This window comes from Cetorhinus maximus, chromosome 21 (genome assembly GCF_964194155.1).
Source record: "Cetorhinus maximus chromosome 21, sCetMax3.hap1.1, whole genome shotgun sequence".
In the NCBI taxonomy this organism is placed as follows: domain Eukaryota; kingdom Metazoa; phylum Chordata; class Chondrichthyes; order Lamniformes; family Cetorhinidae; genus Cetorhinus; species Cetorhinus maximus.
Genome location: NC_135899.1, coordinates 4,772,335 through 4,833,282, shown reverse-complemented (window position 1 = coordinate 4,833,282; position 60,948 = coordinate 4,772,335). Strand labels below are relative to the sequence as shown.

Here is a 60,948-nt window from a genome sequence, read left to right as displayed (position 1 = left end):
AAAAGGGTCAGCAACATTGTCAATGTGAGTAGTGAGGAGTTTAGGAGATAGTTTGCTGCTGGTCGCTTATTTGAACACGACAGCTTCATCTCAGTTCTGAGCTTCATTCCTTGCATTTCTAGGCTGCATTTCAGAATTCATTGGTGTCTCAGCAGAGACCTGACGAGAATGAGATTATAAAAATAAAACCAACAATGAAATAAATCTGAAATGGAAAAGGTGATTCAGGTCCAGAAACCTTGTGGGTTCTGATCAACGGATACACATTTAAAACATCATTCACTTGTCTTTCCCCATCACACATACTGAATGGACTTCCAGACATTGCCAGAATTTTCACTTTCTTTGCCTGGTAGGAACAATTCCCCAATGAGTCCCATCGACTAGGAACTGATGTGTGACACGGGAGGGGATGGAGGAAAAGAAGGAAATTAAATATTCCACACTCTGGTGCCAGAGTTTCCTCATGAATAAATAATCTGGAAAGTACAACAGTTCTCAATGCATTAAGAATTGTAAAGGAGATTTCACTCCAGCTCCTAAGGCAGCACAGCTCAGACTGGGAGATTCCCGTGTGTTGATGCAGTGTACACTCTGGCACAGTAAGCAGAGCAGCAACACAGTCAAACACACTCATAATGTGACTTTCTTTCAGACGTCCCTCAGCCTCAATTTCCTCATCTCTTCTTCTGAAGGCAGCAACTGGCGACTCGGGAACAGCAGAGCTGAGCTCAGTTGTGTCCTCACTGGAGAGTAACAAGGCTGGGGCTCATTTCTCTGGGAAAGAGATGACAGAGAGGGAGACCTGATCAAGGCCTTTAATGTTATGAAAGGGGAGGGTAGATGTAGAGATGATGGGCGGAATTTTCTGTGCCCATTGGCAACGGGCGTGTTTGGCAGCGTGAGTGGACAAGACGGCGAGAAGGCCAAAAATCAGTTTCCCGCCATTGTGAAACCAGTTTGCAACCCACCGCTCCACCCGTCAATGGCGGGCCATGTTTCCCGCTGTCGGATGTCGGGAACTGCATTGTAAGATATCTGTATATTGTTATAAGCCCAGCTCGCCGGAACCACTCCCAACCCCACACCACGCTGGATCAGCCAAGCACATCACGCCGATGTGTTTCACAACTGTACATAAGCGACGGGCACCTGGGGGCTGCACTTCACTCGTGACTTCAAGCTTTGTTTGCCTATCTTGTTTCGGGCAGCACGGGCAGTCATCAGTGCCAGGCTTCACAGACAGAGACACATCACTTTTAGGGGGCTCACAGGCAGGTCTCTACTAACCACATCAGCCATATGTGGATGACTTTTCAATGGCTGCAGGGCTAGGGCTTGTTTGGGGAAGGGGGAGAAGTGGGCTCAGGCAAGGGAAGAGGCTGCAGGGCGAGGGCTGTACTGGGGAAGGGAGTATCCAAGGGTGTGTGTGGGGCACAACTTGATCTTGTTGATTGAAAGTGGCCTCAAGATGATGAGGGCTGAGGAGGCAGTCTCCAGAGCAGAGGAGGCCAGATGGACATGTGAGGGTGTTTGTGAGAGACTGAGCAGTGATGTCCCTTGAGCTGGCAGTGAGTGAGATGCCAGTGAATGTGAAGGGCTTGAGTTTGTGAGTTTAGAGTGATGAGATGGTTGCCATATCCTGGCGGCAAGGATGAGACCATTCACCCTCTATCTGCATTGGATAGCCAACCTCTTCTGTGCATCATTGGCACTGACCATCACTGCTATCGCCTCCCAAGCCTGAGTGGTAATGTTGCTGCCCCTCCTGTGGCCAGAGTGGGGTTAGAGGACATCACAGTGAGCCTCCACAGTGTACAAAAGGTGCTCGAGGGGCGCGTCACTAAACCTGGGGACAGCAGTATTCTTGCCTTTCGGGGCCATGTCTTCTGTGCAGCAGTCCTGGGCTGGAAGCACTGAGAGGTGTGCGCGCGACTGAACTTTAAATGTGGCGTCCGGCGTGACGAAGTGGCGAGGTGGTGGCATGGCAGCAAATCGGAGCCTGCTCAGCATCGAAACGGCATGTTTCCCGGGAATGCATGAATAATTAGGCGGGATTGGGATGATATGGCATGAGAAGCTGCCATTGCAGCCGGCTAATAAAAAGTTCCTTTTCCCACCAGAACCTGCAGAATCACTGAATCTTAATGGCACAGAATGAGGCCATTCAGTCCATCGTGTCTGCACCGGCTCTCCAACTGAGCATTATCATCTCGTGCCACTGTCCTGCTTTTGCACACACGCACACAAACACACAGATACACACACACACAGATACACACATACACAGATACACACACACAGATACACACACACAGATACACACACACACAGATACACACACACAGATACACACACACACATAGACACACACAGACACACACACACACAAACACACACACACACACACACATAGACACACACACACACAAACACACACATAGACACACACACACACACACATAAACACACACACACACACACATAGACACACACACACACAAACACACACACATAAACACACACACACACACAAACACATAGATACGCACACACATAGATACAGACACACACATACGCAGACACAAACACATATGTACACACACACATACACAAATATACACACACATATATATACACATAGGTACACACACACAGGTATACACACACGCACAGATGCACGTACACACACACATACAAACACATACATTCATACATACACAGGGCACACAAACATACACACACGCACACTTACACGGTGCCACAATGATGGAAAATTGTGACTAATGTAAAGTCACTCGATATCACTTGAGTGATATCAGCCGGTAATATCACCAGCTAACCAAAAACATACTGGACTGTTTAAAGGGGATCCTTTTTAAAAGACAATAATGATGGCCACCATAGGTCATCTGATGTCTGAAATTGGAAATGAGATAGAGAAAACTGTTTTAAAGTGCAAGGACACCTTCCAAGGTTTTTTAAAAATTCATTTGTGGGGTGTGAACTTTGTTGGCTAGGCCAGCGTTTATTGCCCTTATACAGAGGGCATTTTTAAGAGTCAACCACATTGCTGTGGGTCTGGAGTCACATGTAGACCAGACCGGGTGGGGATGGCAGATCTCCTTCCCTAAAGGACATTAGTGAACCAGATGGGTTTTTGTGACCATCGACAAAGGTTTCACAGTCATCATTAGACTTTTAATTCCAGATGAATTCAAACTGCACCTTCTGCTGTGGTGGGATTCAAATCCAGGTCCCCAGAGCATTACCCTGGTTCTCCGGATTACCTTACCAGTCCAGTGACAATACCGCTATACCACCATAAACAATGCCAAAGCAAACAAGGCCCCACCAAGGAATTGTGAAGACAGATTGACATTTTTTGGTAATATACAGACATCTACAAGGTACAAGTCAGGAATATGATGGAATACTCCCCACTTGCCTGGATGAGTGCAGCTCCCACAACACTCAAGAAGCTCAACATCATCCAGGACAAAGAAGCTCGCTTGACTGACACCACATCCACATTCACTCCCTCCACCACCAACGCACAGTAGCATCAGTGTGTACTATCCACAAGATACACTGCAGGAGTTCACCAAGGCTTCTTAGACAGCACCTTCCGAACCTACAACCACTACCATCTATAAGGACAAAGGCAACAGATAGATGGGAACTCCACCACCTGGAAATTCCCCTCTAAGCTACTCACCAACCTGACTTGGAAATATATCACCATTCCTTCACTGTCATTGGGTCAAAATCCTGGAACTCCCTTACTAACAGCACTGTGGGTGTACCTGCACTGCATGGACTACAGCGGTTCAAGAAGGCAGCTCACCACCACCTTCTCAAGGGCAGTAAGGGATGGGCAATAAATGCTGGCCCAGGTAGCGAAGCCCACATCCCATGAATGAATTTTGAAAAATGCACATGCACAGACACACACACAGACACACACAATACAAACACACACACAGATACATGTACACACGGAGAAACAAACACATAAGCAATAGGAGCTGGGGTAGCCCCCATTAGGCCCCCTGAGCCTGCAATGGCTGATTGGTGATCTCAGTTATACTTTCCTGCCCAAGCCCCATATTCCTTGATATCCCTAGAGTCCATCTCAGCCTTGAAGATACTCAATGACTGAGCATCCATAGCCTCAGAGATTCATAATGCTCCGAATAAAGAACTTTCTCCTCATTTCAGTCTTAAATTATCAATCCTTTAGTTGCTCCCTCATTTGAGATTCTCCCACCAGGTGAAACAGCCTCTCAGAATCTACCCTTCTTCAGAATCTTACGTGTTTCAGTGAGATTGCCTCTCATTCTTCTAAACTCCAGAATATAGGCTCACTCTATTCAACCTCTCATCATTGGACAATCCTCTCATCCCTGGGCTCTATGATCCTATGATCCTATTGCTATTACTGCTGCTCCTGCTGTTGCTCCTACCATTGGGATAGACCCCACCATTACTGTTACTGCTGGTATTGCTACTGCTAAAGCTACTGATTATTGTGAATGCTACAACTACTACTGCATTGCTGCTATGGCTGCTACTACTGATGCTGCTGGTACTAGATGTAACTAATGCAATGCTACTCGTATTATTACGAGTACTGCACACATTTATGTAGTGTCTTTAACAATGTCCCAGGCTGTTTAAAGAATAAATAACCTGGACAATGAACCAAAGAAGGAGATAACTTCCACATCACTGTCTAATGCTCCCTCCTGTAAAGTGCATGTGTGTAAATGATGAAGGTGAACATGACTGGGTTCAGCTCTGATACTCTCTACGGTTAAGATGATTCTGATGAAGGGTTCATAACTGAAATATTAACCCAGTTACTATGTACAATCTACATTAATAACTTGGATAAAGGGACTAACTGTTTTGTGGATTCAAAAGCAAGTTGTGAGGAGGACACAAAGAGTCTGGGATATAGGTAAGTTCAGTCAATGGGCAAAAACTTGGCCGATGGAGTATAATGTGGAAAATGTGAGACTATCTGCTTTGGCAGGAAGAATAGGAAAACAGAATATTATTTGAATGGAGAGAGACTGCAGAATGCTGCAGTACAGAGGGATCTGGGTGTCCTTGTGTATGAATCACAAAAATTTAACATGCAGGTCCAGCAAGTAATTAGGAAGGCAAATGTAGGGAAGTTTTGCTATAACTGTACAGGGTATTGGTGCAACTGCATCTAGAGTACTGTGTACAGTTTTGTTCTCCTTACTTAAAAAGAGATATACTTGCAATGGAAGCAGTTCAGTGAAGGTCCACTAGACTGATTCCTGGGACAAAGGAGTTGTCTTATGAGGAAAGGTAGACCAGGTTGGGTCTATACGCATTGCAGTTAAGAAGCATGAGAAGTGATCTTATTGAAATAAAATGTTTCTGAGGGGGGAGATTGGTAGGGTAGATGCTGAGAAGATGTTTCCCCTCATGCAGGAATCTAAAACTAGGGGACACAGTTTTTAATCCCATTTAAGGTAGAGAAGAGAAGGAATTTCTTCACTCTGATGTTCATTAATCTTAGGAATTCTCTTCCCCAGAAAGCAGTGGGGGCTGCATCACTGAATATATTCAAGGCTGAGTCAGACAAATTTTTGACTGACAAGATAGTCAAGGGTTTTGGAGGACAGGGAGGAAAGTGGTGTTAAGGCCACAATCAGATCAGCTGTGATCCTATTGAATGGTGGAGCAGAGTCGAGGGGCTGAATGGCCTACTCCTGCTCCTATTTCTTGTGTACCTACATTTTTTACCTTCTCATTCTGTGTTAAGCTGTTGTGCACTTCGAGCATTGCTAATCTTCACATTGTCATTAACTCTACTGCCTTTCCATCTCTCTCTTGTACAGCTGCAGCTCCTGCGCATTAAATTCCTTTCCACTTAAGCCTTTCCACTTAAGCCTTTTCTTCCTTCCACCAACAAAGTTACTGGAACTAGCTTACCTGCCAGTTCCTTATCCTTGTCTGTCAGCTTCTTGTCAGCCTGTAGCACGGAGTCAGCTTCCGGAGTTTTGCGTTTTATGAACTTGTTCAAGGCGCCTTCGGCCTGTGGGAGTGGGGGATTTAAAATACAATTAAAGAAATAGCGAGAAGGCAAATACATTTGGGCAGGACTTCACACTGCTTTAACACTGACAAAAAGACATGTTGGCGCAGGAGTGCTCACTGACTTATTACTGAGAATTAAATCTGATCTACATGTTGGAGCAGGAGTCCTCTAGTCCATTACTCTGTAAACCTGTTGTACTGTTGGGGCAGGAGTGCTCACTGGTTTATTGCTGAGGAGAGGCACGATGGAGACACGATGAAGGTAATTTGGGGAGGGTTTCGTTTCGCGTAAAATTGCAATCGATTCCCTGCTGAAAGCTTGGCCAAATGGGTGAGAAATATTTACCTTATTCCCCTTTCCAGGGGTGGAGTGGAATTTCAGAATCATCTTCTGGCGATCCTCTTCATACAGTCGATAGCCACCGGACTGAGCATAAAGTCCCTCTCGCATTTTCTCCTCTATCTTGGAGGACAGGATCTCCAGCAGGTTGGTGCACGCCTCCATGGAAGCAGCTTCATTCTTGCCACAAAGCTCCAAATAATGTGTTTGCACATCGGCCTGACAATGACAGAAAATCCAGATCGTGTAACCAGGCCTGGTGACAACATTGGAGCAAGTATCTGATTGGCTGTGTCAAGTTAGCCTGAAAATACTCAGAACATTGTTAAAAACAGTGAATGCTGAGAAATACATTGCAGGGCAGTAAACATCTCTAGCGAGAACAATATAGCATAATCAGACATTAAACATATTCAACATGAACAAAATAAGCATATATTGGTCATGGGTGGGTTGGGGGGGAAGGAGGAGAGGCAAGTGCAATCAACGAATAGACCAATTACAAATGGAGAAGGTGATACTCTGTAACCTGTTTGAAAGGAAAGCAGGAGGTAGTTAGGCCAGCTATGGAATCATCTCAGCTGTTGGCCGTGCTAGTTTACAAAATATAATGTACAAATCACTACGTTAGTGATAGATAAACCCGTGGAAAAACAGGTGGAAATTTGCAAAGCAGAAACCAATTGTAAATGCAGGTCTGGAATTAAATTTGGTGGAAGCTGACAAGGTGGATTAATTTTGGGTTAGGAATAGGATGGCTGGTTACATGATGTAAATATGTCAGGTTAATGAACTTTCATCAGAACTGGAAGAAGTTAGACAAATGGCAGGTTAACTAAGTGCAGAGCCAGGGGAAAATGGTGTTGGGGAGACGGGGGCGCGAGATGAACACCTCCTCCGACACATCTTTTATTTCTTTAGTTGTGCCATTTGCACCCCCCTTGCGACATGGTCACCATTACTGATACTAGTTATTTTTTAAGAGAAAAATGTCAGATTTCTCCAGTGAATTGAATTTAAATCCCCCCCCCCCCCCGCCCGCTGCCATGGTGCGATTTGAACTTAACTCTCCAGATCATTACCACAGGCCTCTGGATTACTAGAACCATAGAACCATAGAACACTACAGCACAGAAAACAGGCAATTCGGCCCTTCTAGTCTGTGCCAAAATATTATTCCATTAGTCTCATTGACCTGCAGCTCGTCCATAATCTTCCAGACCTCTCCCATCCATGTATCTATCCAATTTATTCTTAAAACTTAAGAGTGAGCCTGCATTTACGACGTCAGATGGTAGCTCGTTCCACACTCTCACCACTCTCTGAGTGAAGAAGTTCCCCCTAATGTTCCCCCTAAACCTTTCCCCTTTCACCCTAAAGCCATGTCCTCTCGTGTTTATCTCTCCTATTCTAAGTGGAAAGAGCCTACTCGCATTTACTCTGTCTATACCCCTCATAATTTTGTAAACTTCATTCAAATCTCCCCTCATTCTTCTACACTCCAAGGTAGTCTTAACCTGTTTAATCGTTCCCTGTAACTCAACTCCTTAAGACCCGGCAACATCCTAGTAAATCTTCTCTGCACTCTCTCAATCTTACTGATATCCTTCCTGTAGTTAGACGACCAGAACTACACACAATACTCCAAAGTTGGCCTCACCAATGTCCTATGCAACCTCACCATAACATCCCAACTCCTATACTCAATACTTTGATTTATGATTTACTAGTCCAGTAACATGGGGCAGGATTTCCTGGCCCTGCCAGAGCAGGAATCTCCGTGGGGGGTGTGGCAGGCCAGGCAAAAGCCCATTGACTTTCGATCGGGTGGAACATCCCGGCCATAATCATTATGTGACTGCACCCTAACCCCAAGGATAGACAATCGTGTGCTGTTTGTGTGTGGGGATGGTGTTGGGGCAATGGGGAGGGGAGGGCATTTCGGCGGGGGGGTGGTGGGGGGGGTGTGGTGTGAGGGGAATGTCAGTCGGGGTAAAGATTGTCTAGAAAAACAACAAGTCAGGCCTGAGCAGTGCAAAATGTAAGGATGAATGACTATTTGATCATCTTTAGGGAATCAGGGAGCGTTTTGATCGTGAGATGAAAAGGTCAAGGTAAGAGTCCATGCTAAAGTTGTTTGCACAAGGTCTGTGGGAGAGGCAGGTCTTTAAAATGGCCATTCCAATTCCATGCTTATTTTAATGTCCTCATTTTATTTTTGAAACGTGGTTTAGACCCTCACCACCATCTGCTTGTAATAAGCCTGATCTTGGTCATTGAAGGACCTCCTCATGAAGAGGTCAAAGGCCTCTTTCTGACACTGTGTGTGCATCTTTGCCAGCTCTTCAGTTTCAGTTGGTATCTTCACCATCAGGTCCATCTGTTGTTTGTAGTGAGCGAGGCCATCTTTGAGGGCAGCTGTATTTTCAATCTTAGCCATGCTGCTAACAGCATCCTCTATGCAAGGTACCATCCCACTGGCAATAGTTTCAACGTAGGTTTTAGCTAAGATTGCCAACTCTGCAACAAAGGACAGAACAAACAGTTCATTACAGAACATTTGTAAATATGGAGGATCAAATCCTCTTAGTGAGGTTGGCACTCTCAAGAACACCAACTCCAATCCAGCACTGACTGCTATTAAAATGCTAATGTTATTCAGAGACTAAAGCTAGACTCAGGATGTAAAACTGGAAATTGCCACAGTGTGTAATAAGAATCAACATTATGAGGTTTTGACTGAAACACGTCAATGAAGGAGCCTCAGTTCATTTATTGGTGACCTGGAAGTGTTCGATGTGAACACTCAGGTGGGAAACTGAGTGCCTGAATTGGAAAGTGTCTCTTTTCTCACTACTAACATCCCTCATCTCGATGAGCAGCAAACTTAGAGAGGAGAAAAGAGAGACCTGGTTAGACTCAGCACTTCAGTGTCAGAGCCATTAGAGAGTTTGTTGTATATAACAACAGCCATCAACACTTCAATGAGCTGACACACATACTTGTCCAACTGTGATGCACTTACTTCTACCATTGATCCTGTGACCACCTTTGATTGTCTTAGGCTGCGATTCAAGGTGGATGTACTGGTAGAACTCATGGCACATGTCAACAAATTTGGGGTTAAGCTGACTTTCCGGGAGCTTTTCCACCTGGTTTAGATTCGAACTGGCCGTTGGCTGAACAAAAACAAAACATTTGCGAGACCTGAAATAGTTCCTGATACACTCACGGGGCTGGTTGTATTCCATCACTTTTCTCGAGATACCTGAATGCGGTAGAAAGAGAAAACAAAACCAAATCCACTTTGGCTGCCAGTACGAGAGTTCAGAATAACATGAATTAAAAGCCCTGGAGTACTTTAAATCTATTTCCTCCTCTTTATTCCATAGCCACATCTAAGGGGAGAGGGTGGCAGAGTGGTGTCACTGCAGTAATATTCCAGAGACCCAGGGTAATACTTCAGAGACAGGAGTTCAAATCTCATGACAGGTGGTGAAATGTGAATTTGATAAAAGTCTGATGATGAGTGTAAAACCATTGTCGTTTTTTGTTATTTTAAAAACTCACTAAGGTCACTAATGTCCTTTAGGGAAGGAAATCTGCTGTCATTACCCAGTCTGGCCTACATGTGGCTCCAGACCCACAGCAATGTGGTTGACTCTGAAATGCCCTTATGAACAAGGGATGGGTAATAAATGTTGGCCTAGCCAGTGACACTCACATTCCATGAATGAATTTTTTTTTTAAAAATCCCTTGATACCAACAATATTCCATCCATCTCAATCTTGGAAAATTTTAATTTACCCTTAATTTTTGAGGAGAGTTAGTCATTTTCACCACCCTTTGTATAAAAAACTGCCTTCTGAGCTCACTCCTGAATAACTGACTCTCACTTTAAGATTGTTGATAATCCCTGCTCTGGATTCCTCCAGCAGAGGAAATAGTTTCTTTCTATATATCCGACTGAATCCCTTCATCACTTTGAAGACCTCAGCTAGATCTCCACTCAACTTTCTAAATGCACAGGAATACGGGGCAAGTTTATGTGACCTGTCCTCAATATTCAGCCCTTTTAGCCCTGGTATCATTCCGGTGAATCTGAGCTGCACCCGCTCCAAGTCCAATAGGAGTCCTGTTAGGCAGTCGAGAGTTAGAGAGGATGCTGAGTAGATTTACTAGTATGGTACCAGAGATGTGGGACTTCAGTTACCTGGGGAGGCTGGAATTGATCTCATTAGAGCACATAAAGCAATGGGGAAATTTAATAAAACAATGAGGGGATTTTGATCGAGTAAAGAGACACTGGCAAGAGGCTCAGTGGCCAGAGAACACAAATATAAGGCAAAAGCAAAATGCTGCGGATGCTGGAAATCTGAAACAAAAACAGAAAATGCGGGAAAAACTCAGCAGGTCCAACAGCATCTGTGGAGAAAAAAAACAGAGTTAGCGTTTCGAGTCCTTATGACTCCACTTTAGAGCTAAAGAGAAGTAAAATGTAATGACATTTTTACTGTTTAAGTGGGAGGAGCAGGTGAAGCTGGACAGAAGGCCAGTGATAGGTGGGGGCAAAGGAGAGATTGCCAGAGATGTCATGGACAAAAGGGCAAAGGGTTGTTAATGATTAACGATACTGGCTAAAGGAGGTGCTGATAGTGGCATTAAGGTAAGAAAGCAGAATGTGATAATAGCAGGACAAGGGTAAGCACTCTGGAAAGAACAACATGTAACCAGTGACAGATGGCCCTAGTGGGAGTGGGGTGGGGGGAGGGGACGGTGGTGGGAAAATGATAGAAAATAGGATAAAACAATGAATAAAAATGAATTTAAATAAAAATAGAAATGAAAATAAGTGGATAAAAATAAAAATTTAAAAATTATGAACTGAGAATGAATATTGAAAAAAGGGGATATAAAGGGGGTGAGGATGGAGGAGAGAGTTCATGGTCTGAAGGTGTTGAACTCAATGTTAAGTCCGGAAGGCTGTAAAGTGCCGAAACAAAAGATGAGGTGCGATTCCTCCAGTTTGCGTTGAGCTTCACTGGGACATTGCAGCAGGCCAAGGACGGACATGTGGGCATGAGAGCAGGGTGGTGTATTGTAATGGCAAGCGACAGGGAGGTCTGGGTCATGCTTGTGGACAGACGGAAGGTGTTCCGCAAAGTGGTCACCCAGACTGCGATTGGTCTCTCCAATGTAGAGGAAACCGCATTGGGAGCAGCGAATGCAGTAGACTAAATTGAAGAAAGTGCAAGTGAAGCACTGCTTCACCTGAAAGGAGTGTTTGGGCCCTTGGAGGGTGAGGAGGGAGGTGGTAAAGGGGCAGGTGTTGCACCTTCTGCGATTGCATGGGAAGGTGCCGTGGGAGGGAGGTGAGTTATTTGAGCTGATGGTGGAGTGGACATGGGTGTACTGGAGGGAACGGTCCCTACGGAATGCCGACAGAGGGGAGGCGGGGTGAAGGGAAGATGTGTTTGGTGGTGGCGTCATGCTGGAGTTGGCAGAAATGTCGGAGGCTGGTGGGATGAAAAGTGAGGGCCACGAGGACCCTATCATGGTTCTGGGAGGGAGAGAAAGGTGTGAGGGCAGAGGTGCAGGAGATGGGTCGGACTTAGGGTAATTAGTAACAGAACTGGAGGGGAGATGAGGAGAATATTCTTTACACCATGAGTTTTTATGATTTGGAATGCAGTGTCTAAAAGGTTGAGGGATGCAGATTCGATCAAAAGGGAATTGGATAACTATTTGAAGTGGAGATATTTTCAGGTCCCTGGAAATAGGAAAGAGGAAGTGGAACTTAGTTGGAGAGCTCAGTCACAGAAGCAGCATAGGCATGATGGGCTGATTGGTCTCTTCCTGAGCTGTGTCATTCTAGAAGTGTTTTGGCCCAGAGTGGAAAGTACTGGTGATAACACAATAGCATAAAGTCTAACACAGTCTCACATGGGTGAAAGATATTGGATATTTGTAGTTGTGCAATTACCTTTTTTGAGTTGAAGCCCATAGTTTAAATAGTCATCTGCCGTGACATCCTGACCATCGATTTTCAGTTCCAGGGTGAAATCCCGCACTGCCCAAACAAAGGCCGGAGAGATCTTCAATAACTCTAGCTCTTCATCATCATCATCATCTCCTCCATTGGACTTCACCTTGATGAGCTCCGTCAGATTGGAAATAAAACTACATTCTGTTAAGGAAATGACTGACTACAGTCTTTTGCACCAGACAATTACTTTAAAACACTGTAGGTGATGGTTGCCGACAAATAGTTGTTGTTGAAATAACAAGTCGGCTCAGAGATCGGGCGCCTGTTATTCCAAGGGAGCAAATTCCAGAAAGTGGAACAAATCAGATCGGGAGGAACTTGGTGGAGCTTCAGGGGGTGAAAGGTCTGCAGTTGGGAAAGGGAAGATTCAGGTGAACTGACTGAAGAGGAGGTGGAGCCGACAGAGCAGCTGAGAGACAAAGATTGCCACCCCGTGCCCACTTACCTACGCCAAATTGGTTCGGTGCCTGTCTCACCCGACCTTCCGACTTTGGGTGGGCAAGATCCAGGCAGTGCGCCTGTCTCTGAAGTCCAGCATCGCAACCCAGCACCGTTGAATTGAAGGAGGACATGACCTCTTTTTTACGGCACTAGCCGCCAAGGTAAGTGGATAGGATTTGTGGGGGGTGCGTTTTCGGACATGGGGAATGGTTGGTCATTCTGGGGGGGGGGTGTCATACATCAGGAGGGGGTGGGGGAGTCAGACACTTGGGAGGGGGTGGGGGTTGGACGTTCGGGGTGTTGGGGGGGCTGGGAGATGTCGAACTTCGAGGGGGGGCTGGGGGCATGGGAAATTCGGTGGGGGGTTTCAGACATCGGGAGGGGGTTGAGCTGGTCGGACATCAGGGGAGGCTGGGGGTGTCAGACATCATGATGAGGTGGAGGGTCGGACATTCTGGGGGTTGAGGGGGGGGGGTCAGGCATGGGGGTTTGGGTGGGGTTGGACTTGGAATGGGTGAGTGTCTAGTTGTGCCTCAGGGGTGGGGGGTAGGGGTTTCGGGTTGGGCCTGTGGGTTGGGGAGCTCGGTGCCTCAGGGGTAGGGGGTGAGAGTCGGGCCCCCAGGGAAGCTTGGGGGCTTGGGTGAGGGGTTCTGTGGGCGGAGTCCCGTGGGGGTTTTGGGGCTGGGGGCATACCATGATGGGGGGTGGTTAGTCAGGGTTGGGGGAAGCCCCTGGGGGGATTGGGGGCTTATGGCGAGTCCTGTGCAGGACTGGGGGCTAGGGAGGGATCAGATATTCAGGAGGGGATGCGGGGGCTGGACATTCGGGAGGGAATGGGGCAGGGTCCAACATTCAAGAGGGGGTTGAGGGGGGTCGGACATTAAGGAGCAGGTGGGGAGTCTGGGTCTTTACAACAGCTACCCTGATGTTAGAAAAGGATTTAATTCTAACTTTTTTTTGGGTAACTATGGTTATTGGGAATCATCCAAGGTTTGCGATTGAAACCGCATTTTCGGATGGTTCCAGGAGTAGGGCAATTGCCCAGAGGAAGTTTGCACTTCTGGGCAACTGCCGTGCAAACCCTTACCAGTACAGTTCCGAGAGGGATTCCCCAGTGCATCTTTCCTACACCCCCCGCAATCTGATGCTGGGGAGCCCAGAAGTTACAGCCTAACAGGAGAAACTGACCAGACACAAGGTAGAGCTAAAGGGAGATCCAAATACTGAAACATAGAAACAAATCAAGAGGAAAGAAAGGAACCACCATGTCTGTCAACTTAGAGCAACAAAATATACAAACACCAAACACGAAGGAGGAACCTACAAAGATTCCAGATGATCAAAAGTGGTGAACTGCATGATTGTAACCACAAACTACATCCTCTATTGGATTATTAAAATTCTAGGGCAAGGAGAAAAAGTGATATGAGAAAAACCCTCTCCATGCAGCAAGTAGTTAGGATCTGGAATGCACTGTCTGAGAGTGTGGTGGAGACAGGGTCAGTCGAGTGGTTAGGATCTGGAATGTACTGTCTGAGAGTGTGGTGGAGACAGGGTCAATCGAGTGGTTAGGATCTGGAATGCACTGTCTGAGAGTGTGGTGGAGACAGGGTCAATCGAGTGGTTAGGGTCTGGAATGCACTGTCTGAGAGTGTGGTGGAGACAGGGTCAATCGAGTGGTTAGGGTCTGGAATGCACTGCCTGAGAGTGTGGTGAAGACAGGGCCAATCGAGTGGTTAGGATCTGGAACTCACTGTCTGAGAGTGTGGTGGAGACAGGGTCAATTGAGTGGTTAGTGTCTGGAATGCACTGCCTGAGAGTGTGGTGGAGACAGGGTCAATCGAGTGGTTGGGGTCTGGAATGCACTGTCTGAGAGTGTGGTGGAGACAGGGTCAATCGAGTGGTTAGGGTCTGGAATGCACTGTCTGAGAGTGTGGTGAAGACAGGGCCAATCGAGTGGTTAGGATCTGGAACTCACTGTCTGAGAGTGTGGTGGAGACAGGGTCAATCGAGTGGTTAGGGTCTGGAATGCACTGCCTGAGAGTGTGGTGGAGACAGGGTCAATCGAGTGGTTAGGATCTGGAACTCACTGTCCAAGAGTGTGGTGGAGACAGGGTCAATCGAGTGGTTAGGGTCTGGAATGCACTGCCTGAGAGTGTGGTGGAGACAGGGTCAATCAAGAGGTTAGGATCTGGAATGCACTGTCCGAGGGTGTGGTGGAGACAGGATCAATCGAGTGGTTAGGATCTGGAATGCACTGTCTGAGTGTGGTGGAGGCAGGGTCAATCGAGTGGTTAGGATCTGGAATGCACTGTCTGAGAGTGTGGTGGAGACAGGGTCAATCGAGTGGTTTGGGTCTGGAATGCACTGTCTGAGAGTGTGGTGGAGATAGGGTCAATCGAGTGGTTAGGGTCTGGAATGCACTGCCTGAGAATGTGGTGGAGACAGGGTCAATCGAGTGGTTAGGATCTGGAATGCACTGTCTGAGAGTGTGGTGGAGACAGGGCCAATCGAGTGGTTAGGATCTGTAATGCACGTCTGAGAGTGTGGTGGAGACAGGGTCAATCGAGTGGTTAGGATCTGGAACTCACTGTCTGAGAGTGTGGTGGAGACAGGGTCAATCCAGTAGTTAGGGTCTGGAATGCACTGCCTGAGAGTGTGGTGGAGACAGGATCAATCGAGTGGTTAGGGTCTGGAATGCACTGCCTGAGAGTGTGGGGGAGACAGGGTCAATAGAGTGGTTAGGATCTGGAATGCACTGCCTGAGAGTGTGGTGGAGACAGGGTCAATCGAGTGGTTAGGATCTGGAATGCACTGTCTGAGAGTGTGGTGGAGACAGGGTCAATCGAGTGGTTTGGGTCTGGAATGCACTGTCTGAGAGTGTGGTGGAGACAGGGTCAATCGAGTGGTTAGGATCTGGAATGCACTGCCTGAGAGTGTGGTGGAGACCAGGTCAATCGAGTGATTAGGGTCTGGAATGCACTGTCTGAGAGTGTGGTGGAGGCAGGGTCAATTGCCCAGGGTTCAAAAGGCAATTATACTGTTATCTGAAAAGGAAGAATGTGCAGGATTATGTGGAGAAGGTGGGGAGTGGAACTGGGTGATTTGCTCCTTTGGAGAACCACGAATGGCCTCCTTCAGTGCTGTAGCAGTTGTGTGAAGTAGCATACTTCTCATTCACAAATCCAACTTCCAAATGCCCCAAGGTCAGGACACTCTTTGACATTTACTGTAAATTACGAGGTTGACATTTCCCTTTAACTTTTGCCATCGATTGTTGTCATGCAGTTATAGGCACAAGCCACTAGCTGGCCCAAGTTTATTAAGTCTCTCTCCTAACTCCATCACTGGGGAGGAATGTTACTGACCTGATCCACAGGGAGTCGGTCAGTCCGAAAGTTGAGGAGTAACCCACAGTTCAGATTGCCTCCCACACTGTGGAGCTTTAAGCTTTGCCTTTCCCACTCATCTTCTTATCTTGTTTCTCCCTTAAATGCATTGACACTTTTTATCTCTACCGCTCCACATGTTAGTGAGTTTCTCATTCTCGCCACTTTCTGAATGATGACGTTTCTCCTGAAAGTTAGAACAAGATAAAAAGATACTGGAGTTTCTCCACCGCATACTGGTCAATGGTTCCCATGCTGTTGTACACAAACGTGCTGCTCAGGAGCACGGCCAGAGAGAAGATCCAGCAGTCGTTCTTCTGATCACCCTGTTGGACACGAACATAATGAGAAACACACCATTCATCTCACTGTCAATAACATGAAGAACTGTACAAACAGGAATGAAAAACATGCATTTCTATAGCACCTTTCACAACCTCAGGGTGTCCCAAACGCACCTTACAGCTAAATGTAGTCACTGTTGTAATGTGGGAAACATGGTGGCTAAATTGTGCACAGCAAGATCTCACAGGCAGCAATGTTGGAGATGACTAGATAATCTGCATTATTGATATTGGTTAAGGGAGAAATTTTGGCCTAGGTCACCAGGGAAATAGTGGCCACAGGATCCTTTAAGTCTACCTGAGAGGGCAGGTGCAGCCTCAGTTTAAGATCGCATCCGAAAGATAGCATGTGCGACAGTGCAGCACTCCCTCAGTACGGCACTGGAGTGTCAGCCTGGATTACTGTTGGTTCCTTGTCATTAGTTTAGTTGGACTCATGGATCCGGGTAGCATGCTTGCTTCGGGATGCTCGAGCTGGTATCATAGACAGAGCAGGTCAGTAGACAGTTCTTATGTAGAACACATTCTATTTACTTACAAAGGAACTCAGCAGCTACACTTGTGTGCCTGTCTCCACATTACAGATTCTTACTCTAGGCTACTAACTACAGACTACAGACTACTGAGGTAGCCCGCGCTACTCTGTCATTGGATAATAAGATCATGCGATCTTCTATTATAACATTCTTCTTAAAGGTATATTACACATTAGATTACCATATTCCTTCCCCTTTACTCAGAAATACATTTTACAATTACAATTACAATTCTTCTCAAAATATCAAATTATCTACACAGATAAGTAATTTACAAATTCAGTCTTTCTGGGGCTTTTCTTATGCGTATAGAACGCCTCAGCTCTACAGCTTCAGATGTTCTGTCAGGAACTTCCTTTCTTGGTGTTGTCCGAACATCAGGTTCTTTGGTGGGCACCTGCAAATCTGTTTCCTCAATTCTTGCAGATACAGCCGATCCTTCAAACACATCTGTACTCAGTTGAGTTCTTTCTATAGGAGACGTTGACGCAGTCATAAACATTGGAGGAATCATTTCCTGATACTTTGTTTCTCTCCTCCTTATATGACTCGGTCTTCTACTTTCACATGGTAAGAAAGAGGTCCAGTCTCTGCACATATTTCACCTGATAACCACGTAGGTCCTTCACCAAATGTTTCACATATAACACCTCTCCTACGGTGAACTTTCTGTCAGGACAATGCCAATCATGTACAATTTTCTGACTTCCCTGGCTCCTTTCCAACTAAATTTGGCGTTACTAAGCTCAATCTCATTCTGAGATGGCGATTCATTGACAATTCTGCAAGTGTGGCACCTGCTGTCGTATGAGGGGTGGTTCTAAAGTGGAAAAGGAAACGTGCTAACTTGGTCACTCTGGAGTCTCCAGTTAATTTCTTCATATCAGTTTTGAATATTTGAGCTGCTCGCTCAGCCAGTCCATTCAAAGGAGGGTGGTATGGTGAAGTTTTTACATGAGTGATACCGTTGAGGCTGATAAACCATTGAAACTCAGCACTCGTAAATGCCGTGCCGTTATCTGATACGACCACTTCTGGTAGTCCGTTGATGGCGAAACTTTGGCATGGCTTGGCTATTGTAGCCAAAGATGTTGGTGACTTTACCTCATATCTGTCCATCCATTTTGAGTGAGCATCAACAATAAGGAGAAACATTGTTCCCATATAAGGTCCCATATAGTCAATATGCAATTGCACCCATGGCCTTCCTGGCCACTACCATAGGTGTAACGGAGCTGTTGGAGGTAACTTTTGCACTTGCTGACACTGCATGCAACTTTTCGTTAAACTCCCGATTTCTCCATCCATCCCAAGCCACCATAGATAACTGTGTGCTATGGTCTTCATTCGGGAAATACCTGGATGTGCACTCTGCAATTCAGTTAACAAAGGCTTTTGCCCTTTTGGAGAAACAATCACTCGAGCCCCCCACAATAAGATATCCTGGCTGGTTATCTCATATCTTCTGTGAAAATACCGTTTCATTTTGTCAGATTCCTGTTCTTGTGACCAACCGTGAAGAACTTGTTCTCAAACTTTGGATAAGATTGGGTCTCGACTTGTCCGGTCTCTAATCTGTCTAGCACATACCGGTGATGAATCCAAGAAAATCAACAATAAAACAAGTTCTTGAGCAGCTGGAACATCCTCATCATTTTCTTTAACGGCAAATGACTAAGTGCATCAGTGTTTGCAATCCCGAGCCTGTGGATGAAAGTGTACTCATACACTGCCAGGATCAATGCCCATCTCTGTATTCTTGCTGAGTCTATGGATGGTATAGCCTTGTCCTTGCTGAACAATCCTAGCAAAGGCTTTGTGGTCCAAAACAATAGTAAAATGACGACCGCGTACACACTGGTGACATTTCTTGACACCAAAGATGATTCTCAAGCCTTCTTTTTCTATCTGTGAGTCTCCCTTTTCCATTGTGTTGAATGTTCTTGATACTTATCCAATAGGCCTTTCTGAGCCATCGTCCATTCGATGGGAGAGCACTGCTCCCACTCCATAAGGAGATGTCTCACATGTCAAAACGAACTCGTTTCTTTGGTCAAAATGTACTCATAGGGTGGATGAGTGTAACAGTTGTCTCACCTTTGTGAAAGCGTCTTTCTGTGGTGTTTGCCAAGACTAACAATGATTTTTCTTGAGTAGGTAATACAGCGATGCCAGTTCTGTCGACAAATTAGGCAAAAAGCGTCCATAGTAATTGATCATCCCCAGGTATGAGCTCAAAGGGGTGTTCCTTGGTGCTGGGGTCTCTCTAACGGCTCTCACTTTTTCTTCAGCCAGGCTAGGCCCTGTGAATCTACCCTGTGACCTAAATAGGTTACCTCTTTCGCTTGGAAGGTGCATTTTTGTTTCTTTAAGCACACTCCCACCTGTGAAAAACGCTTCAAAACTGTCCGAGTTTGCCAAATGCTCCTTTTCGGTGAGTCCTGTCACTAGAACGTCATCTAAATAAACTACAACATGAGACAGTCCCTGCAGTAAACTTTCCATAGTTCTCTGGAATATGGCACATGCAGACGTTACACCAAAAGGCAAATGGGTGTATTGGTACAACCCTGTGTGTGTACTGATTGTGACAAACTTCTGGGAGGCCTTCTCTAATTCCAATTGTTGATAAGCATGGCTCATATCAAGCATCGTGTAGGCGGTTCCACCTGCCAGCTTAGCAAACAGGTTCTTCAATTTTTGGTATAGGACGTCTGTCCAACTTCGTCACTTTATTGACAGTCAATTTGTAGTCTCCACAAATTCTAACACTTTTGTCAGACTTAAGTATGGGGACTACTGGTGCTGCCCATTCCGAGAACTGCACACGTTGTAATATTCCCAGTTTCCCAAATCTATCCAATTCGGCATCTACCTTTTCCCACATAGCATAAGACATTGGTCTTGCCTTCATAAATCGGAGGGGGTAGAGTATGGAACAACATGAATGTTTGCTTGTAGCCCATGGATCTTCCTGAGTTCATCTTGGAAAACTGAGGTGTATTTTTATAAGAGCTCAGGTAGCCACTGGCTCCCAGTTGGAAGGTCTTAGCCCAATCCAATTTAATTTCTTTCAGCCAGTTTCATCCAAGGAGGTTTGGCCCCTCTCCTGCTACCACCATCAAGGGTAATTTTACTGATTGACTTCCGTACTGCACAGTAACCCTGTTTTTGCCTTTAATCTTGGTGTCTTCTCCTGCGTAAGTTTTCAATTTGACATCTATTTCTTTCAAATTTAATTTACATTCCCCATGATTCAGCTATTTGAAGGTATACTCATCTATCACCATAGTGGAAGCTGCTGTATCCACCTCCATTCTGATAGCTCTATCATTCACCCTCACTGTTACATAGATTGGTTCTATTCTTCCTACCTTTAAACTATGCAATGAATAAATATCTGAATCCGTTACTTTAGGCTCTCCTATGTTATGAATCTCATGGGGTTTTTTCTTTTGATTGAAAGTCTGCCTGATTCTATCCTCACAATGTCTCAAGAGGTGTCCGTTTCGATTACAGTAAACACATTCAATTTTTTTTAACCTTCCATTCAGTACAAGGTTATCTGCTTCCACCTGTTAACATTATTCCATGTTTTTGCTGCTCAGTCATTTCTTTTTATTTGTCTGAAAGCTGTGGCTGTTTCCTGCTTCTCATCAGAGCTGTGCAATTTCACGCCCTTTTTAGCAGGGGTTCCCCACCCAATGTGGAGGACCGAGATAGATAGGTTCTTGATTGGTAAGGGGATCAAAGGTTACAGGGAGAAGGCGGGAGAATGGGGTTGAGAAACTTATCAGCCATGATTGAATGGCAGAGCAGACTCGATGGGCCGAATGGCCTAATTTCTGCTCCTATGTCTTATGGTCTTACGGCGCCATTTTGCGCTTCCTGTATGGCTTTAGAGTTCCTCACTGTGCTTTCCATGGCCAGTAATATTTCCAGGCGCCTTCCGAAATCCAAACTTGTTTCAGAGAGTAATCTCTTCTGAATCGAATCTTTATTTACACCGCACACCAAACGCTCTCTAAGCATTTCATTTATAGATGTACCAGACTCACAATACCCTGTTAACTGTTTCAGACTTGCCACATAATAAGCATCTGTCTCCCATGGGGCTCTCGTTCTTGAATTAAAATTGAACCGTTGCATCAGTACCGAGGGTTTGGGCTGGTAATGATTCTTCACAAGGTTCACTAAATCATCAAAACTTTTCCAATCCGGGGCACGGGGTGCCATTAAACTTTGGATCAATCCATAAACCTTACTCCCACACGCAGATAGGAGGATCGCGAGCCTCTCCTCCTCCCCTACAATGTCATTAACTTGGAAAAAGAACGTGAGGCGTTCAACGTAATGAAACCAATTGTCCACCATTGGGTCAAAAGGATCGACTCTTCCAAACTGCGGCATACTTTGAGGGGACTGTGTCGACGATTAGGACAGAAAATCTATTTACAATTATCGTGTGAGGTACGGCCCGATTTCGGTTCACTCGATTTCCTTCCTCACTTTTTCTTGCTTTTTTTTCTCATCTTTCCTTGTTTTTTTCTTGCTTTCTCACCTTGTCGCCAGTTTGTTGGACCCTTGTCACGAGTTCAGTTAGACTGATGGATCCAGGTCACACGCTTGTTTCGGGATGAGCAAGTTGGTACCATAGACAGAGCAGATCAGTAGACAATTCTTATGTAGCACACATTCTATTTCTTTACAAAGGAACTCAGCAGCTACACTTGTGTGCTTTCAACTCAAACCCTGTCTCTACATTACAGAATCTTACTCTAGACTACTAACTCCAGGCTACAGACCACTGAGGTAACCCACGCTACTCTGTCATTGGATAATAAGATCATGCGATCTTCTATTATAACATTCTTCTTAAAGGTATAATACACATCAGATTACCACAATTATATCCTTGAGCACCTTTACATTACAATGCATGCAGGCACATATCACAACAAAAAGAGTGTTACTCACTGAGCCAAGACTGACACCTGTGTCAGGTGGATGTGTAGATATAGTTACCTCATCACCTCACTTAGTTCACCAGTTAAAAGCTTTTGAATGGAAATGATGAAATCTCCTTACTTTCTCAATATCACCCAGACCTTCTGTATCCAGGAGCACCAAGCAGTGATTGTGCTTCTTAGGATGAGGCATACACCACATCCAGATCCCTTTGGTGTGGGATTGGACAGTAGATCCGAGAGAGAAACCTGGTACCACAATTACAATCACAAAGATTAATTGACAGGTTGGGAGATTCTCAACCATTTAGAATAAATGGTCCTGTACAGTGTCACTAACTACAAACTACCTGTCTCACTTGCTGCCAACATTTATTTTTCTCCACATCGGAAAATGAATGTCATGTTAAACCAGACTCAGCCACCTCACACATCATAGGAACAGGAGAAGGCCATTCAGCCCATCGAGCCTGCTCTGCTATTTTAACAGATCATGGCTGATCATCTACCTCAACACCACTTCCCCTCACTATCTCCATATCCCTCGATGTCATTAGTATCCAGAAATCTATGGGTTTCTGTCTTGAACATACTCAATGACTGAGCTTCCACAATCCTCTGGGATAAAGAATTCCAAAGATTCACCATCCTCTGAGTGAAGAAATTCCTCCTCATCTCAGTCCTAAATGGCCTGCCCCTTATTCTGAGATGATGTCCCCTGGTTTTAGACTCACCAGCCAGGGGAAACTTCTTATTTACATCCACCCTGTCACGTCCTGTAAGAATTTTGTACATTTCAATGAGGTCACCTCTCATTCTTGGAAACTCTAGGGAATACAGACCCCAATCTCTCCTCATAAAATAATCCTGCCATCCCAGGGATTCATCTGGTGAAACCCCTTGCACTCCCTCTATGGCAAGTATATCCCTCCTTAGATAAAGGGACCAAAACTGTACACAACACTCCAGGTGAGGTCTCACCAAGGCTCTATACAACTGCAGCTTCTTTACTCCTAAATTTATTTATCATCACAGCACACCACAGAAGCAGGGTGGGTTGGGGTGGGGGTGGGGGGGTTGGGGGTGGGGGCTGGGGGGTGGGTAGAGGGGGGCGTAATGGCAGGGGCATGGGAAGGAGAAAGTGTTAAAGGGACTGTGGTGTTCATGAAAAAGAGTTGTTATTGAACCAGATTTGCAAACACACCGTGTGGTGAGGTGAATGGTTTCATTAGTCCTACTGTGATGCGACAATGATAAGAGAGAGATTCTCTCCTATATTGGCTAGCAACTTTTTCATGGATGCATCATTAGTGTTGGATTCGTTAATGTATTTGGGTTAAACTCCTCTATGCATTATGGGAACTTCATGGCCAGCTTTTGCTGCGGCCAGTTACTGCCCCATCCGTTTAGGCTTGATCATTAGTAAAGTAATGGAAGGGGTCATCAACAGAGCTATCAAGCGACACTTGCTTAGCAATAATCTGTTCACTGGGTTCCACCAGGGCCACTCAGCTCCTGACCTCATTACAGCCTTGGTTCAAACATGAACAAAAGAGCTGAACTCCCGAGGTGAGGTGAGGGTGACTGTCCTTGACATCAAGGCAGCATTTGACCGAGTGTGGCATCAAGGAGCCCTAGCAAAACTGGACTCAATGGGAATCAGGGAAAAACTCTCCGCTGGTTGGATTCATACCGAGCACAAAGGAAGATGGTTGTGGTTTTGGAAGTCAGTCATCTCAGCTCCAGGACATCACTGCAGGAGTTCCTCAGGATGGTGTCCTCGGCCCAACCATCTTCAGCTGCTTCGTTGATGACCTTCCTTCCATCATAAGGTCAGAAGTGGGGATGTTCGCTGATGATTGCACAATGTTCAACACCATTCGCGACTCCCCAGATACTAAAGCAGTCCATTTCCAAATGAAGCAAGACATGGACAATATCCAGGTTTGGGCTGAAAATTGGCAAGTAACATTTGCGCCGCTCAAGTGTCAGGCAATGACCATCTCCAACAAGAAAGAATCCAACCATCGCCCCTTGATGTTTAATGGCATTACCATCACTGAATCCCCCACTATCAACATCCTGGGGGTTACCATTGGCCAGAAACTGAACTGGACAAGCCATATAAATACTGTGGCTACAAGAGCAGGTCAGAGGCTAGGAATCATGCAACGAGTAACTCACCTCCTGACTCCCCAAAGCCTGTCCACCATCTACAAGGCACAAGCCAGGAGTGTGATGGAATACTCCCCACTTGCCTGGATGAGTGCAGCTCCCACAGCACTCAGGGAGCTTGACACCATCCAGGACAAAGCAGCCCACTTGATTGGCACCACTTCCACAAACATTCACTCCCTCCACCACCGACGCACAGTAGCAGCAGTGTGCACCATCTACAAGATGTACTGCAGGAATTCACCAAGCCTCCTTCGACTGCACCTTCCAAACCCACGACCACTACCACCTAGACAGTCAAGGGCAGCAGATAGATGGGAACACCTCCAAGTCACTCACCATTTCAAGAAGGCAGCTCACCACCATCTTCTCAAGGGCAACTAGGGATGAGCAATAAATGTTGGCCCAGCCGGCAACGCCCACATCCCATGAATGAATAAAAAACCATGTTTAGAAGAGGGAGGAGTGATTTGATTGAAGCATACAAGATCCTGAAAAGCCTTGACAAGGTGGACGTGGAAAGGATGTATCATATTGTGGATAAGTCCAGAACTAGGTGGCATTGTTTTAAATTTAGGGATTGCCCTTTTAGGACAGAGATGAGGAGAATTTTTTTTCTCTCAGAGGGTTGTGCGACTTTGGAACTCTCTACCTCAGAAGGCAGTGGAGGCGGGGTCATTGAATATTTTTAAGGCAGAGGCAGACAGATTCTTGTTAGGCAAGGGAATCAAAAGTTATCAGAGGTAGATGGGAATGTGGAACTTCAGTCATGATCTTATTGAATGGTGGAGCAGGCTTGAGGGGCCGAATGGTCTACTTCTGCTCCTATTTCGTATTGAACTCACAGGACAGGAGGAAAGGTGAGTTGACATGGAGGTTAAAATCATCGAGGGTGAGAAGTCACTCAGTGCAGAGGCTGAGGGGGGAAAGCAGTGATGATGATCTCAGTAGGAATCTTGGTACTTTTTTTTATTCGTTCATGGGATATGGGCATCACTGGCTAGACCAGCATTAATTGCCCATCCCTAATTACCCTTGTTCAGGGGCATTTTAAGAGTCAACCACACTGCTGTGGGTCAGATCAGACCAGGTAAGGACAGCAGATTTAGTGAACCAGATGGGATTATACAACAATCAGCAATGGTTTCGTAGTCATCATCAGACTTTGAATTGCAGATTTTCATTGAATTCAAATTCCTCCATCGAACTCCAGTACCTCGTCAATGTAGCTGTTTCTTAACTACTGAGTAGATTCGAAACCGGATTCCCAGAGCATTACCCTGGGTCTCTGGAGTACCACTATGCCACCACCTGCACTCTTGTAGAGATCCAGGGCATTGAAGAAGAGGCTAGAGAGGTGTAACAAGCTGAGCTCCTCAAAAGCAGAGGATGCAAGAGGAGCAGAGGAAGAAACCACAGAGACAATTCATTATGGGGATGTGAGAATCGCTGGCAAGTCTGGAATTTATTGCGCCTCAGCGGTTGGCTAGGCCACTTCAGAGGGTAGCTAAGAAGCAGCTACATTGGCGAGGTACTGGAGTCATGTGGACATCAGATAGTGTAAGGGCAGAAGAGTTCCTGAAGGACATTGCTGATCCAATTGGGATTTTACGATAATCTGACAGCCGGAGATTGTCCAGTGAAATCAGAGGGTCAAGTAGAAATGGAGGAGCAGAGACGGCCGAGGTTTGATCAAGGAGTCCTCTGGAGGTGCCTCAGGTTAATATTGTGCTCCAGTGGATCTGGCATATTGACAGAGAACTAAGACCTGAGGACCAAGAGCAGTGAACACCAGGAAACCGTTGCAGGATGAAAAGTAAATCACCGGGATCAGTGCAAAAAATCCCAGCAGTTCCACCTCTATTATCCAGAATTCTAACTACATTTAAGATACAGGCAACATTTGGTGGAAATGAGGCCCACAAATGCTGAAATATCAGCTTCCAAGTGGGAATCAATTACATTCAGGGAAACATCACCTTGAATCCCACAAAATCTATCCATTCGTTGATTTTTTTAAAAATGTATTCTTTCATGGGATGTGGGCATCACTGGCAAGGCCAGCATTTGTTGCCCATCCCTAATTGCCCTTGAACTGAGTGACTTGCTCAGCCACTTCAGAATCAACCACATTGCTGTGGGGATGGAGTCACATGTAGGCCAGACCAGGTAAGGACGGCAGATTTCCCTCCCTAAAGGACATTAGTGAACCAGATGGGTTTTTACAACAATCGACAATAGTTTCATGGTCACCATTACTGAGGCTCGTTTTCAATTCCAGATTTAAGTAATTGAATTTAAATTCTACCAGATGCTGTGGTGGGATTCAAACCCACACCCCCAGAGAATTAGCCTGGGCTGCTGGATTACTAGTCTACTAATATGTAGACCACTTCACCACATCTTCGGCTGGAGCAGCCATGACCTTTACACTGTGGCAAGGTGAAACTCCAGAACCCCCACTCCTCCCCCATCAACACTGCCAGCAGGATCAGATTGCCCAGTCAAACTGCAAATGGCTCCCCCCATCACAATCACAGGGATCATAGCAAACGAGAGATGTCATACTGTTACAATTCTGGTGATAGAATGGGAACTGAAGAATTTTTGGATGCTGTAACCATACGTGATTGGTCAACAGCCTCACCACATGCCTAGGGGATCAATTTTGCCCATCAAGACTGAAGTGGAAGATCCCATGTTTATCTAGTATCCATTGAGCAGTTCACTAACTCACTGTACCCTCTCCCTCACAACAGTCGCCCCTCAGATTGTCACCAAAAGCTCATCGAGTAACAGGCCATGAATCTCACCGTCAGTCTTTCCTGCCAATCTGTTCATCAAGTAGGACTTCCCAGTCCTGTAAAATCCCACGACAGATACAACCACCACCGTCTCATTAATATTGGAGAGAAGTTGCAGGGCTTCCTCATTGATCACCAGTTTCCCCTTCTGGGTGTTTTCAATCAGACACACAGGACTCTGCATGTAGGTGTCAGAATTCATTTTAACAACCTGAAATAATAAAAATGCTGCAGTTACTTGGCGCTCTTCATCGAACATATCGACCGATAAAGAAGTTTCTAAAAAGCTGCCCTAATTGTTCTCACCTCCAAGACAGTGTCACACTGACACAAATCAGAACAGGAAGATCCCAGTTTCAATCCCCACTCAGTACTGAGACAGCTAGTCTCAACCAAAGCAGCGATGGAGGCTTGGCTTATTCTCCAGGCTGTGTTTAAACAGATTCAATGTCCAATTCACACAGCCTAAGGCTTCATTAGCTCCAGTGCTCTGCTTGCTGATCTCTCAAACTCTACCCAATATATTCTGTGCCTCATCTAAAGATAAACAGCTTACATTGTTCCCACACACAAAGTCTTAGCTCCCTACAGATCCTCTGTCCACGGCAAACCTTCAGCACACTTTGGGAGGAAGAGGTAATGAAATTAGCCAGGGTCCTTACTCTTGACAAAAACAAAAATACCTGGAAAAACTCAGCAAGTCTGGCAGCATCTGCGGAGAGGAACACAGTTAACGTTTCGAGTCCGAATGACCCTTCAACAGAACTAAGTAAAAATAGAAGAGAGGTGAAATATAAGCTGGTTTAAGGGGGGGCTGGGACAAGTAGAGCTGGATAGAGGGCCAGCGATAGGTGGAGATAACCAAAAGATGTCACAGGCAAAAGGACAAAGAGGTGTTGAAGGTGGTGATATTATCTAAGGAATGTGCTAATTAAGGGTAGAAAGCAGGACAAGCAAGGTACAGATAGAAACAAAAAGCTAAAAGCTACTGCGGATGCTGGAAATCCAAAACAAAAACAGAATTACCCGGAAAAACTCGGCAGGTCTGGCAGCATCGGTGGAGAAGAAATCAGTTAACGTTTCGAGTCTTCATGACCCTTCGGCAAAACAGCCCTAGTGGGGGTGGGGTGAAGGAATCGAAAAAGGCTAAAAGGTAGACATAAAACAATGGATGGAAATACATTTAAAAATAATGGAAATAGGTGGGAAAAGAAAAATCCATATAAATTATTGGAAAAAACAAAAAGGAAGGGGAAGAAACGGAAAGGGCGTGGGGATGGAGGAGAGAGTTCATGACTCGAAACATTAACTGTGCTCCCTTTCACAGATGCTGCCAGACCTGCTGAGTTTTTCCAGGTACTTTTGTTTTTGTTTTTGATTTCCAGCATCTGCAGTTTTTTGCTTTTATCTTAGTAAACAAGATGAGCTTTTGCAACAATCCACAATGATTTCATTTTACTGAGACTAATTTTATATTTCAGATTTGAAATTCCACTAGTTGCTGTGGTGGGATTTGGGCCCACGCCCTACAGGGTATTCACCCAGGATGCTTGATTACTAGGCCAATGGTGTTAACACTGCACCACCATCCCCCCACTGCTCCAGCTGCCTACATGTTAAAATGACTTCATTGGCTGTAAAAGCCCTTTTGACTGTGTATAAAAAAAGCTATAGAAATAGTTAATTATTTTTCTGTAAAGTGGGAGCAATTTATAATCCAGTTAGTAAAACTAATTTTCATTGTTTCAGCCCATGCCCAGTCTTGGTGCATGAAGGTAAACAGCACCAACAACTGAAACATTCTCGATCACCCCTTTTATTAAATTCACACATTACCTGCCTGCTGGAACTGAAAAGAGAAGTTGCTTTCAATCCGACTACCACCGAGGAACTGTCTGCTGTTCCCGATAGGCTGAGTGGGAAGAAGTATTAAATGTACTCAAAATGAAAGTGAAAGGAGTTTTCATTAACCGGCTATAAATTGCCCTGTTAGTCATTCTGTACAAACTGCAAAACAAATACCAGGTTTGCATGTCATCAGCACAGTGCAATTCGGGAGGGGCAGCTCGGGACAGTTCCCAGAAGGAAAAATCCGACGAACTTGGAAATGACAGGTACTTCTCCGAACTGGTCTTGTGTACCTCCTTAAAACAGAAATCCAGTGCGAAGCCGTGCCAGCCATTTCCAAGATAAAAGCAAAATACTGCAGATGCTGGAAATCTGAAACACCAACAGAAAATGCTGGAAACCCTCAGCAGGTCTGACTGCAACTGTGGAGAGAGAAACAGACTTAACGTTTCTAGTCCGTACGACCCTTCTTCAGAGCTACAGAGTGAAATTTTTACTGTTTAAGGGAGTGGAGCAGGTGAAGCTGGATAGAAGGCCAGTGATAGGTGGGGGCAAAGGAGAGATTGCCAGAGATATCATGAACAAAAGGATAAAGGGAATGTTAACGGTAGTGATACTGGCTAAAGGAGGTGCTGATAGTGGCATTAAGGTAAGAAAGCAGAATGTGATAATAGCAGGACAAGGGTAAGCACTCTGGAAAGAACAACATGTAACCAGTGACAGATGGCCCTAGTGGGGGTGGGGTAGAGGAGGGGTTAGTGGTGGGGAAAAAAGGATAGAAAAAGGGGGGATTAAAAAAGAGGATAAAACAATGAATTATTCAATAAAAGTAAAAATAAATAAAAATAGAAATGAGTGGATAAAAAATAAAAATAAATTTTGAAGAAAGGGATTTAAAAAGGGGTGGGGATGGAGGAGAGAGTTCATGGTCTGAAGATGTTGAACTCAATATTCAGTCCGGAAGGCTGTAAAGTGCCTAGTCGGAAGATGAGTTGCTGTTCCTCCCATTTGCGTTTGGCTTCACTGGAACAATGCAGCAGGCCAAGGACAGACATGTAGGCATGAGAGCAGGGTGGTGTGTTAAAATGGCAAGCGACAGGGAGGCCTAGACTTTGATCTTTGAAGCATGATAGGAAGCATGATCAGATTAGCAAAGCAATGGAGCATCACAGAGTCAAAGCCAACACTCTAGTCTATTTGAGTCCAGTTGAACAAAACTCTGGAAATAAAAGGACTGGTACCAGTAAAAGTGGCCATGTGACTATTGGGTTGTCACATAAAAGCCAGTTAGTTCATTACTGTCCTGTTACTCCAACCTACTCCAACCTGGTTAACTCCCAACCAGCCTCTGAAATAGTTCAGGAAAACAGCCCATTACCATCTTCTCAGGGCAACTAGGGACGGGTAATAAATGACAGCGATGCCTATATCTGGAGAATTTATTACATTTCGAGGTCAGTGAGGATCCAGCAGTGCCACATCCATCAGACAAACATGCCTTCAGTGATGTGTCCCCTTTCACAGGCCACTGCCATGCACTAGTTATCTCCCCTTGCATCCGCAGGCACATCACTCCAAGAGCTGCTGGAGCCCATGAACCAGGGTCTCTGAGCCAGTTCAGAAGGCACATCCAAAGTCCCCCTACAAGTTCCATCACAGCGCTCACCCACACTCTCCACCAGTGCGTGGACACACACTTCAGTGGCACCTGGCTTTAGAATATGCGCGGGATCACATACTGGTGAGCACAGTGCACAGTCTGATCCACAGCAGGCCACGGCGGGGACTTCCCAGGTCCCCAGCATTCGGAGGGCTGCTGGAGGCCAGGAACCTGTTGAATTCGAGTCAGATGATGAGCCTCTGGACTCGGCCGTGTCACAGTTGCTGGAGCTTCAAAGGCAAACTCGGGAACATCAGGAAGGGATGTCAGCTGCACTCCTCAGGTTGCAAGGCACGATGGAGGAGTCCATCCGCCTTCAGGCTGAGATGATAGCGCTGGCATTGCAATGCACCGAGGGCAACACTGGCAGGATGGCGGCCGCCATGGAGACCTTGGTCCAGGACATCGCTCCTGCACTGCTGCGTAGGCTGAACTCCATCGCTGATGCCATAGTTGGCCTCTAAAGTGTGTATGTGAGAGGGGTGCCGGGCAGCTCGATCTCACTCCAGCTGTCCCTGCTCCTCAAGGAGTCAGCCTGGGGCCCTTGGACACCCATAGGGAGGAGGATCAGCAGGTGCACGCTCCGGGGCCATCCACCCAGGTGACTCCGGGAGTGTCCGACCCACACAAATGTGACCTCCGCAGATCCAACTTCACAGGCCGGGGAGGGTGCCACTGCCTCACAGCAGGACCTCCGAAAGCAGGCTGGGGCCCTCCAAGTCTTGGCCCTCCAGAGGACACTCACAGTCAGCAGGCTGCCTCCACCTGTGGATGTCCGGGGAGCCCCAAGACAGGGTTAGGGCAGTTAAGGAAAAGTAGTTGCACAGCTTGGGCACACGTTGATCATTGTACCTGTTGACTATTGTCAATAAACTCCTAAGAATGTCTCCCTGCCTGTGGCTGCTTGTTCCGATGAGCAGTGTTCTTGTCACTCAGATGTGAAACCTTTCTGCACAAGATAAAAGGCAGGTGTCTCAGTCCAGGGCCTCTTCCCTGTGCTCTGCGCAGCTTCAGACCACAGTGATGGTCCAGTCTCACACTGCCTCCACATTGCTTGCGTGGGTGGGCAGGCTAGGAGCCCGACCCCAATCATATCACTGTGGCTGCGCCTGAACTGTCTCAGTTGCAGAGGGGTGCTCAGTTTATACAGGTGTCCGTACTGCATGGCCACTTCCCTCGCCTACCCTGTCTCCCACCTCGATTGCTTGTGTATGGAATGCAGTGCCAGGGCAGCAGTCACCTGTGGGCCTGGGTGGCACATCACCCCGGGACACCCCCCAGCTCCCCTGAGGCCTGCAGAGCAACAGGTGACCCTGGCGAGCTGTGGAGAACTCTGCTGCTCACTCCCCTCAGTTCCCCCAAAGTGAAGGCCGCCAAGTGCACGTCGCCTGGGTGCTGTTGTGAAACACGGCGGCGTGCTTTCCCGATGACGTGGACGGGTGATCCAGTGGGGTCTAAGACCCTGGCGGGATGGCCCTTTAATGAGATGCCGATGTATTACAATGAGCTCCCCACCGAGCGTTGGCGGGAAATGCGGCCCGCTATCGGCAGGCCAAGCGGATGATCACGACCTGCCTTCCCGCCGTCATGAACCATATCGCACCATATTGTCCACACGTGCCACCTATCACGCCCGCTGCCAGCGGGCACAGAAAATTCCACCCAGTGAGTTTCTAGTCTATTATTAAGAATAGAGTGACTGAAACATCATTGTAACCAATGATCAGAGTGAGTCAGCATGGATTTATAAGGAGTACTTCCTGCCTGATGAACCTAATTGAATTTTTTTGAAGAGGTGACTAAAGCAGTGGATTGAAGAATGGTATTTATGTGGACTTCCAGTCGGCATTTGATAAAGTCCCTCCTAAAACATGAATCTCAAGGAATTGAAGTCAAATTATTAACCTGGTTGGGAAATTGGATGAGTGAAGGAGACAGCGAATCAGGGTGATGGGCAGCTATTATAACTGGCAGGTTGTGTCTAGTCATCTTCTTTAAAGATCTGTCCTGGGGCCTCAACTGTTCACTGTATGACCTGAAGGCATAGAGAGAGCCATATATCCAAAGATAGGCAGCATCGTAAGCAGTGCTGCTGGAAGCTTAAAATAACAAAGCTATTGATAAATGAACCAAATGAGCCAAACTGTGGCAAATGGATTGTGACATGGGCAAATGTGAGGTCATACACTTTGGATCAAAATGGATAGAACAGAGTACTTTCAAAAAGCTCGCCGAAATAGCGGACAACAAGACCATGTACAGGAAACAATCAAAAAGAATAATGGAATGATTTATATCTAGAGAATTAGATTAAAAGAAGGTAGAAGTCATGCTTCAGTTGTAATAGTCCTGGCTGGCCCACATCCAGAGTTACTGTGAGCAGATGTGGGCTCCACACCTATATTGACCAGTCCAGAGTAGATCTACTAAAATATTACATGAACTCTGAAGGTTAAACTATGAGGAGAGATTAAACATCCTAGGTATCTACTTCATTGAATTTAAAATTATAAGGGGTGATTTCTTTTATTCTTTCATGGGATGTGGGTGGCGCTGGCTGGGCCAGCATTTGTCATCCATCCCTAGTTACCCTTGAGAAGGTGGTGGTGAACTGCCTTCTTGAACCGCTGCAGTCCCTGTGGTGTAGGTACATCCACAGTGCTGTTAGGGAAGGAACTGCAGGATTTTGACCCAGCGACAGTGAAGGAATGATGATATAGTTCGAAGCCAGGATGGTGAGTGGCTTGGAGGGGAGTTTACAGGTGGTGATGTCCCCATGTGTCTGCTGCCCTTGTCCTTGTAAGTGGTAGAGGCTTCAGGTTTAGAAGGTGTTGTCTCATTAGCCTTGGTGAGTTCCTGCAGTACACCTTACAGATGGCACACGCTGCTGCCACTGTGCATCAGTGGTGGAGGGAATGAATGTCAATGAGTCAGCATCAAATGTATATAATGAGAGCTACACTAGATTTTTAGAAGCCTGTCTAATCTCCACATGGCTCCTGAGGTCTGCCAATGGTGGATACTGGGTGAGTGGCTATGGAGATGGCATGAAGGGTATGTGAGATCATGGAAGATGGGTGGAGGGCATTAGTTGACATTGGCTTGGCATGGAGGGTATGAGGCACCATGTGGCGTATGCTGGTGGGGTGAGGGAGTGTGAGTGCTGAGGGTTAGTGCGCCTAACAGTTTCTATAACAACTGGGCCAAAGTCTTTTAACCAGCTTGCCTCCCTGCTGTCCCAGCCCCACCACACTCCCCCACCCTTGGCTTACTGGGGTTGGCAGGTCTGACTGCATCTCACCCCACCCGCCCCTCACGTGATCTCACTGAATGGCTGAACAGATTGAGAGGCTAAATGGCCTCCTCCTGTTCCTTTGTTCTCACCTCTCTGGTGGGCCAGAGTCCTGCAGGCAATCATTTGGGTGATTGTGGTAGACTCAGGGGGAAGGGAGATGGCCTCAAAAGTTTGATCCTCACCGTCTACACTTGTAAAAAAAGAGTGGCCACTTGTGTAAGGAAGCAGACAGCAGCAGTCCCCACCTCCAATGGATGTCACTCCTGCATGTCCCACAGGTTAATGGGATATGTAGCAAGAAGAGGAACAAATCTTCACGCAATGTGAAGCAACAATTTTACTTCAGGATTTTTGTCACACACACACACACAGGAAGTGGGTATTGGGATTTTCCACATCCCTGATACTTGACTTTCTGACCATTAAAACATTATTGGTGATCAGTTAAGAATTTCCTGATGTGCTTTCCCAGCGCTGAAGCACAACATCCTGGTATAAGGTAACCAGGCTCAGGATTTACTGATTATCAGGTGGGCGTGGTGGGCAGGCCTGGGAGCGGCCGCGAAGCGATCTGCCACCTGCAGTCGGGCCCCGACCGCGATTTCACGCTGGCTGGCCAATTAACAGCCAACCAGCGTGAAAGGCGCGCTGAGGAGCCCAGCGCTGCCTGGGTTGGGGGGCAGGAGGATTGCGAGCGCAAAAGTCTGCGCATGGATGGGGTGGGGGGCACGCACTGAAACCCACCCCCCCCCACCCAACCCCAAAAGCAAGCAGCTGCCATTTAAAAATGTGAAAAACATGCCCCGACATTGAACTCAGTAACCTGAGCAGATACATAATAAAAATTACGTGTAAGAAAAAACTTTTTAAATTACTGTTGGAAATCTCATCCCGTCCATGGATGAGGCTTCATGAAAAATCCAAAGGCACCCTGGCCAATTCGCTCACCCGTCCAACGTAAAGTTGGATGGGCAGCGAAAAATTGCTTTCAGTTACTTGATTAAGGGCCTTAATAGGCCTCTTAATCGTCGGTGGGCGTGCTGCCAACTCTCGCACCCGCCCACTAACCAAAATATCGTGCAAGTGCGCGATGGCGTCAGGACGCTTGCCTGACATCATCACGCACTATTTTACGCCCGATCAGGTCAGGCGGGCGCCTGCCCGTGAGACATAAAATCCTGTCCCAACTGTGAGCAAGCAGCTGGTGTATAAATACAAACAGCCAGAAAAATATTCATACGTTACCAACGCAAATATTTAAAGTTTGGCTCAAACACTCACAGGCATATTTCACAACCTTCTTCAGTAACTGGGTGGAAGATTATAATCAATTGTGCACACAATTGGATTTTCTGGTCGTTGTACAATGAAGCCCTGTGGCTGAGTCAACATTTACCAATGGTGGAGCCATCACACCCAGTTCAACCTGAAATACAGCAATTAAGGTTGTTTGAAAAGGTTCAGGAGCCAGAGCTTCTTTTACAGAAACAAACAAGGGTTCTCAAAATCATTGGATTAAACCTTTGCAGATTATAAAGGGGCTTTTGTCCCCAGCACACTGTTTACTGCGATGAAGCAGTCGAGTGCCAAATTAAAATGAGGAAGTCAGATGTGAAAGGGGAAGGCAATATTCACTTTCTAACAAAAGAGAGATAGCGTTTTGGGGTTGGTGACCGACACAAATAGGTGTTTGTGGAGGAGAGAGGAATTGAGAGAGAGGCTGTGAAAATGGGTCAGTGTGGTTGTGACAATGAGTCCAGTCCTAAAATCCTATTTGCTGTTCCCCTAAAATCTGGGGATTTGAGGAAGAAAAATCACCTAAAGGGTTAAATTATAAAGGGAAGCAAGAACAGAAAAATAGGAACAAGAAGCCTGGGCACGTGAAATGACCTGAGATCAAAGGTTAGGCAAAGAGTAGATAAAAAGGATGCATGACACAATAAACACAAACAGATGTTAAAAACAAAAAACTACTGCGGGTGCTGGAAATCCAAAACAAAAACAGAATTACCTGGAAAGACTCAGCAGGTCTGGCAGCATCGGCGGAGAAGATGTGTTTCATGGAATGAATGTTAGAAGAGATAAGGGATGATCAAGAAACTGTACAGGTAAGCAAAATCAATTAGCTAACATAGTAACATAGATATAATTATAAGAGAATAAAGAAGGGCAAGTTAATAAGATCACTCAAGTTAGTAAGATCACTGTGTAAATATGCTGGAGTCGCGTAATTGTACTGTATAAATACTGCTTGTTGAACACTGTAACTTCAAGCAGATCTAGATGATCTCTCCCATTGGCCATTGTACGGTTCAGCGCTTAATAAATTGTACTCTTTCCTGAAGTAACCTGCATTTGCTGTAGTTATTCTTTGACAGATTCCTGGGCTTGGGAAAGTGAGAGCAGAAACATAATAAGAAAAGAAAAATCTATATAAATTATATCGTACCTTGCTTGTCCTGCTTTCTACCCTTAATTAGCACATTCCTTAGATAATATCACCACCTTCAATACCTCTTTGTTCTTTTGTCTGTGACATCTTTTGGTTATCTCCACCTATCACTGGCCCTCTATCCAGCTCTACTTGTCCCACCCCCACCCCTTAAACCAGCTTATATTTCACCTCTCTTCTATTTTTACTTAGTTCTGTTGAAGGGTCATTCGGACTCGAAATGTTAACTGTGTTCCTCTCTGCTGATGCTGCCAGACCTGCTGAGTTTTTCCTGGTGGGTTAACAGCTGTGTCTGTCCTGAAAGTGGCTGCACTTCACAAGTGAAATTGTAGGTCAGAGTTCACTCAATGAATTACATAGAATATTCAGCACAGAAAGAGGCCTTTAGGCCCAACCAGCCAGTGTCAGCCTTTATCCTTCACCTCAGCCTCCCCCATCCTTCCTCATCATAGAATGGCTACTGCACAGAAGACCTTTCAGCCCATCATGTTTGTGCTGGCTCTCTGAAAGAGCAACTCACCTAGTCCCACCGATTCCATGTGGCTCTGCAATTTTTTTCTCTTCAGATAATGATCCAGTTCCCTTTTGAAAGCCTCGATTAACACCACCACACTCTCAGGCAGAGTATTCCAGTTCCTAACCTCTCACTGCAAAAAAAAAAGGTTTTTACTGATGTCGACGTTCTTTTACAGGTCATCTGTGTTCAATGGGCTTGATGACCAAGGAAGATGTATTCATAACTTGGCCAGACAGGCTGATTATAAACTTGTAAAACTCCTTCCAACATACAGCAATAGCAAGTGGTAAGAGTAGGAGAGATTCCTGATCGGACATGTGATGGAAAGAAATTGGAGCTTGTACCATCACTATCCATATGCATTTAAAAGTGTATGTTGCCGTAGCAACTTGGACTCACAGGACTTAAGAGCAGGAGCTGGCTATTCAGCCCTTCAAGCCTGCTCTGCTGTTCAATAAGATAATGGCTGATCGGGTTGTGCTTCAAACCCTCTTTGCTGTCTGCCCCCCCATAACCCTTGACTCCCTTGTCTCCGAAATATCTGTCTAACTCAGCCGTGAATAAGTTCAATGACCCAGCGTCTGGGGAAGAGAATTCCACACACTAGTGGCCATTTGAGAGAAAAGATCTCTCCTCTTCTCCGTCTTAAACGATAGACTTTTTATTCTTAAATTGTGACCCCTAGTTCTAGTCTCTTCCAAAAGTGGAAACAGCCTCCCAGTATCTCCCCTATCAAGTCCCTATCTCCTTTGTGAGTGGGGTGGGGGTAGGGGGCAGGTTGGCTGGAAGACCGGTGTGGATCAGATTGGTGCCAATCGCGTAGGATTCGACCCCCATTCCAGCTGGGGTGGACTCGGGACCTTCCCCCTTGTCCCGCCCCTGGTGGAGGTTGCGGCACTATGGGTCAGACCCGCTGTCGGGCAAAGAACTCAAGAAGAAGATTGGGCCACATAATTAGGCTCCCTTAATCCGATAAAAGAGGAGTCAGGCTGTTCATCGATTCCTGATGGACAAAATCTTGCAGTGATGATTTGAAATGGCCCATGGAAATACAGGCCCTGCCCCCCTGCTTCTAAACCTTCTCCTGATTGGCCAATGTGCATTTTTTTGGCTGTTCGTTTAATTTTGCTCTTTTGTTTGCTGCAGAAAGTGACTTTCTCTCCGTCTCTCTGTTAGAAACCGATGTAGATCTCGATTATGAACAGCAATTACATGGCCTCGGCTCTCCTGGTGATTACAATGTTAGCAGTGTGAACTTTACCTGCACTGATCTTCCAGTCAGCTGTTGCCAGTGATCGGGAAAGGATTTCACAATCAGGAGGAGCCAAGGTGCTAGTCCTGAAACTGCAGTGAAATTGACTGCATTTCCAAGGCTGCACATTTTGATATCTATTTTTAAGGCCTTTGGTTATAGGCAGCTTGTGAAACAGGGTTTCCTGGACTGAGTTGGCCCTTTCCCGGCTGTGTTGAAGGCAGCTTTGCAAAGGGGAAGTCAAGCAGGCGTTAGCCCCTCCCCCTCCGCCTCCCCCCCACCCCCCACCCCCACTCCCCCTGTTTACATAGTGCAAAGTATCTAACGTTTCCTGATAAGGCAGACATGTAATGAACTCCAATTCTACACTGCGTGTCCTCTAACCCTTCTGTAAAAGCTGACAGAACCAAGTTTATATTAATAATTCCTTGAGTGCTGCAGTAAACCTCATCAGTGTGGTATTAGAGCCTGGTGCATGTAGGGTTACTGTGGAACTGAGTACAGTACTGCCAACGCAGTGATGTAAGAGAGCACATGTCCTAGAATCAATCTCGTGTTGGACAGAGCCATGCGTACCAGCAAGCATGGAGACAGCTCCGAGCTTATACCCTTTACTGTATATTCGCAAATAGTTCTAAGAGTCAGTAAGGGCTTACAGTTAACCTACGTATAACTATTAAGGCTTCTTCAGACCTACCAAACTGTAACTCAGACCCTACAACAATCAGGAAATCACTGCCCTAGTGGCTTTCAGCAATACAGGAAACTCGAAACTAAAGCTATTTGAATCTGGGAGTGGTGAGTGTGCACATGGCTTCCAGACAGCGGGTCACGAGCTGACAGGGGATTCAATTTGTTCAATTTGTCTTGATTTCTTCCTGATGCAGTTTTATTGGAGTGTGGACACAGCTTCTGCCCAGTGTTGGGTAGAGGAGCGAAATTCCTGTCTGGAATGTTAGACAGGAGCTTTTGGAGAGACACCTCAGAGCCAGAGTTTGGGAAATGAAACTTTAAATTCACAAATAATAAGATATTGGTCTACATTTCTCCATAAGGGCCACCAGTTTGACTTACTGAAGCTTTCTGAACACCACTGAATGATATAACATTCAGCGCATTGGAAACTCCTGAATGCTGTCATGGTTTAACAACCTGAATATTGTGATAGCTAATCCATTGCAGGGAAGGGACCTGTTCAGGCTGCTTTTGTGGTTTAGTAATGTGTGCATTAATCGATTAACCCAATATTTATTCTCCTTAATTGTAATCTATGTAGGACACTAGCATCACGTGACTGGTTTGTGCTTGTATCCTCATTTGACATCGAGAAGCTCCACATGCCTCAGTAGATGACCATCTCCCTTAAGAAACCAATCAGAAAGTGATCACACACCACCTGAACCAATCAGAGACCAAATCCAGGGATCACTTACGCTGAGCGATCAAATCCAAGGATCAGTGTTGTGGTCACTTTGACAAACGGACCACAGGAGTCTCAGGTACAGGTCACGATCATTTATTCGAGCAATTGCAAGGGGAGAACCATCCCAATGTAGCTTGAGATAGCACTCTGCTAAACTACAAAGTGTTCACCATATTTATACATTATTGATCACGTACAAGAACAGTTTCCAGATTCCGATCTCGTCAACATATAGGTTTACATTAAACAGACATCGCTCTAGTAACAAAGGTACCAAGGTACAGGCATCATCTGTCCCTACTTTCACCCCCGGCGGAGACCTTCCCTCCCATCTCAACTAGGACCATCTGTTCTTTCCCTATCTGCTATAAATAGACCCAATCTTGGTTGTTTTTCAACCTAAGGCTGACTCCTAAAACACCCAACCTATCGTATTTGCATTCTTCTCTGTTCGGCCTGGCCTTGCTGATGGTCACAGGCTCTGAGGGCGTTCATGGTTCAGATTCCTCTCTGTCCAGCCTGGTCTTTAACTGTACTTGCAGGCACTGGATATTTTAAGTGGTCCATTCCCTTTCAATAAGTTCTTAATGTATCCCAATATTCCCCCCTAACAGTCCCCCCTTTTTGGCCCTGGGTCTAGCCCAAGGTAGCCAATTACAGTGGTACTGTCTGTCCCTTTACGCACCGCCACCCATTGATACTGGCCAGGTATCCAGCTTTGGTACATAAAAAATACTGGTCAGACCATCTGTATCATCTGGTCCTTTACTTTAAACCTCTGACTTGCCAAATTCCTTCTCCACCTGTTAAAACTCCCCCAGAGCCACATTTTTTTGTGACTCCCGGGTGCGATGAATCAAGTATGTTAGATACATAATCAATATCAGCTGAAGTATAACTAGAGCATGGGAGATAATCCAAATCCAGGGGTGTATCTGTACGTTCGAGCCCCAATTCCACAGGTCCTCCCACCATGTGGAGGAATCTATTTGTTCTATATCCTTCTTTAAGGCTCTAACCTGTTGCTGCAGTGTATAGTAAGTTCTGTATACCTGCTGAGTCTGTCTCCGAATTGCGGTTAGGTGCTCTGGTAATAATGGAATTTCATAGGAGAACTGGTTCAGATACTGTTTCAGGTTATCTTTAAGGTTTTTCATGACCTGAGTAGTAGTCATTCCCCTATTGTATATTTCAGCCAGTTCCACCTTCCCCACCCTTGTCGGCACCTGTGGGTGTAGGCACACTGAATGATTATGGATGGGGAATAACCAGTTGCTCCCATACTGGATTCTTTCCTGCCACGTGGTGATACAATATCTCCCATTCCCTGTATATGCAACATGGGTCTGTTCTTTTGCAGCCCATATGGTTTCCATTGTACAGTTTGCAGCTGCTTTAAATCTACACTTCACTTCCTCCGTCTCATATATTGGATGTGCACATACTACTACGGTGGCCTTTATACTACACCCTTCTAATGTGGTGCTAACTATATTTCCTTCTATCTCTACTGCGTATGGTGGAATATCGTGGTACTTAATATAGTAATCCCCCCATATCACCCCAATATTTTCTACTCTATAAAACGTCCTGCCGGGTGTTGACATAGGTATGACAGGTATTACTAATAGAATGCCTATTAGCATATTGCTATTCACTATATATTCAACATTAATTCTATATACGCGTTAAACCTCTAAACTGGCAACCAGTCAAGTCATGATCCTTGTGTCATGAAAGATTAAATAAATGCTCATTAGTTACCCATAAAGGAACTACCCCTTCATTAATCTGTCTTAAATTCTCTCGGGCTTGTTCCAGTGCCCAAGATCCATAGGTGCTGCAAACATCATTTCTGCTCGCTTCGTCTGAAATATTTTTCCTATTTCAATCAGTTTGTTGATAATCCCCGCATGACTTTCGAGCATGGTAGCCAGGCTTTGGATTAACCATGTCATATCCTGGTCTGTGTTTAATTGGGTGTTATGAATTCCCTGTCCCCGCTCTAAAATCTCCCTAAGCTTAAAGCTCAGGGTCTGGACCTTCTGGTCAACAGTTGCCAGGTTCTGAATTAACCACTGATGTCCCTATATTGAATATCATAGCGGCATCATTTATCAGGCTGCGCTTAACGCAGTTCCCTTCCAAGCCTGATCGCATCTCGCCGTTGAACTGAGATGCTTCAGTCATCAACTGACCCATTAGAGCCGTATATAGTGCTCGAATATGGGTTGAGCACCACTGGGGTGGGGCAATTCTGGGTATGTTCAAGACTACGGGTACCAGCTCTTGATGTACATTATCATACAAAACTTCTGATTAATCAGTACCAAACCATTCGTCGGTCCTGGATGCATACTCGGACAAGGTGAGTCAGTCGGTGTGGTTTGAGGGGCTTCAATTATCTCTACTCGGACTATGGAAGTAGAGGTAGAAGGTGGCTGGGTATTGGCGGACCTCCCATGCGCGATCTGAAGCAAACCCTTAATACAATTCGAAAGCACTTGTTCTCCTCCTGTTACATTTATCATTCCCCGTTGCGTGTCACATTCGGCACTGTCTGTGCTGCCAAAGTTCCTCCTGCGATGCGGGATGAGCAGTGATGATCCCCGACCTTGTTGCCAGTACAGATACGCACATGACCAGGATCGTAGATCTGTGGAGACATTAACATCGGCTCCCGTTCTCCGGGTTACCGCTTGGTCAATTGTCATGTATCTTTAACTGTGTGTCATGCCTCCATTTACTTCCCGTTCTCATATCTACAAGTGCACATGTATCACCTGTCATAATTACCTCGTATGGTCCATGCCTGTTCACTCCGGGCTCACCTTGACCATCACCTTATTCACCACTTGGGGTCCATTGTTGCTCTTTGGATTTGCCTGTTTCCATATCCTTAATCACCTGTCGGTCTCTAACTTCCTTCCTTTTAGTGGTCCTACATCTCCCACTCCTACTATGATTCCCTCGGGTAACTGCATTGCTCTCCTTGTCATTATTTCAAATGGGGTGAACCCGGCGGTCCTGCTTGGGGTAGCCCTAAGGCGCATTAGAATATTGGGCTTTTCCCTGTCTCTTGAATTGCTTTTGTGATTGATTTTTTTTAAGTTCAGTTCATCCTTTCCACCATCCCCGAGCTCTGTGGCTGGTAGGGAATGTGGAATTTCTGTTTAAATTTAAACTTATACATTTCTTTAATGACTCTTCCTGTGAAATGAGTTCCCCGAACTGAATCCATCTGGATAGGCCCCCTCCACTCTTTCCAGTCTACTGTCTCCTGCTGCTGTCCCACGTTGGACCTCAATTCCTTAAACTGCCTCCACAACTCTACAGTGCACCTTCTTATCCTATCTTTCAATGGCTCAGTATCTTCACTTCCAGTGACGGTTCTCTCTGGGATCTGCTTAACTGTCTGTCATCATAGTGTTAATCCTGTGGTCTTACTTTTTGTAGCTCGCAGGCACATTGATACAATTAGTAATACATCTATTTAGCCTTTTTCCAGCTTTCCCTTTACGTATATCCACCTTGTGGTAAATTGTTGTTAAGTATTATTTCTCCTTACATTTCAATTTCTGAAGATTCCACATAGTTTTACTTCTAAGCTTTTTTTCCCCTGACCATGATCATCCTAAGATTCTTTTAAGGTCAGTTTCTCTATTGCCTTGATCGTTTATAATGTTTCCTTGCTCTTTAGGCCGTATTAACTATTCCATGTCACCGAGGATCTGTCTCTAGATCTTTGCTTATCTCCCCCTGTGCATTTCCAATGTCTCAGTTGATGGCCAGATTATCAAATTCAGTTCCCTTAAAACAGTTTGTATACAATGTCCTCATTGCCTAACTCTTTCTCCTATTTGCCTCATAACATTTTACACATGCAACAGCTGCCATCTTATCTTGTTCAGGTTGCCTGGAGAGACTTTAAAATAAATAAAATATTCTCATAACAGTTTTAAAAACAGAAATCAGGCATTGACATGTTCCTTATCTTCTTCTCAAACAACACTTTATTGTCTCAAAAGTAACTCACTAAATTGTGTCTGACCGTTTCTTTTAGAATTACCCCAGATTCATTAACTCTGCCAAAAATTGGATTTCTGCCAAACTTTGTCAAGGTCTTGAGCTTAGCTTCATATTTGGGGAACAGACTTACGAATACAAAAGCTTGCAGCATTTGAATTAGTGCCAATTGTTGTCAAACCTTTTAAAATGAAAATTCCCTTTTGAGAAATTAACAGGAACCAAACCTCGAATTTTAAACTTTGTAAGAAATGTAATTTATGCTATCAAAATTAAAACAACCTCTTTCTTATGTGTATTGACTTGTATCCAAGTTATAATTCCCGTATGTTTATCGACACATTCTTTACCTTTGGATAACATCCTCGTTATTCAAAGTAACCTGTTAAATTTCACTGCACTTCACATCTCAAGATTGTCCCAAATTCAAATTAAAGTGCTGTTGGGTTGCAGATTTCCTTTCATATTTAATTCATCTCTTCAAAATAAACCCCTTTTTATCCATTGGAACCACCTAGACTGTGTGTTTATGCCTTTTGGTTTTCTAGAATCCCTTGAACTTCAGGTAATTTTTCCCCTCAGAATTTTAGAATACTAACTCTGAGTTAATGTAACTCGTATGTATCAATCCCAATCAGCTTGGAAACTGGTGATACTTGTCTGCAAGGGGGTGGTACAAAGGTTGGTTCATCTAACCCTGTTTAATGATTTAAAACTCTCATATTCTAAACAAAACTTCAAATAGCAGTGGGGGGAATAAAGGGATCTTGGAGGCTCCACCTATAGGGACAATCAAACTGACAAAAGCTCACATTTCCCCAGCTCCTGCCTGTCAGTGCTCATTAACTTCCCTTTTCTTTCTCTCTCTCTCTCTCTCTCTCTCTTCAGCACAAGCAGCTCTTGTAACTTAGATCAATTCATTTTTTAAGTTACAGAAAATTCAGTAGCGGACCTTTTGGGCCCCAATCATCCTTCCACATTTTCAGGAAAATTTCGTCATCCCGCACGGGACATTTTACGCCCCCAATTCGTCTCTCCCTCCCCCAAGGTTTCCTTAACTGCCTCCTCAAAGTCCCTGTGCAGGGCTATCGCCTTCTCCCGATCTGGGACGTCCCCAGGTTTCGCCCAGTCTCCACTTCTAAACTGCAGGCGTAATCTTTCCCAGATATCCCCTGGGCATTTAGCCTTCACCAGTATGTGGGTATCAAGGGGGTGCATTGCATGGAAATCTTGCATTTCCTGCAGTTTGGTCCAAAAACCTGGGTTGTTATGCCGAGTTTTAAGTCTCAGCAGTTCTTTAAGCAAAACCTGCTTCTCCCCCGGGCTGAATGTTATGTGCTTAACTTTCTCCGTGACCCTCTCAATCTCCTCATCCTCCCCCTATTCCTCAGCCCCCTTTCTCCCTTCGGGTTTTAATTCGCCTTTCCTGACTTTACTTTTCCTAACAGTTACTGCCATAGGGACCATGGGATTCAACGGGCACAGCGGGGGCGGTTGGTTCATATGAGGGTGGTTTTGTCCCAACTCCATCATAGGTTTCTCCTTCGGAGCTCTCCCCCTCTTAATCAGTATCACTACAGGCTGCCGCCACTGCTCTGATCTGTCCTGGATCTGACTTTGTCTCTCTCTCTCTCTAATCGACTGGAACTTAGTATTAATTTGTCTGCACAACTGCAGGTACAAGATAATAATAACCATCACCCCTTTCTTTTCCTTATCCTTTTTCTGCTCTAACCACCACTGTTTTTGTTCTCCGGAGGTTCCCTGTGGGTTCCACCCCTCTTTCTGCGTTTTAGTGATTAGTTTTGACTGCTGTTCCGCTATGAACCTCGTAATGGAGTCCGCGCTTCCCCAGTTGAGTTCCATAGCGCTATTCTTTTTTCCTGACGGCACTCTGTTCTTATTCCCCTCTATCTCTGTGCGGTATGTTCACGCGGCCCGAACAACTTAGTTACTTGCGGTATGTGCGGTTTCACTTATTGCACTGGGGTCTGGCCTCCCTGCGCGGCTTTGGCTAAGGTTATATTTCAAACCGTAACCCACCAGCTCGGCTCCGCCTCCTCTTAACTGGGGTCTGGCCTCCCTGCGCGGCTTCGGCCAAGGTTATATTTCAAACCGCTAGCCCGCCTGCACGGCTCCGCCTCTTACCCCCGGCACCTCCTATCTCCTGTCCTGAGTCCTCCTCCCGATTCTTTGATACTTGACGGGACCGTTCTCGGGTAGGCTTACTGCACTAACTACGGGTGGTAATTAAATATACTCACCCACTTTGCACAGCCGTCCCGAGGATCCGATCTGAGTATCCTGCCGACCGTGCCAAATTGATGTGGTCACTTTGACAAACGGACCACAGGAGTCTCAGGTACAGGTCACGATTGTTTATTCGAGCAATTGCAAGGGGAGAGCCATCCCAATGTAGCTTGAGATAGCACTCTGCTAAACTGCAAGTGTTCACCATATTTATACATTATTGATCACGCACAAGAACAGTTTCCAGATTCTGATCTCGTCAACATATAGGTTTACATTAAACAGACATCTCTCTAGTAACAAAGGTACCAAGGTACAGGCATCATCTGTCCCTACTTTCACCCCCGGCGGAGACCTTCCCTCCCATCTCAACTAGGACCATCTGTTCTTTCCCTATCTGCTATAAACAGACACAATCTTGGTTGTTTTTCAACCTAAGGCTCCAGTCTGACTCCTAAGACACCCAACCTATTGCATTTGCATTCCTCTCTGTTCGGCCTGACCTTGCTGATGGTCACAGGCTCTGAGGGTGTGCAAGGTTCAGATTCCTCTCTGTCCAGTCTGGCCTTTAACTGTACTTGCAGGCATTGGATATTTTAAGTCGTCCATTCCCTTTCAATAAGTTCTTAATGTACCCCTATATTCCCCCCTAACAATCAGTTACACTGTCAGTCGGAAATGGGAGTGCGAGTACCTCTGTCTGAAATGGACATTTTGGTGAAGGTGAAAAGCAGCAATGAGTGGAGACATCCCAACTGAATCAGGTGATCACTTGGACCTGGTATCAGTTTATTCTGATGACTGATGACAGTTCTGTCTGATGACTGAATGTAACCAGAGCAACCGTAACACCAAAGTCTACTGCCCTTAATGTCTTCCTTGTCAAAGAAGGTCAGTGTCAAACCAGAAGACAGTTCTTAAAGGAACAATTCATGAGCCCATTCTATGTCCTGTCGGCGACAGATAAAACATGAACTGGAAAAGGATTTGTCTTGAGACAAAAGAGTGGACAATATAATCTTGTAATCCTAGCCCCAATATGTTAACCAATAATGACTAATCCTAATGCATGTGGTGTTGATGATATGGTGCAGGATGTGTTACAGTGAGAATAGTTGTGATGTTGCTGAAGGTGTAGGTCGGTGTATTGTCAATCATTACACTGAGTAGGAAAAAAGAAACCATGAAATAAGCCTGAAGAGAAATCTTTGTAATTGAGCAGTAAAGGTTACAGGATAAAGCACACAGGTCACCATCTGAAGGAGGGGCTCCTCTTTCTCTGTTCCTGCAGTTTTCTTCCCCACTGTGGAAGAACCAGACATCGTGCTAACAAGGTGTGTTAGCAGAGAGTGTTATGTGCTTGTGGTTTATATTGTAGTTAAAATTCATTGTGGCAGCTACTTGTGGTTATATAACAGGTCCTGGGAGTCCTCGACATCAACTCTGGGCCCCATGAAGTCTCTTGGCATCAGGTCAAACATGGGCAAGGAAACCTCCTGCTGGTTGCCACATACCACCTTCCCTCAGCTGATGAATCAGTGCTCCTCCATGTTGAACATCACTTGGAGGAAACACTGAGGGTGGCAAGAGTGCAGAATGTACTCTGGGTGGGGGACTTCAATGTCCATCACCAAGAGTGGCTCGGTAACACCACTGCTGCCCGAACTGGCCGAACCTAAATGATTTAGCTGCTGGGCTGGGTCTGCGGCAGGTGGTGAGGGAACCAACAAGAGGGAAAAACATACTTGACCTCATCCTCACCAACCTGCCTGCCGCAGATGCATCTGTCCATGACAGTATCGGTAGGAGTGACCACCGCACAGTCATTGTGCAGACTTGTCCAATTTTAAGGCCACAGTCCAAGAAAAATAAAAAATAGGTTCTTTACACTAAAAATTGTAGCAAATGCTTCAGCCTTTCCTTTTGCATTTATGTGCTGGGCTCCTCCATCATTGAGGATGGGGATGTTTGTGGAGCTCTTCCTCCAGTGAGTTGTTTAATTGTCCACCACCATTCACGACTGGATGTGGCAGGACTGCAGAGCTTAGATCTGATCTGTTGGTTGTGGGATCGCTTAGCTCTGTCTATCACTTGCTGCTTATGTCGTTTGCCATGCAAGTAGTCCTTTGTTACAGCTTCACTAGGTTGACATCTCTTTAGATATGCCTAGTGCTGCTCCTGGCATGCCCTCCTGCACTCTTCATTAAACCAGAGTTGATCCCGTGGCTTGGTGCTAATGGTAGAGTGGGGGTTATGCCGGGTCATGAGGTTATAGATTGTGGTTGAGTACAATTCTGCTGCTGATGGCCCACAGCACCTCATGGATGCCCAGGCTTGAGTTGCTAGATCTGTTCAAAATCTATCCCATTTAGCATGGTGGTAGTGCCACCCAACACGATGGAGGGTGTCCTCAATGTGAAGGCGGGCATGCACAGGAGTCGGATTTATACCTGGAGGATTTATACCGTTTGGACCCTTGCTGTCACCAGACAGCCTTCGGTCACCCTGGCAATGAGGATTGTACTCTTCACTGGTGGCACCTCCTCTGAGGAGGAAGAAAGGGTCAGAAAGGAGAGGAGGCCAGATGTCCATAGGCAATGCCCAAGGGAACAACCTGTGGGAGAGGGGGTGCAGGCACAGGGGGAACAGGGCTAGCAGGGAGTCCAAGGCAGAAGGAGCGCAGAAGACGCCACTATCCTGCTGCCAGAGTGTACAGGCAGCAATGCAGCTACCTCAACAGGCCAGAGGTGCAATGCCGAAGGAGACTCCGCCTCTCCAGGGAGACTGTGATCTCCATTTGTCATATGATTGGGCCTGAGATCACCTCCAAGCGTGTGGGTGGACACCCCATGCCAGTGGCTCTGAAGGTCACAGTGGCCCTCAACTGCAATGCTTCCGGCTCTTTCCAGGGCTCAGTGAGGGCTCTGGAGTGCCCCAATTTGCTGCGCACAGTTGCGCTAAGCTGGTGACTGACACTCTGTTCAGGTGGGTCATGACACTTATTCATTACCGGATGGATGAGGCCAGCCAGGCTGAGCGGGCCAGAGGCTTTGCAGCGATTGCTGGGTTCGCCCGCATCCAGGATGCCATCGATTGCACACATGTGGCCATCAAGGCGTCGGTGGGTGAGCCGGGTGCCTTTGTCAACATGAAAGGATCCCACTCCATGAACGTGCAGATAGTTTGTGGCCACAAGGCACAGGTTCTGCAAGTCTGTGCAAGGTATCCTGGGAGCTCCCATGATGCATGCATCCTCTGTCACTCACAAGTGCCAAGACTGTTCACTGCTCCAGCTCGACTGGATGGATGGCTGCTGGGTGACAAGGGCTATCCCTTGAAAAGGTGGCTCACGACACCTCTCCGCCACCCAAGAACAGAGGCAGAGCAGCGTTATAATAGGAGCCATGCCTCCATAAGGGGGATGATTGAGAGGACCATAGGTCCTCTGACGGTGAGATTCAGATGCCTGGTCCGCTCAGGGGGTGCACTACAATACCCCACAGAATAGGTGTCACTGATCGTGGTTGCATGCTGTGCTCACCACAATCTGTCTCTGGCAAGGGGGGGACCCACTGGAGGAAGAGGATCTGGAGACAGCTCCACAGGCCACAGAGGATGAATCCAGTGGTGAGTCAAAAGAGGAGCCCAGTGAGGAGCACGGTGAGGGTGTGGAGGCAGACCTCTGGATCCTTCAGGGAGGCAGGAACACCAGGGAGGCCTTGATCCAACGCTGCCTCAGTTAGACTGCCAGGGGCACTGCCGCCTTACCCAATGTTTGTAATGAGCCATTCCATTCAACTCAAAGTCCACTCAGTTCCTGTGCAATAAAGTTTAGAGCCCCTCACGTCCAACTGAGATACTGGCGTGCCCTGCACCTGTAAAACAAGTGAAGCATACTCAGGCCATTAACACAAAAGCAAAACTTATATGCTCTGCAGACAATGAACATAACATTATAACAGTCACACCGGTAAACAACTTAACAAATAATGGCAGAACAGAAGATCACCCATGAAAAGTCCCTTGGTGCCCGCTCCCCCACCCGCCCCCCCCACCCCCCCCCCCCCATCCACCCCCCGTCCCCCCCACTCCCCTCACTGGCAGTGGCATCGGAGGCCGCCTGCTGACCCGGGTGTCATGATGGCCCTGGTGACCTTGGCGGCCGTCCCCTGGCTGGCAGACCCTGTGTGGCCACTGCCTCTGAGGGTGGGTCCAGTTCCATGGCTGGGCACTCCTCAGTCGTTGCGCCTCATCAGATGGCAGTCAGTGGCAGAGGAGCGGAGGAGTTGGTGCCGCCATCCAGAGTGTCCTGAGGGGAGCCCGCAGAGACAACATGAAGCTCGTCCGCCAACCTGAGGTCAGTCTGGCCCTCCCTTCTCGCCATTGATGGACCTGGCAGAGATACTAGATGCCTCATCCATCTCTCACACTGGCAGTGACCACCTGAGGTCAGTGCCTGTGTGAGGGTTTACAGGTCCGAGTGCAACCCCAGGAACCCCTGATTCTGTTCCTGGAGCTGCCTCTCCATGAGGGACGCCACTCTCTCAATGAAGAAAGCAGTGTGCTCGGTGCTGAGGGTCAACGCAGTGCTCTGCACGGACTCCTCCCTGACGGAGACCATGGCATGCAGGCTCTCTTGGATCTCCACCAGATCCTCCCGTGCATCCCGCTGGACATCCAGCATCTGCCGCCTAATGGACGACTCCAGAAGCTCATCATCTGCCCCGGACTCAGCATGGTCTTGGTCCCCAGCAGTCCTCCGACTGCCAGCACCCTGGGTACTCTCTGCCTCCACAAGCTCCTCATGCCAGTGTGCCGTGCCCTCTCCACTGTGCACTGACATTGTAGCCAACAATCTAATGACGGCCGAGGTGCTGGTATCTGCGCTGGCGCCTGGTTCAGAGAGGGGGTGTGACGCTGGTGCGTTTGACGGGCACTGGGCCTCTGGTGTCAAGCCTGGCTCCTCGGGATCCTGCTATCGTTTGCTGGGTGGCGATTCTAGGGGAGGAATACAACATGGCAGCAGTATCCATCATCGCACACTCCACTGTGCATGCCAGGCAGGCTGGTGAGACAATGGAGATCTGCATTATGGTTCCTTCATCTTTCAATGAACAATGAGGACTGGAGGTTTGAGGTTTCCATTACAGATGAAACAACACAACAATGCTTACACACTCCGACACTCTCACATCTGTTCACTGTACTATTACCTGCATCAGAGACCCCTGCCTCTCCACGGCCAGTGGACTGAGCTGGGAATCGGCACTCCATCACCAGGGCATCCATCCTGTACCTCGTTATCAGGCTTGGGGGGGCCTCCGCCTGTCCTTGACCCCTCGATGGTGTTATGGCTTCTCTTCTCCGGAAAGGAAAGAGGGGCATTGACTCGTCCACTCTCTGCCTGCAGCGCCATTGCAGCCTGGCCAACCCCAGCTGAGGGGAAACTTGCAGGGCACATTCGAGCCATGGCCCTCAACCCGCAAGGCAATCAGGCCAAGCAGCCAGAGCTCACCACTTTGGCTGGTGCCAATGTCAGTGACAGTTGGCACCCAGACTCGTACATCCCCGAGCACCACGGAGTTGGGGCAGCCGTTAACACTCCTCCACGCAGATCCATGCCAACTCGGTACTCACCCTTGCTGAGTGCAGCAGATCATAGATCCTTTTGCGGCACTGCACCCACGTGCGCCGCACAACATCATGGCTGCTGACCTGGGCTGCCACCTCTGCCCATGCCTTCTTGGTGAGGTGCAGTGGCCTCCTCTTGCCATCCCTGGGTATGAAGATGTCCCACCTGGCACTGACCTCCTCCACAAGGATACCCAGGCACTCATCCAAGAACCACAGTGGGGGGGAACGAATGCCCACTGGGCTTGCCCTCCCGCTTGGCGTGCCCAGCAGGTTCAGATGCCATTGCTATTCTAAAGAAATTTTTCTTCCTCGAACTCGACAGCTCCTTCTGTGTCCCCTGGCAGCCTTCAGGGATCTGCCTCTGCTGCTTTTCAATCCCCCGCCAGGCTGCTATTGGACCTGGTGCCTAACAGGCTCCCACCCCGCCTGGCCCTTCCGACCAGCTGAAGGACGTGTTTCACCCAGGGCGGGCCTTAATTGGCCACCCAGCGCAAAATCGTGTTGGAAACGTGACCTCACCTGGGAGCGGATTCTACATCGGCTTCCGGGCCTGCCGATTTCGTGCACACACAAAGCATGAAATTCAGGCCTAAAAATCTACCGCTTGCCTCCCAAAGACATTGGATTGAAAAATTGGACTGAAATGATCAGGTAGGTTTCAATTTCTCATTGCCATTTGACCTTGGTGCCGTGTTAATCTCACCCCCTCCCAGCCCACAAAGATGATAGGATGGGATGCAGATATCTCCCAGATGTTCACGCAGTGTGCTGGTTGGCATTGTTTGAGTTAAAGCCAGGTAAATTGTTAGCTGCGACTCAGTCGGTTGGTCAGGATGCCAGAATGGGATGGACCATCTTTCTGTTGTGCATCTTCCCCACTGGTGGCATCCATGCCGATGGCCATCAGCGCCCCTTGCTCTCAAATTCCATCCTCAAACTCCTTCACTGCTTACGCTGCTGCTCTCGAGATGCTGCTGATATCTGGAATGCTAAACAAGGACTCAACCTCACACTGCTCAGTGCGATTATCCTGCACGTTGGGACAGTGGGAGCTAAGTATTTTTGGAATGAAGTATCTTTGAGGGTACCTGAGCCAGACTGCTCCTTGGTATTCCAGGGCACTCTCGATAATTGCCTGGTAAACTTGGCTCATTCATGGGACAAGGAGGGATAGACCTTTCCAGATCTCTATGTTCTATTCCCTGGAATTTCGAAGATTGTGGACTGGGAGGGTGGTGGAGGCGGGTTGCCTCACATCCTTTATAAAGTACCTGGATGAGCACTTGGCACCATCATAACATTCAAGGCTATGGGCCAAGTGCTGGTAAATGGGATTAGGTAGGTAGGTCAGGTGTTTCTCACGTGTCGGTGCAGACTCGATGGGCTGAAGGGCCTCTTCTGCACTGTGTGATTCTGTGATTCTGATTTGATCAAAGTTTTTAAGGTACTAGGGGAACTGATAAGGCTGACAGAAAGAAACATTACCGATGATTGGGGAACCTAAGACTGGGGGACACGGTCTAAAAATTACAACCAGATCATTCCAAGTGAAGTAAGGAAACACTTCCACATGCAAAAGGTGCAGAAGTTTGGACCTCTCTTCCACAATGGATAATGGTAGGTAAATTCTTAATTTTAAAACTGAGGTTGATAGGTTTTTAATAACTAAAGGTATTTTTTTTCTTCTTTCCTGGGATGTGGACTTATTTATAGCCCATCCCTAACTGCCCTTGAAATGAAAGCTTAATTCACAGAACAGTTAACAATCAACCACATTGCTGTGGGTCTGGAGCCACCTGTAGGCCAGACCGGGTAAGGACGGCAGATTTCCTTCCCTAAAGGACATTAGTGAACCAGATGGGTTTTTACAACAATCAATGAGTATTAAGGGGTGTGGGACAATGTGATTTATGGAGTTATGTCACATATTAGTCATGTTCTCATTGAAAGGTGACAGAACAGGCTTGAAGTGGTAAATGACCTACCCCTGCTCCTATATCCGTATACATGAGTGAGCACCTTCAGGAGAGGAGGAGGAATAAAATGAGAAAATACCGTTTTAATACCGTTTTTAAAAGGCACTTTAATAGTGGCACATACAGAAATTAATTGGAATGTTTTATAAAGCAGAGCCAATCATTCAGTTCCATGCCACAGGACATTTATATAGTAATATATACTATATATATATCTGTATATAGTAATCACCAACAGGAATAGTTCATCATCCACATCCGTGTAACTCCTGTCATCTGTTCTCACTCAAGTTCTTCCAGGCTTGTGAATACCTTACAATTTCACTGCCAGGTAAACCCAACACAGCTGCTCCTCGAATAACATGGAGGCATCAGCCTGGACGTTCTGCTACATTAGTACCCCTTGAACACAGCCTCCAGCCCAGACATTTCCTGCCGTGTCTCCGGTGTGTACGGGTGGGGGGGATGGGGAGACGGGGGGGCGCTGAAGTGGAGAATCACAACAGGACATCTGTAATGCCCTGCACATGGGGAAAACAGCTGCTCTCCATGTACCCTTTCGAAAAGGACATGTCTAACATTGGTCTGAATTACAGTCAGGAGGAAAGCTTCATGAGATATCACTGTGTGTAGAGAGTAGAGGAATTCTTGCCTAGAAGCTCCCAGTGAGCTCCCAATGTGCCGCCATGTTCAGTGTGGGTCAAAAGCGTTGCTTCAGAAAATGAATAGCTACAAGTCCAATAGCTCCACAAGGAAGACTACAGTCCCAGACTTTAAATCCATCCACCTCACTTTCCCTGGACCAAGCAACATGACAAAATTATTATTTATTATTGGTTCTTGGGATGTGGACTTTTCTGGCTAGGCAAACATTTATTGCCCATCCCTAATTGCCCTTGGAAAGGTGTGGTGAGCTTACCCTTATGTTCTAATCCTTCCAAGGCCTGGCCTCTCCTTACCTGTGTGAACTCCTGTGGCCCTGCAGCCCTCTGAGCTATCTGAATTCCTCCGATTCTAACCTCTTGTATATCCCGGACTTCCTCCCCACTCCACCATTGGTGGCTGTGTCTTTAGTCATGTAGCCCCTAAGCTGTGGTTGTCCTTCACCTCAGTGTGTGTTATAATATAAAATGCATGGCAGGAACTCTCCAAGGTTCCATCGACAGCACCTCCCAAACCCACGACCTCTACCATCTAGAAGGACAAGGGCAGCAGATACATGGGAACACCACCACCTGGAAGTTCCCTTCCAAGTCACTCACCATCCTGACTGGGAAATGTATCACTGTTCCTTCACTGTCGCTGGGTCAAAATCCTGGAACTCCCTCCCTAACAGCACTGTGGGTGTATCTACACCACAGGGGCTGAAGCGGTTCAAGAAGGCAGCTCACCACCACCTTCTCAAGGGCAATTAGGGATGGGCAATAAATGCCAGCCTAGTCAGCGATGTCCACATCCCATGAATGAATAAAAGAATAAAAGCAACCTGGGAAATTATCCAGGGCCTCTTCAGTGGGTCAGTTCATGCAATGGAACACGCGTATCCCAATTATTTTGGCAATCAGGTTTTTAATTGGGCATTAATCACGGAGGCTGGAGATAATTTTAAGTTTCGGACAGAATGTAAAATGATCGCTCTTGGATCTGCTTCCCAATCTACATCTCTCCTGTGTACGAAAGTCAATGGAAAGGGAAATTAGCAGGAATCTATAAAGGGCAGTCAACCTAATATTGCTCGTTCTACAGTTAGAAAAAAAGTTATTGCAATTTGTTCACCTAACACTGATTGGTCTGCTGCCTGCCTTGGTCAATGCTGCTTCCCTGACCTCTACTGGTGGGAATTGTAGGAACAAGTAGTCAAAAGAACTCAACCTGCAGGTGTGTTATGGGCGCTCGCCACTTGTTCGATATCCTGGGGCGGGGTGGGGGGTGGTGGGTGGAAGGGCAGGGAGAGAGGGGGTATGATATGGTGGGGGTTGTCATTCCAGGTAGGGTGGGCAGAGAGATTCCAGGTTGGGTTGGGCGTGACGAAGAGGCAAGATGTGGCACAGCAGGGCAGGAAACGAGCCTTTTTTTAAAAAAAGGGATAAGATAGGAAATAATTCAAAGAAAAATGATGCAAAATAAGGCATTTTGGAGCAGGGAGCCAAGAGTGAAGGATTTGTGACTGGGAAATTTTCTGACAGTTCATTGGTCACTGGTATCGACTGTTGAAGGGAGTTTCCAGTATCACATCCAATCTGCACCATCTCAAAACCTGGGCCTTCACCCCTCAGGTTAAACTTTGTAGCAGTTCCTCTGCTACCGGTGAAGGGAGGCTGTGCGTCTCACCAGCTGCAGAGCTGGAAGAATGCAGCAGCGGCAAGGCGGTCCAGGTCTTTGTGATTCGACATGTCACTGAAATCTGGCCGCCAGCCCTTCAAGATTGTGTGGACAATGACAGTGCCCCAAGGTCCACATGTTGAACAAAGTGTCACGCAGGCCTCTCCCAGGCTCCATTTGCCAAGTCCTGTGGCGATGGAGAATTAGTGACGGGGACAGGGCTGTGAACCTGGGAGTCCCTGGTCCAGGATCTGCCACCCAAGCAATTTAAACTTAATGTTCACCTGGCATGCCTCCAGGCTGGTGCCTGCTTGCTCTGCCCAGTAGGGAGCTCTGCACATCCCTGGATGCACACACATGCATAAAGTCCTCTCCCGGCTATTTACAAAAAAATGTTGGGACAAATGTCCATCTATACCACCTGGGCATTGAGTATTGCCTGGCTGAATGGAACGCGGAAAGGAAAGATGGCAGACAGGACCGTGACGCTTGAAGTATTATCAGCCAGTAATGTATGGAAGAAAAATCCATTTGTTTGTCCCTTTGCGAAATCCTCCCTGTCAGATTTCCTTTCTGGGCTCCCCACAACCGTTGCTTAACACCCAGGGAGTAAAGAGGGCAATCTGCCTGTTTGGAGACTGTTGTGGTCATGGGGTGGGGGTGGGGTGGGAGGAGTGGGGGTGGTGGGCATGTAGGAGGAGAGAGTTGCTGCTCTCAAATTCTTTAAGTTAATGTCAGGTGCATCTCAAAATAATATCCAAGGGAATCCAAAAGACTTCCCCATGGACTTTGCAAAGCAAGCTTGATGCATCATTGGAGATTTTTTTTATTCATTCATGGGATCTGAGCATCACTAGCTGGGCCAGCATTTATTGCCCATCCCTAATTGCCCTTGAGGAGGTGGTGGTGAGCTGTCTCCTTGAACCGCTGCAGTCCATGTGGTGTAGGTACACCCACAGTGCTGTTAGGGAGGGAGTTCCAGGATTTTGACCCAGCGACAAATATATTTCCAAGTCAGGATGGTCAGTGACTTGGAGGGGAACTTCCAGGTGGTGGTGCTCCCATCTATCTGCTCCTCTCATCCTTCTAGATGATAGCATTCATGGGTTTGGAAGACACTGTCCAAGGAGCCTTGGTGAGTTGCTGCAGTGCATCTTGTAGATGGTACACACTGCTGCTACTGTGCATTGGTGGTGGAGGGAGTGAATGTTTGTGGATGGGGTGCCAATCAAGCGGGCTGATTTGTCCTGAATGGTGTCAAGCTTCTTGAGTGTTGTTGGAGCTAAACTCATCCAGGCGAGTGGGGAGTATTCCATCACCCTCCTGACTTGTGCCTTGTAGATGGTGGGCAGGCTTTGGGGAATCAGGAGGTGAGTTACTCATCATATGATTCATAGCCTCTCACCTGGTCTTGTAGCCACAGTATTTATATGGCTAGTCAGTTTATGGTCAATGGTAACCCCCAGGATGTTGATAGTGGGGGATTCAGTGATGGCAATGCCATTGAACATCAAGGGGCGATGGTTAGATTCTCTCTTGTTGGAGATGGTCATTGCTTGGCTCTTGTGTGGTGTGAATGTTACTTGCTACATGCCAGCCCAAGCCTGGATATTGTCCAGGATGCATTTGGACACGGACTGCTTCATCTGATGAGTCACGAATGGTGCTGAACATTGTGCAATCATCAGTGAACATCCCCATTTCTGACCTTATGATGGAAGGTAGGTCATTGATGAAGCAGCTGAAGATGTTTGGGCCAAGGACACTACCCTGGGGAACTCCTGCAGTGATGTCCTGGAACTGAGATGATTGACCTCCAACAACCACAACCATCTTCCTTTATGCTAGGTATGACTCCAACCAGTGGAGTTTTCCCCCTGATTCCCATTGACTCCAGTTTTGCTAGGGCTCCTTAATGTCGCACTCGGTCAAATGCGGCCTTGATGACAAGGGCAATCACTCTCACCTCACCTCTGGAGTTCAGCTCTTTTGCCCTTGTTTGGACCAAGGCTATAATGAGGTCAGGAGCTGAGTGGCCCTGGCAGAACCCAAACTGAGCATCAGTTCTCTTTGGGGAATCTCACTCCAGACTTTTGCCAAAACCAGATTATTTTTTCTTTCATGGGATGTGGGTGGCACTGGCAAAGTCAGCATTTGTTGCCCATCCCTAATTGCCCTTGAACTGAGTTGACATTTCAGAGAGCAGTTAAGAGTCAACCCCATTGCTGTGGGCCTGGGGTCACATGTAGGACAGCAGATTTCCTTCCCTAAAGAACATTAGTGAACCAGATGGGTGTTCGCAACAATTGATGATAGTTTCATGGTCACCATTACTGAGACTAGCTTTATATTCCAGATTTATTAATTGAATTATGGTGGGATTTGAACCCAAGTCCCCAGAACATTAGCTTGGGCCTCTCGGATTACTAATCTAGTGACATTACCACTGCACCACCATCTCCTCATTTACAAACTCAAAGTGTAGCCTTGGTCTGAAGTTCCATCAGTCTAACACTGGGATCTCCTATGTTGCCCCCATCAATCTACGTTGAGACCCTACAGGCAGAATAGCCACTGAGGCTGATAGATTGTTTTTATTGTTAGGCAAGGTATAAAAGGTTAAGGATCAAGGTGTGGCATGTGGAGTGGGGATACAAATAAACCACGATTCCATTGAATGGTGGAACATAGGAACATTGAAGCAGCAATAGGCCATTCAGCCCTGCTCTGCCATCCAACCAGACCTTGGCTGACCTTCTACCTCAATGCCATTTTCCTGCACTGTCCCCATATCCCTTGATACCTTTAATATCTCGAAATCTGTCAATCTCAGTCTTGAACATGCTCAATGATCGAATCTCCACAGCCCTCTGGGACCGAGAATTCCAAAAGATTCACCACCCTCTGAGTGAAGAAATTCCTCCTCATCTTGATCCTAAATGGCCTGCCTCTTATTCTGAGACTGTGCCCCTGTTCTGGGAATGAGTTACCCCAGTTCCTGCGCTCCGCAGATAGACTTGGCCTAATAATTAAATTGCTTAACATAATCTATTTGAGCGTGCTAAATCAGAAAGACACTCTGCTGCCTGCACTTTCAAACCTCTACTGCTAAGAAGCCTATATTAAATATGTTTTTTACTAAATTGTGAGCTGTACTGAATCTCTGAGTTGCATTTAATTAGACATTCTGATTGCTATGTAGCTTAAACCAGATTATAAACTTTTATATATCTATCTATCTATATATATATATATACATATATGACTGAAAAGCTAAGCGGACAATATAGGATTACAACAGTTTTACAATTGAGGATCCCTCAATTTCCACACTGTTGACTGTTAATCTCCATACTCTTCAGTTAGAAGGTACCCCAATTTCTGTGCCATTTCTCTACACATAATGGCTCTCACTGTAGCCTGCTTGCCCACGAGCGTAATGTGTTGGAGTTGTCTGTGTTCTCGATCTGTAACAGGAGCTCCACAGAAGCCCGCTGGCAGCAATGAAGAGGACGCCAGCCGCCATGCCAATGTACAAGGATGGCCCCAGCTCCCTCTTGACAGCATCGGGAATGGATACGCTGTGGAAATCCCTGATGATGTTGCTGGCGTAACACGCCACCGGGACGAGCTGCAGAATCCCCGTCACCGTGAAGATGAAGCCGGCGGCCGAGATGAGCCGGCCCTTGCAGGGCACGCTCCTGACCAGCTTGGTCCAGCTAGCCCCGCCGATGCTCACCAGGATGCCCAAGGCCCCCAGCACCCCCGCGGTGGTGGTCAGTGCCCGCGCCAATTGGAGCTCCTGGCTCAGGATCAGCATGGAGTCGAAGGTGTTGCAGACCAGCTCGCCTGTGCTCTGCCACATGCAGTCCATCCACAGCCCCTCCATGGTCTGCTGGGCGGTCAGGATATTGGCCCCTTGGAAAGCGGGCACCTTCCACAGGGGCAATGTGCAGGTCAGGATAACACAAATCAACCCATTCACAGAGAGGAAGAGGCCAGTGATCTCCAGCATGACAGACTCCATCCTGCCTCCTTTCTCTTTGGTTGTAGCAATATGTCCTGGGTACAGCAACCAAATCAAATTCCCCGCTCAGGTGTCCCACTGAGCACCCAACTCAACCTCAGAAAGGCAAAAAAAGCCCGATTCTCAACGCTTTTTTGAAAAAGAAAATCTTCACTTTCTTAAAGCCAAATAGACGAAGATGTCAGGCTTGAGAAACGTTAGTTCAGCTCCTCTCTCTACAGACCGGGTGAGTTTTTCCAGCACTTTCTGGGTTGTTTTTTTATATATTTCAGATCTCCAGCACCCGCAGTATTTAGCTGTTGCTCCTTGGCTGATCTCACCTCCAGAAACGAGTCTATTCGCCCAGAATTTGCATTTTTGCGGAGCTGTCAAGAATTTCGTGCAAGTCTTCGCAGGAAGAGTAATTCACTCTTTTAAAAAGAACAAGTCACAATGTTTAAGTTCAGGCAATGACTTTTTTTTTTAACCCAGGGTCTCAGGTTAAGAGTTAATGCCCGAAGTACCTTCTCCCCTGGGTGTCTATGTTCCACAGGCCGTTCACTCTTCACTCTAATCCATATGTAACTCGGCTTTAGCTGCACTTTGACTGATGACCGCCTGGAGGCAGGCAATGGATTGACCCGTTCAACTGTGTAGAGTCTGCACCCAGGAGGGAATGGGGGGTTCTTCCTGACACTTGTCCAATTTGAACCAACAATATCTGATTCTTCAGTCTCCTGAAGTCTCGGGGAGGCTTCTCACTGTAGAGTCTTCATGCCATGCTTTTTCTATATCAAAAAAATCAAAATCTGTTTTATAATCTCCCCACTCCTCATCTACTGCAGTGAATTTATCCTAAACCTAGTTCCTTCCCATACAGTCTTCGGATGACTTAGGAAAGAGCTGATGTCTTTTCAAATGTGTTTCACTGAATCCAGAGTCCGCCTTGAAGAGGTCTCACTGAGGGTTGTTTTATGTGGGTCGCTCTCTCTCTCTCTCTCTTCCTCTATTTTGCCGCTCAGGAGACCTGTCGGCGTTTATTTATTTCTCAAACCCGAGCAGAACCCACTGCAGGACTGATGACGTGACTTTTCCCAGCCTTACTTTATTTTTCCTCTGCTTCAAGATAAGGGATTGCTGAGAAATTCCGAGAAGCGTTCACCACC

General features: G+C 46.6%; 2 protein-coding genes across 2 annotated transcripts; both read right to left on the bottom strand.

Annotated features, from left to right (window-relative positions):
* Positions 1–5,795: 5,795 nt before the first annotated feature.
* On the bottom strand, positions 5,796–27,330 carry LOC144695586 (guanylate-binding protein 1-like). The gene is made up of 8 exons (XM_078566478.1): positions 27,131–27,330; positions 22,264–22,391; positions 16,512–16,621; positions 12,403–12,599; positions 9,444–9,686; positions 8,661–8,938; positions 6,425–6,637; positions 5,796–6,076 (listed from the first exon to the last, which is right to left on the bottom strand). Exons 1-8 carry the CDS (start codon positions 27,321–27,323, stop codon positions 5,912–5,914), a joined length of 1,527 nt encoding a protein of 508 aa, XP_078422604.1. The 5' UTR covers positions 27,324–27,330; the 3' UTR covers positions 5,796–5,911.
* A 31,818-nt stretch (positions 27,331–59,148) lies between these two features.
* Positions 59,149–60,137, bottom strand: LOC144695318 (claudin-3-like). The gene has a single exon (XM_078566221.1). It carries the CDS (start codon positions 59,801–59,803, stop codon positions 59,171–59,173), a length of 633 nt encoding a protein of 210 aa, XP_078422347.1. The 5' UTR covers positions 59,804–60,137; the 3' UTR covers positions 59,149–59,170.
* Positions 60,138–60,948: the final 811 nt, after the last annotated feature.

Coding starts and splice junctions, on each gene's coding strand:
- LOC144695586 (XM_078566478.1), bottom strand. CDS start 27,323: ATGAATTCTGACACCTACATGCAGAGTCCTGTGTGTCTGATTGAAAAC. Junction 22,392..27,130: donor ATTGGCAGGAAAGACTGACG/GTGAGATTCATG, acceptor TTGTGGTACCAG/GTTTCTCTCTCGGATCTACT. Junction 12,600..16,511: donor TATGCGGTGGAGAAACTCCA/GTATCTTTTTAT, acceptor AACAGAATGTAG/TTTTATTTCCAATCTGACGG.
- LOC144695318 (XM_078566221.1), bottom strand. CDS start 59,803: ATGGAGTCTGTCATGCTGGAGATCACTGGCCTCTTCCTCTCTGTGAAT.